Raw genomic sequence first — 67,010 nt, 5'->3', positions numbered from 1 at the left:
ATATCTGGATCTGGGTAAGAAGCTCCAGGGTCCATCCTTGGGCCGTGCTAAGGACCACAGCTGTCTAGCAATGAAGTGGACCCCAGGAAGGAAGAGGAACGACTCTGCAGCATCTGCATGACCCCATCAGGGATATTGTCTAGGGCCTTCTGTGTTGGGCAGGGCCTGTGTGGTAGTGCCCTTGACATTGCCTTACAACGATGAGAATGTTTCCAGCCAACTGCATTTCCTCCAGTTGGACTTTCTCTCCTGGATAAGATTATCTGTCCTATTCTAGGAGGTCAGGCAGGGGCTGGGACATAAGCCCCCACACTACCTGGGGAAACACCCCGTGGCTGAAGTCACCAAGGAAAAGGACCCCCTGAGTTTCACTCCCAGGTTCAGGGTAGGCTGTTCTGCCAGTTTCCTGGCAACTTCAGGGAGCACTCAATTTTGGAACAGGAGTATCACCGCTTTATAGCTCAGGTAGTGTGGGTACAGTGCAATGCTAAAAAGTTATTTTGGGGCCGGGCACGGTGGCTCACACCTGTAATCCCAGCACTTTGGGAGGCCGAGGAGAGCAGATTGCCTGAGGTCAGGAGTTTGAGTCCAGCCTGGCTAACATGATGAAACCCCCTCTCTACTAAAAATATAAAAATTAGCTGAGCCTGGTGGCGCATGCCTATAGTTTCAGCTACTCGGGAGGCTAAGGCCAAAGAATCACTTGAACCCGGGAGGCAGAGGTTGTAGTGAGCTGAGACTGCACCACTGCACTCCAGCTTGGGTGACAATTTCAAAACTAGGTATCTGGCAGCTGCCTTCATGCGAGACTCTGACCACTTCCTATAACTAAACTGGGAACACTTGGCCTGTTTGGATCCAGCCGAGGGCAGAAGACTACTGTTCCCACTGCTGGGGAGGGAAAAGGAGAAGCTGACCTGGGCAGGGAGAGTGGAGCTTAGGCCTGGAACCTGCCCCAGAAGACTTTCCCCTTCACAGGGTGTTTTCCTCTCACCCCCTAAGACAATGGTGGAAGGTTCTTCCCCAGGGACCCTGTCTCAGGGGGGCCCTCCTGGCAGGGCCTAGCCCTAGAGCACAGGAGCATGTAATTGAAGGGGTTGCTTGTGGTTTTCTAAGTCAGGTTGCAAGGGCAACAACAGGGGTGCTGCCAGACGCTGGGTTTGCCTCCTTCCTGTGCTGGAGTGTTCACGTCAACAAATGGTGTGAGTTCCTTGATCTGGGGGTGACTGTCCTATGGCCCCAGCCCCCAAGAAGCCTGCAGACCAATAAGAGGAATCCACGCAAAGTACTTAAAGTAGAGCCAAAGCTCTGGAATAACAGAAGAGCATTACGAACCATGGATCAGAGGTGCACTGAGGAATGGCTCATTTTGATTAGGGTTTTTGGGGATCTCCAGAAGCCAGACTTATATTCCCAACAATGCCCATGACAGGTGCTGGCTCAGAGTAGTGGCTCAGAGGTAGTGGGGCTGGAAGTGTTCCTTATGGTAGTAGTAGCAATAGTGGTAGTAACATCGTTGTATAATAGTGATGGTAGTAGCAGAAAGAGTTAACACTGTTCACTTCACATGTGCCAGGCATTGTGCCAAGCACTACGTGGGATGTCTCACTGACCCTCCTTTACAGTTGAAGAAACAGAGGAACTTGCCCATCTCACTCAACTAGTAAGTTAGAGTTGGGCCCGGAATTCAAGTGCGTCTGGTTTCAAAGTCCATGTTCCTGACCATCATGTTATATGGTAGAGATGGAAGTTAGTAGCAAAGATGCAAAGACATGGTGGTACATGTGGCAGGCATGGCAGCTGTGGGCTGGGACCCTCGTGCTTGTGTTTCTGTTGTTTTTGATTAAAGTGTGACATGAGGAGAAGGGGAGGTTGTTGCTGAATTAGGGACTTGCAAAGGGTAGCTGCTCATGATAAGACATCACTCTAGGTTCAGAGAGAAAATCAGCCACAGCAAGGATGGGCAGGGGGAAGGAAAAGACTTGCTTTCATGAGCAGCTGTTTTATTCTGGAATCCCCAGCACCTGGCCCTTCATTGCCCGGCTCAAAGGGGGAAATAAACACAGTTCTGGCTAGCTGAGTCTTTGTGCCACCACCACCTGGCTGACTATGAGCCCCAATCTGATAGGAATTTCAACAAAAAGGCTTTTACAAAGCAGAAAAGGCATGAGGCTAGATCTTTGAGGCTGGAGAAGACTTGGGGTAAACAAAAAGCAGACATCCAGGTGCCTGGGAAATGCAGCAGAATGAATGGGGTCCATCCACACTCAAAAGTGTGTGATGGGCTGGGAAGGGCCAGGACTAGGGCTAGGGGTCCTGGCACCCTTTGTATTCATTACAAAGGGTGCCTCTGTGGGCTGGGCCCTGTGCTGGAGGCTGGCAAATAAGGGTTACTGACAGTGGTGGTAATGATGGTGGTGGTGTGGCTGTGACGGAGAAGGAAAAGGTAGAGGCAGAGTAGGATTTCCTGACAACAGTGTTGTGATTGTGGCCACACAGAAGCAATCCTCCTAATTCGTTCCTAGGGAACTTAATTGCAGGGGAATTGTCTTTGGCCTGTGCAGTCAGATCCCTAGAGTTCCAGCCTTCACTGTGTTGGATACCCTTTAATTAGCAATCACACACCACACCCTGGTCTTTGAGTTCATTGGACTAATGAGTGTCCCAAGGCGAGAAGAGATTAATTAGTTCATTAAATGTGTATAAAACTGGGCATCTACTGGGTGTTCAGCTCTATGCTAGACAGAGGGAGATATCTGAGACGCTCTCTTTCTCTTTTAGGAAGTTAATTGAACTGGAGGAGAAACAATATAAACATATACAGAAGTTGTTTTGCTGTTGTTATTGCTGTAGTTTTAATTCTACATGCCTATATTGGATTATGTGCTTGAACAAGTAACTCAGACAAGCTGTTCATTGAAATTCTGATCTAAAAAGAATTTAAAAAGTTCATGAAAATCTACTTTTTGCTTACCCTAAATCTTCTCCACCTTTGAATTAAAAAGAAACAGAAAAATAGAATAAAAGAGAGGCTGGGCTCTCTGAGGTAGGGGCTGGGAACTGGAAAGTTGGCCAGATGGGGCAGGTGCATGGGGCATCCCTCAGACAGCGAGAGGCCCAGGCAGATTGTAAGCGAAGGCTCGACTTGGGAAGCAGAGATGGAGGCAGAGATGGCGGTGCAGGCCTAGACAGTTCCCTTCTCCCTGTAGACACTGTGGAATCATGCAAGGGTCCTGATTTCACAGGGCCAGTGCTTTTGGTTAAGGAATAGTCTCTGTGTTACAGGAGGAGGGCTTTGGAGACACAGGTACCTCAGGGAGCCCAAGGGAGCTGAGTCAATTGTGCCATAATCTCTCACCATCTTCCTGGAGCATAAGGATTCCATTCTGCAGAGCACATCTCAACAGAGGGAAATAAAAAGCAGCCCCATGAAAAATCCCAATGGCCGTAACCATCATATATATAGTTTGAAGATGAATAATGAAGGTTGTTTTTCTCTAGCCCTTTGGCCTTTGACTGCTCCTGGGCACAGAACAATAGTTGAGGGACCCAGATTCTGCAGATCAAGGTCATTAAAGAAAAGAGAAAGGCCAGACGTGGTGGCTCATGCCTGTAATCCCAGCACTTTGGATGGCCGAGGTGGGCAGATCACTTGAGGCCAGGAATTCGAGACCAACCTGGCCAAAATGGTGAAACCCTGTCTCTAATAAAAATACAAAAATTAGCTGGGAGTGGTGGCACATGCCTGTAATCCCAGCTACTTGGGAGGCTGAGGCAGGAGAATCTTGTGAACCCAGGAGGCAGAGGTTGCAGTGAGCTGAGATTGTGCCATTGCACTCCAGCCTGGGGGACAAGAGCAAAACTCCATAAAAAAAAAAAAAAAGAAAGAAAGAAAGAAAGAAGGAAGGAAGGAAGGAAGGAAGGAAGGAAGGAAGGAAGGAAGGAAGGAAGGAAGGAAGAAAGAAAGAAAGAAAGAAAGAAAGAAAGAAAGAAAGAAAGAAAGAAAGAAAGAAAGAAAGAAAGAAAGAAAGAAAGAAAGGGAAAGAAGGAAAGAAAGAAAAGAAAGAAAGGAAGGAAGAAAGGAAGAAAGGAAGAAAGGAAGGAGAGAAAAGAAAAGAGAAGAGAAAGAAGCTTGAAGGATTCTTGAGATAACTTTGCGGGGATAAGACTTGGGGACAAACCACAGCACCTTAGTACTGGAAAGGACCTAAAACTGAGTTCTCTGATCTCCCTTTGAAAATAAGCTCAGTGCAGAAACCTAATACCCTCTGCCTGTCTGAACCAGTTTGAAAGGAGCCTGTGTTTCCATCTTAGTCCAAAGTTAGCTAGCCTAGACAACAGAGTTCATCTGCTTTTTCCCCGTGTGTCTCCCAAAACCCTTCACTTTCCTGAATTAAATTTTCTGTGCCAGGAGTCGGATGACAGATGGGATATGCACCAGATACATGGGCAGAGCCCACTGCTGCAATCCTGGGCTCTAGATATGGCTGGGGGCTGAGTCGGAGAGGGTGTGGAGAGTGAAGCAGAAAGCTCCATGTTGGCGAGAGGGGGAATAGGAAACTCTGGGCACAGAGGAATAGGAAAAGCACCCCAGGCAAGACGGTATGGAGAATCTAGATACTGTTTTGTAGAGTACTCAACTATCCCAGTTTTCCTAGGGCTGAGGGGTTTTCCAGAGCACCCAACTTTCAGTGCTACAGAAGTTCTGGAAAGTTCTGGACTGTTCTGGAAAAAACTGGACCCTTGATCACCGGAACATCACACACCATATTGCAGAGCTCTGAGTACCAGACTCTCCAGTGGACCCTAAGGATCACTGAAGTCACGTCTACCAAGCCTGTAAAACTTAAACACTCAAGCAATCCCTGTCTCCATCCCTACTAGACCCCCTTTTCCCCTCACACACACTCTTGTTAAATGAATTCCTCAGATTATGAGAAGAAAGCAGATGGCTGGATGGCATCAATTTTTATTTAATTCCAATCCCTCTCACTCAATGCCTGTCCTGTTATAGGCACTGTATTGAGTGAAATCCCAGACGGGCAGTCAGCATGGTCAAAATTCCCATTTCTTGGTGTCACATTAGTGTAGGGCACATTGTGCAGTAAGCCTCTATTTATTAAACACTTAGCAGAGGATGTTTAGTGACCTGAAACCGGCCAGTTTCCTTATCACTGCTAGTCTCGTGGAACTTTCTACCTATACCTCTCGGGGTAAACGTGGGGGGATGCATCTCTGCAAGCACCCTTCTCTGAGTCTAGGACCTTCCCCACTTCTTCCCAGCATGGGTATCTCCCTCCTCTCTGCTGCAGCCCAGCTCAGGATGGGCATGCTCCACCCTTCCCACCTGGAGAGAGAAACATCAGAGCAGTTTAACCAAGTTGTTGCAGGGCCCATACAGAGCCTTTATGCCAATCAGAAAAAGGCGCCCCTTCCTGTGGGCAGATGCAGCCCTTTCCCAGGGTGCATGGCTGGATTTCAGCCTCTACTTCCCCCGCACTGAGACTTAGTGCTCAGCACAACCTGCATGCCCCACCAGGGCCACCCTGGTAGCTTGCCTAAGTCTCAGGGATGGGCTCACGGTCCACAGGTGAGTTGGAGCCTCTGATCAGAGCTGTCCTCCTGCACAAAGGGTCATGGGAGCCTCCTGGCTTCCCCGAGCACGCGCCTCCTTCTCCAGGGCTGCCTGAGCTCTGTCTGCCAGTTCCCAGGGTCTTTCCTCTCTGATCCCTGGGGAAAAGTAGTGGTCTCCCAGCTCCCCGCTCACTGGCACCCACAGGGCTTGTCACCAGGAACTCTGCCCCACCTAGTTTTTCTTTGGCTTGGGGATCAGCGGGCTTCTGTTCATTGTTCCATTCTGAGTCTCCTTTTGTCTTCAGCACCTCCTGAATTGTGTCTCTCCAAGCTCCTCCATTCTTGGTTCTCTCCCTGCTCGGGCTCCTAAGGTTTTTATGATGGAACAGGACAATAGCCCCTGACTGTAGATCAAGCACTCTTTCGTTCTCTTTCTCTCCTCCTCTTCTTTTTTTTTTTTTCTTTCAAGATAAGCTCTCTGAACTCTTTACGACTCTACCCACCACCTACCTAGTCATCACAGGGAACTTTTCTCAGCTCCAGTGCACATAGGTATGTGAAGACAAGCACCGTCTTGCCCTGGGAAAGACACGTTTCTTCCATTTGTTCATTTTAAAATTCCACTAGGCCCCCATCTGGGCACTATTTAATCCGTCTCCTTACCTCAGACCCCCTCCACCTTCCCTCCAGCCACTTCAGGAAGAACTTTATATTTTCTGAGACCCCAACCCCCTTTATTACAGGATTCATTTTTGAAAGACAACAGGGAGGCTGGGGGAAATGCCTTAATCTTTTGATCTTCACTGTGAAGTTTGATGCTTGATCCACCTCTTCCTCTGCCCATTTGCAAAGCAAACAAGCCGGCTGTGCATTGGGCTGTAATTAAGCCACATCATCGCTAATGACATGCTCTCTATCTCCCATCATCAGAGCATCACACAATCCATCCAAACAGGAAGGAGAAGCCCAACCCTGCACCATCCCTGGGGAGTGCTCTAGTGGTGGGTCAGGCCTGGGGTGGCAACTGCCTCCAATGTGGAGGGAATGACCAGCTTCCCTCCCTGGGCCCACATCATATCTGAGCCTGCTGGGCCCTGGGGAAAGGTGTTAAGAAGGGACAGGAGAAGGGGAGAGATACCAGGCAGGGCAGAAGCACTAGGGGCCTGGCAATGTGGAAATTGGGAGGAAGAAACATTTCCACCATAGGCAATGTGGAAATTGGGAGGAAGAAACATAAAAGTAGCACGTCAAGAAGAAATAGAAGAAGTGGAGTCTTTGGAGAAAGGAGCTAGGGAAGGCTGGGTCAGTGAGGAGGGTAGGTTGCTGCTGAGGGAAGGGCTAAAAAGAGAGAGAATGGAGGATGAACCCTGAGGTTGGGGCAGGGGACTGAACTGAGCCCTTCAGAGCTCCATGAGAGACACATCCATGCAGCCCTGGCCTGTAGGTGGAAGGGATGGGTGGCCTGCTGGATACAGGGAACCTCTCACTGCTGTGGGGTGAGGGACCCTCAGCACCACCCTCACCAATGCAGACCTGCCATGGAATTTAAGGCTTGGGCAGGTGGGACCTAGGGGAGGCTTGACGCTGGCACCTGAGCCTCAGGGTCAGAGAGTGAGCTCCTCCATCTGGAGCCAAGACCACAGCCAGCCCTTTTGGAAAGTTCTATCCCCCTCTCCTGCAGAAAAGGAGGCAGGAGATGTTGACACCGAGAGACCTAGTCCACATCTTCCCAGTGTCATGGGCCTCCACTGAGGCAAGTGGTGTCTTATGCAGGGCAACCAGGTTGGACACACAGCTGTGGGCTCAGGAGGCAGGTGATGAAATGAGCCAAGAGCCTGCAGATCTGAGAGTTGGGGAGAACGACTCACATCACAGGGAAAGCCGTCTGGAAGCGAGAGCCAGTGAAAGCAAGTCCTGGGTCATAGTGGCTCCCATTTCAGGGAAGAGGAACAGGGGCAGTGTGGAGCAAGGGTGGGGGCTGCATGTTATAACAGGGGCCAAAGAGAAGGCTCAGAGGAACCAGCAGCCCTTCCAGGAGGAGAGAACCTTCTGGAAATGGATGTGGGCTGGGAGGCTAGAAGAGAATGTAATGGGACCGGAATGGAGCTAGAAGCTAGCCTGGCAGGTGTGCCTCAAGTGCGACATGGAGCTTGCTATGCACTAGTCACTGTGCTAAGCTCTGTGCACATTTCAACTCATTTCATCCTCACACCAATCTGTCAAGTAAATACTCTTGTTTTTCCCACATTACAAGTGAGGAAAGAGAAACTGAGCAGAGAAACTGAGTTGCCCACATCGCAGTTACAACTGGGAAAAGAAACAAATCAACAAAAGGATTCAGATCCACACCTGGCCGACTGCAAAGTGTGTGTACTTCCACGCTGGACTTCTAAGGTCCCTTTCAGTCCTGGATCCACCACGCTATGGTTCAGGTCTTGAGTTCGGAGCAGCTTTAATCTAGAACTTGGGCTGCATCTGGAGTTCCAGGAAGAAGGATCTGGAATCTCTCCTGGAGATGGACGAATTGGAAGCAAGAAGGAGGGATTTCGGGGATAAGCCCCTGAGAGGGGTCTGCATCTAAATGGGGATGCAGTGTGGATGACTCACCAGGGAGGAGGGATAGACAAGCCAATGGCAGCTGGTTTGCAGGAGAGGAGAGACCCTCAACATCTCTGGCACTCCTGGAAGTTTTGCTAAATGTGAATGTGAGGACTGAGGGGCAGTGCAGAACAATTGTCCTTCGTCTAGTTGCCACTCTATAGGCGGCAGAAGTGGCAGAGCCCTGAGAGGGAGATTGGAAACAGCTGGCAAAGGGCAGCTCAAACCCCAGAGCAGCTGCCAAATGGGACCTAAGCAGTCTTTAACAAGCTCCCTGTCTCCAACAATTCACATCCCTGTTACCACCTCCTCCAGGAAGCCTTTCCAGATTGTGTTCCTCTCTCAGGCCTTTCTTCCTATGGAGCCCCTTGGCTGTGCCTTGCTGGTGCCTCCATGACTGGCTCATCTATTGCCTGAGAAAGAAAGAGTTCTCAGAGGAGGGAGGGGTTTGCACACAGAGCAGGCAGGGCTTAGGAGAGGGGGCCTCAGTTGAGTCATGGGGGCCCTCACTCCAAGGACCTCTGGATCAGCACCAAGATTTTCAGGAAAAGCTGTCTGAAGGCCTCAGGTTCTCTAACTAGAGGTGTGGAGGTTCAGGCAGCAGGCAGCATCAGCCCCTGCCCCCTCCTCCTTCCTGTAAGAGGAGAGGCCAGAGAGGAGAGGAAGAGGAGACAGGAGTCAGGCCCGGGCAACACAGAGGCTGGGGCCAGCCTGGGCACGCCAGGGAGTGAAACAGCATCCCTCCCACTGGCAGCTCGGCGAGGGACCCAGAGCCTGTCTAGGGTCATCCTACACCCTCCCTGCTGTAGGGAAGTCTTTCCTCCGGAGTCACAGGGATGGAAAGTGCAGTATCCTGGACCGATGGCAGAGGGCAGTGTGTGCACAAAATAGAGGCACTGAGGGTTTTCCCCTGCTTGGAAATGAACAGCCAGTGACCAGATAGGAATGTGTTTTAGTTTATTAGTTAGTTAATTTAGCTAATGGACTCCACCTGTCACTTAGTCCATCTCGGCCAGGGCAAAGTCCTGCTGTTGATCCACACTCTTCGGACATGAACCAGCCCACAGCCGGCAAACACAGACTTATGCTTTGAAAATACTAATAACAACAGTGAGCATCTACAGGTGGCAGACTGTGTTCCAGGCACTGGTTTACTTCCCTCATCTCTTTTCCTATTCTCTGATCTCCTCTAAGGTGAGTTCTTTGAAAGGTAAGGAGGTGTCGAAGCCAGGAGCATAGACTCCAGAATCAGACTGGAATTCAGTTCTTCCCAATTACTAACCGAGTGACATTTGGTTAGTTACTTAACTCCTCTGAGCTTCAATATCCTCACAAGTTAAATGGACATTATAATAATCACATCTTATAAAAACAATGCATGTCAGATTGTGGGAGAATTCATTGAGTTACCAGCCATAAAGAGTTGAGCAGAGTGACTGCTGAGAACGGTTTCTGGCACACAGAAAGCAATTCGTAACAGCCAGCTTGTATTCATCTTCTTTCACAAGCACAGGATCTTGCACTAGGCCACTTCTGGCAATTAGAAGAGCCAGACTTCAAAACTTGGTATATGACTCTTCTGCCACAATGCTAGGCCCAAGGGGATCGTTTATCTGACAGTCCTGGCTTTGCCAGTTGTCCAAGGATCCAAGTTAGTATTTATTTAGATCAAAAGTGTCCCAGTTTGAGTGACTGCTTGCATACAAATGCATATAAAACACAAATTTATTAACACAAATATGTCTTATCACTTGCACACTAGGCCATCGAGACATGGGTATGTTGTGTGTATATCCAGCTCTTTTTCCCAGGGAAGGTGGGCTAAACTAAGGCATGCATTCCCTTGGCAAAAGTGCTGACTGTGAGCCGGACCCTGGAACAAGGGGATGTAGGGCATGAAGTGAGGGACAGACATGTGAGCAGCTGACATGACACCAGAAAAATAGAGTGCCGGCTTTAACACAGGCTCAGGACAGGGCTGTGAGTGTGAAGGCCACTGGTCCAGCCCCGGCTGCTCACCAGTGCTGTGAATATGGACAGATCACTCAGCCATCTGGGACTCAGTTTGCCTGCCTGTAGAATACAGGTGTGGGGCAGGGAGGTGTTGGGCCACGACTGAAATGATCCTTCTCATGTAATGCTTGAAGACCGGTGGTCCACCTGGAGGGACCAGGCACCACAGAAATGTGGGTGGTGGAGTCTCAGTCACGCCACACAAGGTGCGCGGGCTGTGTCCATCAGCGGGTAATGGACATCTGAGGTTGAGAAAATGTTATGTGCAAAGGCCCTCAGGTGTGAAAAGTCTGGCCTGCATGGGGAAAGGCTAGAGAATAAAGTGGGAAGCAATGCAGGGGAGACAGGATCTCGGGCACTCTGAATGCCACCCTCAAACGAAGCTTGCACTTGAAAGATGGTCTCGCGTTAAGGGTTTTTCTCAAATCAACTGTGCCGACTCTGAGAAACAAACATTCTTGCAGAAACACACACATACACACACATATACACACATACACACAAACATACACACACATACACATACACACACACACACACACACACAGAGCTAAAAGAGCATCCTTGAATCTCTCAGCTTCTTACTCCACTGAATTTTTCTTCATAGTAGTTAGCACTGCTTGACTTCATATTATATATCACTTCGGTAGGTGCATATTTTCACTCTCCCTCTATGGGGCCAGTGTCTGTGCCTATTTTGTTTATTCTGGTAATGCCAGTGCCTGAGCAATGCCTTGCTCACTAAATATTTGTTAGATGAGCCACTACTTCATATATACCTTAGACAGACAGGCTATAAGCATATACACACACAGGCCTTACACATTAGGGTAAAAAGGAAGTCGGTTAAAAGAGGAAGGCAGGGCCACTGTGTGGGAGCAGGACTGGGGAGTGAGTGGTGGGTGGTGGAGAGTGAGACGCTGGGGAGAATGAAGGGACGACCACTCGCTACACAGACAGTGAGTGTGCACAGCCGCGGGTGCTTTAAGAACCAGAGCAGGAAGCCATGCGGAGCTCTAACATCTGTATCTGATGTGGAGTAATGATGTCTCACAGGGCTATTGTGCAGAATAGGTGGCACAGGGCACATGAAGCAAAGGGCCTGCCCAGCAGCTGCCTGGGTAATACATTTCAACTGTTTACAAGGATCAGCCCTCTCCCAGTACCTACCTGGCTAAAACCAGTGAAGAGCCACATGAGCCCAGGACCCAGAGTGAAACAAGTGTCAGATGAAGAAAAGTTAAGGCCCTGCAGATGGTGACATTCTGGGCAACAGATTCAACTGAGAACCAAACAGATTTACTCATTTATTGCAGGAGAAGCAGAGGACTGGACACAATCCCAATCAGAAGATGAAGAGAGTCCCTTGGCAACAAAGGCCCTAGAAAGGCATGCAGGCAGAGGGGCTTGTAGCTGGCCGTGGGAAAACATCCTGGGTATGTGTGTTGTCTTTGCATTTCAGGCAATGACCCAACGAAACGGGACTAAGAAGGAGGCCACTGAGAGAGCTCATGACTGGACTCCTTGCATCGAAGCATCACACCTTGAGGACAACAGGGAGAGGAAATGGAGTTGGGACTGTAGTGACAGACAAAGCATTTCTTGACTTGGAAAGGGAGCCCAGGGAAGGAGAGGGAGGAAATGGGTGGGTTGGGAAGCCTTCTGCTCACAGAGCCAACCACTTGTCCATCATCTGGAGGCCTTTTTGGTGGCACAACTGCTCCCCGAGGTTTTGGCAAGGGGATCCTTGAGCTCGCTGCCACAGCTGCCTTTGGTCTTGACGTCTGCAGCTGCAGTTTTGTAGCTATAACTGCTCGAGGTGCCAAAGCCCATGCTGAAGCCAGCCCCTCCTGCCCCAGCACTGGTGCTGCTGATGACGGCTGGAATGGATGAGAGAAGACCTCAGCCCCAGTCAGCCCTAGCTCCACATCAGAGCCCTTCCTGGGGCATCCCGGGCCACCCCCTTTACTCTCCCCTGCAGTGGCTTCCTGCTGAGATGGATTCTCTCTGTTGTGTGTTTCAGTTTACTAAGAGATTTTTATCAGCACTGATCATACGGCTTCGTTTTTCATGCATTTAGCCTCATACACTTGACCTTTTCCAATTAGTGTGTGAATTTCCCCATGGGCAGGACAAATGAAGAGAGGCACTTCCCAGGGCCCATCTGGTGCTGCTGGTCTGCTGATGAGGAAAGGGGCCACTGAGGGCCCTGTCTCTCAGCACCACAGCATCTCCACACAGGCTCTCCAGCTTTTACAGCTGAGGATGTGCTCTCATTCATTCATTCAACCATTCCATCTAATTCATTCTTTCCATCACTCAACCCTTTAGGCCCCTCAGTCCCCCTTAACTACAATCTGGGGCCTTTGTTTTGGTCAACAGAAAAATAATGTCACCATTAAGCATCATTTGTTGGATGATACACTCATGAGTATCATTTGATCTTTCTATAGGTTGTACTTTTGTCTCTCATGACAGTCTTCTCCATCCACTGCTTCCCCCTAGTTACTACAGCCAGTTCATTCCTTCTGCCCTTAAGTCTCCCCTGAGCCCCCTCTGTCATTCTGATTTCTCTTTTGTGTCATGAATTACAGGGACCCGGACTTCTGGTAAGGTGACTAAGGGCAGAACTGAGATCTGCAGATACTTACAGATGCTCACAGAATTTGGATATTCACCAGACATTCTGAAGAAGGAGAAGAAAAACAGGTAAATCCCCCATAAATAATCACCCCAACCACCACCTCTGAGAATAAGCCTCTCCACGCAGAACGTGCCTTCCCAACCCCATCCCAGCCTCCTTTCTTCTCACACATCCCAGTGCGACCTCCCAAGAAATAGAGAAATGGAAATCTGCTGCAAGGAGTCAGCCCTCCATCAAGATACTTTGGAACTGCTTGCTGTGTGGGATCATTAGGCCTCCACTTCCCTCTAGTTATTCCACTGGTCTTAGACGATTAAGAAGAATGAGCTTACCTCCCCATTGGAGCCCCAGGCTTTGCTGGAGCGACCTTGAACTTGGACAGCCCTTAGAGGCCATCTTGCTCCTCCCCCCCACCCACAAAAATGCACCATAAAGGGTCAGGGGATGCTGTTTCTCAAACATTGCCGGCATTAATACCTCCTCTCCCACAACCTTTGGGATTTTTTACAATTTGGTCTTTCTTGCTGTCCAATTTCGGCTTTCCTAATCATGTGACAAGCCCATTTGCTGTATGGTTTTACTTCAGCAGGACCTAAACAGGACCAAACTGTTTCCCTTGGAGCTTCCTACCATAGCAGAGATAAAACTGGCCCTGACACAGGGTATCCGGCCCCTCACCTGCACTCCTCGCCCTCCAGCAGCTTGCGGTAGGTGGCGATCTCCACATCCAGGGCCAGTTTCAGGCTCATGAGCTCCTGGTACTCACGCAGCATCCGTGCCAGCTCCTCCTTGGCCTGGTGCAGGGCGCCCTCCAGCTCATCCAGCTTGGCCCGGGCGTCCTTCAGGGCGCAGTCCCCCCGCTGCTCAGCGTCAGCAATGGCCGTCTCCAGATTGGCGCACTGAAGGGCAAACAGATACAGCACTTAAGAGTTAGAGCCCAGTTCTGAGATCTTGCTAGGACAACCTCCCCTCGTTTTGTCCTGACTGATGGTAAATGCTTGGAGATCCTACTGGTTTATCCAACTTTGGCCATCCCTAGAGGTGAGTCTGTTCTTCCCCTCACTCCAGGCATGGTTCACCCTGGCTCATTCCTCTGAATCTGAAAGTAGAAAACCTTCACCTGGGAGGAAGGAGGGGAAGGCACTGAGAAAGTGGTTGGCCTGGGCATGTGGCCCCTGCCCTCTCCCTCCTGGCCTGAAATATCAGCTGTAAGATTCTTATGTCAACTCTGAAAAAAAAGTCTGTGAGCAGCTAGACCTCATTCAGCTCTGCAGTGTACAGGTTGTTTTAGGAGATCCCATAAATCACAAGGAAAACATGAGGGCTAATATAGTTCCTACTAATAAAATGTCCTATAAACTTGCCACACTTAGAGTTTGGTCCCCAAATCCCACAGAGAACTATGCTAAATGGTAACAGGCTTAGAAGATACCTTTACATAACTGAGAACAGAGAACCAAACACTGCATGTTCTCACTTATAAGTAGGAGTTGAACAATGAGAACACATGGACACAGGGAGGGGAACAATGTACACTGGAGCCTGTTGGCGGGTGGAGAGAGATAGAGCTTTAGGAAAAATAGCTAAAAAAAAAAAAACAAAAAAAACAAAAAACCATAGCTAATGCATGCTGTGCTCAATACTTAGGTGATGGGTTGATAGGTGCAATAAACCACCATGGCACACGTTTACCTATGTAACAAACCTGCACATCCTGTACATGTACCCCAGAAGTTAAAACAAAAATTAAAATTAAAAATAAATAAATAAATAAAATAGACTGGGCATGGTGGCTCATGCCTGTAATCCCAGCACTTTGGGAGGCCAAGGAATGTGAATCACCTGAGGGCAGGAGTTCAAGACCAGCCTGGCCAACATGATGAAACCCCATCTCTACCAAAAATACAAAACTTAGCCGGGCGTGATGGCACACAGCTGCCCGTGGTCCCAGGTACTCAAGAGGCTGAGGCGGGAGAATTGCTTGAACCCAGGAGACAGAGGTTGCAGTGAGCCCAGATTGCGCCACTGAACTGCAGCCTGGGTGACAGAGGGAGAATCCATCTCAAAATACATATATATAATATAGAGATATATATATATATTAATTAAAGAAGATACCTTTGCATAACTGCAGCTAGGGCTGTGTGCTTACACGTATGTGAAAGCCCCCAGGGGGCTTCCTGAGCCCTTCAGTCCGGATGTATTCCCTCAACTAAGGTTTTGGTGAGAGGTGAGGTTTTTTTTCTGGAGTATGTGCATTTGTAAAGCCACATTTGCTTCACACCAAGGAAAGCAGCTGATCCAAGGCCAAATGGGCTGTAGAATATTGTCCAGCTGTCGCCATCCTCCTCTGCTGGGCAGGCCCCCAGCAGTGCCAATGCCCTCGCATTTTGGATGAGTGGCTCACAGCCTCAAGTAGATGCCTAGGACCCAGCCTTCTAGCCACAGAAAACCCTTCCCCACCCTTGGGACTGTAGAGGTTTTAATCATTCATGGAGTGGCCACACACACTGTCACCTGAATTCGTCAAACTGTCTTCTGTTCATTTTTTACTGACCAAGATCCCACAGAGTGAACCTGGGACAGAGAGACACCAAAAGCTTGGGTCTTCTGAATGCGGCCTGAGTTGAGAGGACTTGAAATTTTAGCATTCTTTGAAACAAATGTCACATGGATGCTGAGGACACCAAATGCCATGAAACTCTGCATGTGATGGAGGAGGCCAGAAGGGCAGGAAGCACCTTAGCTGAGGGCCTTCAAAAGGAGCATTGCGAGTGATCCCCATTTGTTCCCCACAGAGGATATCTTCCCTCACCACCAAAGCAAGGTCACTTTCTGGTAATAATCTCATCCAACCATAAACACATAGCATTTCATTAGTTAAACACTGTAGTAGAATACTGAGGGTAGCTTCAAACATCTGTGTTTTTTTCTGCACTTACATAGCTCTTGATTAAACAAAAACACAAGTTATTTAATGCTGGTCTTTCTTCTTCCCACTACCATGAGCACAGAGGAGTTGTGTGTGTGTGTGTGTGTGGGTGGGTGTGTGCATGTACATGTGTAAGCATGCACCATGCAGGGTGAAAGATGGGGTGCAGAGGAAGGTAAGGAGATGGGGCCTTAAACCCTTGCACTGCCTCCACAAACTTGAGAACTCATGGGTTTGCTTGCTTTAGAGCCACAGGTGTGGTTGCAGGGGTACTACATCCCAGAGAGTGGGACCTCAATGCAGTGCCCTCCCCACAGCACAGCACTAGTGCAGGAAGGTCCCCCACAAGTGCAGGCCCCACGGGCCCTGAGCCCGATCTAGGTTGTGGGGGCTGTGCCTCCTCCATTTTGTTCTAAAATCTTCTGCTGGATTTTCTCTCCTTCCACAAGGAATCATCATGCAAAACCTTCAAATGGCTTCATCTTACCTCCTGCGTTAGGTCTAAACTCCATGGCCTGCCTATTCCTACCCAGTCTTGTCCCCTGCTCCCTGCCACCCCTGCTGAGCAGTGAGCCCCCTGCCCTAGATAGGCAAGCTCACCTGCACGCGTGCCGTGCACATCCCTACTTAGGCTCATTGCTCCTGCCGGCTCCTTCACCTGCTCTTTCCCTTCTCCTGGTGTAATCTCACCTCCTGCAAAGCTTCCCTGGGGTCCTCATTCACCTCCCACCCCTCTGGGCTCCTGCAGCACTCACTTACCTACAGTGTGTAGGCTGCTTTATCCCTCCACATCTGTTCAGATCATCCTCTCCTGGTAAATTAGAGGAGAACCTAAGGAGGGCACTGTGTTTTACCCTTTCTTCATGTTATGTCTGGCCCAGATTGCAACTCAACAAATACTGTTAGTGGATTCATTTCATAGAACCCACCTGCTTCTTCACATTCCCTATCTCTGAGTGGATCCGCTGGATCAGGCGGTTGAGCTCAGAGATTTCAGCCTTGGTGAGTTTGAGGTCATCCCCATGCTGGCCTGCTGTGACCTGCAGCTCCTGGATCTGAAGTTGGGTGACAAGAGAAGAGGAACACAAGTATACTACTGAACTAGGGCAGGTTCCTTTTCTTCTGGACAAAAAAAGTCCTGCCCTAGTTCAATAGGATCCTCAGGTTCTCAAACATGAGGGCCTTGGCAGAGTTTGAATTTCCTGTCCTCAATTTGCCAAAGTTAGAAACGTGAAGAAAACGTGAAGATAAGACAATATATGTGAATTACCCATAGAAACAGAGTCAGAATCCTATCAGGGTTGTAGCTAGTGTGGCCTCAGCCAAAGGCCATGACAGGACAAGGGCTAAGCCCCATATATGTCCACAAAACAAGCAGAGACTGTAGTTAATCTCCCTTACCCATGGGGTGACATTTCCACAAGGCTCAACTCCAAGACAAAGGAGGTCCTGACTGAGCCCAAATACACACACACACACACATGTACACATGCACACATGCTGAGAGGGTGCTAGCTGTGGCCAGTGAGACTCAGCACACCTGGCACCCAGCTCACCTTGGTCTGGTACAGGGTCTCAGCCTCGGCCTTGCTCTTCAGGGCGATCTCCTCGTACTGAGCACGGACCTCGGCAATGATGCTGTCCAGGTCCAGGTTCCGGTTGTTGTCCATTGACAGGATGACAGACGTGTCGCTGATGTGGGACTGGATCTGAGCGATCTCCTGGGGACGGTTTGGGGAGGGGAGCTAGTTAAGGGGTCCTCATGAGGAACCAGTTTTCGTGGTCCTCCTGGGCAAATTCCTCACCATCCCTCTCTGCCACTCCTCAGTGTTTGAACTCTGCCTCAGCAGCAGGGCCTGGCAGGCATGTGAATGAGCACCTTAGGTTTCAGCCCCAAATGCTGGGACTCCTCTCTCCATTACACACTCAGAACCACTCTTGCCCTCTTCTACATTCTCATCCTCAGAAACCAGCCACCACCACCCTCTGCCCATAGGACCAAGTCTGAACTCTTTACCTAGCATGTGAAGACCCCTAGGGAGTCACCAGCACTGGTCCCTTCCCCAGGCCTCTGCACCCTTCCTCATTCCTCATGCTTTAGCACAGGACAGGCTCCTGGACCTTCCATTTTTCTGCCCCCCTCAGCACCCACTGAAATCTTCCTCTTTCTCCTCTCTCTCCAAGAACATTCACTGACGGCCCAGGCAGAACCCACCGTTCCTTCCTCTGCTCTCTGAAATCTCAGCTACATGGTATTTTCCTGCCAGGCTGTGAACTCCGGGAGGGTAAGAATCATTTCTTCTCCTTCATGGACTCCTCAAAACCTAACTCATTGTTCAGCACCCAGAAGGGCCTTGGTGAATGTCAGGGCCACCAGGTTGAAAGCTTTCTCCCTCCCAATTCTTGGTCCACACCACCCTCCAGCCAGGGGCCAGAAGCCACTTGTTAAAGGAGTAGACCTCCCAAGAGAGGTCAGCCAAGTCCTTACCCCTTCATAAAGGCACTTGAAGAATTTAATCTCATCTGTCAAGGAGTCCACCTTGGCCTGGAGCTCAATCTTGTTCATGTAAGCAGCATCCACGTCCTGGGAGCACGTGACAGTCAAGCCGCCCTGAGAGGGCCTTCCCTGCCCATCCCTCCCTCCCTGCCACAGGAAGCCTTGCTCTCTCCACTCCCTTCACCCTGTGCTTCATGGGGGGCTCAGTCCCTGAGAGTAAACCAACTAATATGCAGTGCAATGGCCACACCAGTAGTGCAGTAAAATGCCCAGATTTTAGACTGGCAAATTCTAGAAACAGCATGCATCCCAGGCAGGGGACTTGGAGGGAGGGGTTGGGAAATTAAAGTGCCAATCACCCCTGCCCAAGGGACTGAGTGACCTACAGGGCCCCTTTCCTCACCCTACAAGCATCACTGTGCCAGGTGGTCAGGGAGCCCTCTAGGCTTCTTCCAGCCCACCTTGCACCCCTCTTACCTTCTTGAGCACCACAAACTCATTCTCAGCAGCCGTGCGTCTGTTAATCTCTACCTCATACCTGCATGGGGCAAGACAATGAGGTAATTCAGTTCTGCAAATACTCACTGAACTGTTAGTTATCACCTCTGTGCTGAGAGCTGCAGGGTGGGGGTCTTCAAACTGGGATTCATGTACCCCTGGGACACACATAACCTTCCTAAAGGGGATGCAGGGAAGGACATATTTAAAGGAATCAATCTCCAGCTCCTCTGTCCCTATGCAGTCTGCCTTAAAACTACCTGCCCCAGAGAGCACCTGTGGTTGACATGTCATGCAGATTCTACTGTCCCTCTCCCTATCACAATTAGCCCCTCCCATATTATAGCAGAGGTAAAAAGGCATTCCCTTCTGGCACATGGCATCTTGATACTGTGCAATGACTTAGGGTGCAAAAGCCTCCTAGGCACCAAACAAAAGCATTGTTGTCACTTTCAAACTGTATGTTATACCTATTTCTTATACATATTTCTGTTCCAGGTGAAGCAGAAACAGAAGCAAGGTCTAAGACACAGAAATTTGGTTAGGACTGGGATGTTCTTAATATAGACATATTGTTGATTGGGGAGGTAAGGGTACTAATCATTTTACTTAAAGAGCTTACCTCTTCCATCCCTTATTATTCTCAAAGAATACATTACAGGACATTTGTGAGAGTATGGTAATGAAATAGAGCATTGGTAAGAAATAATCAATGATAAATGAATAAGCAAAATGTGGTGTATACATACAATGGAATATCATTCAGACTTAGAAAGAAAAAAAATTCTATAATATGCTAAAATATGGATGAACCTCGAGGACATTCTGCTAAGTGAAAAGAAGCCAATCACAAAAAGACAAATATTCCAAAAGACAAATGATCTCATTCATGTGAGGTACGTAGAGTAGTCTAAGTCAGAGACATAAAGTAGAATGGTTGGAGCCAGGGGCTGGGAAGAGGGGAAGGAAGAAATGAGGAATTAGTGGTAAGTGGGTATACAGTTCCCATTTCACTAGATGGAAAGTGTGTTCTGGAGGTGGACGGTCGTAATGGTTGCAATGTATTTGATACCACTGAACCATCCACTGAAAAATAGCTAAGATGGTAAATTTTGTTATGTGTATTTTACCTCAGTAAAACATTGAAAAAAAGAATTAAGGCTAGATAATAGCTTTTCTGTTCATGTACTTAACATAAACAATCCTTTTCAGCTCTTTGCTCATTCCTAAGGCATGTCCCTGGCAGCCCCCTCCTCAAAAAGTACTGTTGAGTGTGGCGATTCCTCAAGGATTTAGAACTAGAAATACCATTTGACCCAGCGATCCCATTACTGGGTATATGCCCAAAGGATTATAAATCATGCTACTATAAAGACACATACACATGTATGTTTATTGTGGCACTATTCACAATAGCAAAGACTAGGAACCAACTTAAATGTCCACCAATGACAGACTAGATTAAGAAACTGTGGCACATATACACCATGGAATACCATGCAGCCATAAAAAAAAAGGTGAGTTCATGTCCTTTGTGGGGACATGGATGAAGCTGGAAACCACCATTCTGAGCAACTATTGCAAGGACAGAAAACCAAACACCACATGTTCTCACTCATAGGTGGGAATTGAACAATGAGAACACTTGGACACAGTGTGAGGAACAACACACACCTGGGCCTGTCCTGGGGTGGAGGCAGGGGGGAGGGATAGCATTAGGAGAAATACCTAATGTAAATGATGAGGTAATGGGTGCAGCAAACCAACACGGCACATGTACACATATGTAACAAACCTGCACGTTGTGCACATGTACCCTAGAACTTAAAGTATTAAAAAAAAAAAAAAAAAGCACTGTTGAACGGCTGAAGCCGTGCAGGGTAGTGAAGGGAGTTATTTCCAGTGTGACTAGGATGTCTTCTGAGGCTGCAGATCTTTCTACTTATGCTGTATAAAACACACAGAAAGCAGTTTATACGATTTATCCCAGATTCTGTGTCTTATTCAAAAGACAACTGAAACCTTTTAATGAAATTATGTCATGAAACAGCTATTTCTATTCAGTCAAACTTTATTTTATATTATCTTACAAAATGCTTAATAATGTCTACCTCTCTTAATAAAAATAAAACATGTGGTAGTTGCCAGACCAATTAATTTTTAGTAGTTTATGTCTATTTCCTAAAATACACAGAAAACTTTTGACCAAGTGGGCTATCAAAATCAATGACATTAGTTATAAATAATTTTACATTATTTACTTCTAGAGGCCAAACACTAGAGTCCAATACACACATTAAAAATAAAAATGATAAGTTTTATGGCATTATAAACTTAAAAACAATTTATTATTTAAAAATATATTGCAATGAATAATTAAAAGTTAAACCATGAAAAAGTACATATTGATTTCTCTTATTTTATAACATAGTTGTATTAGTTATATTAAATCTAAATCATTTTAATCTTGAATGCTTTCAATAACCTATTATACAAGACATATTTCTTAGTTTATTGCTGAGTGGATTTTATAACAGTCCCTAAAGTACAAATTCTTATTTTTACTTGTATTGAGAAATGAAGTCAGACTTTTTCTGATAAAAAGCAACTCATGTCTCTGATTTGAACATGAAGACTGGCTTTTCCAATGAAGCTAGAGGGCAGATATTTTCTATATAAATTGAATGAGGTAAATCTGCAGCTCCAAAGTCTCAAAAATGTGCCGGTGTGTGTATTCGTGTACAAAAACATGAAGCAGAATCACATTATTCTTTAAGGATAAAGAATTGGCATAGGTGTATTGAGTATTAACAATGTTTTATGTTTCCAGTCCTTTCTGATCCATTGGATTAAACATGGTGCTCCTAAAGGACAGAATAAGTTGTATAAGCATGGTCATTTGATCAGTCTTGGTAAAGCCTTACTGAAAAATTTTCCAGAAATTTGGAAGATAATGACTTTACTGACTATGACACAAGTTCTTTTTGCAAGTCAGAAGGTTTTTAAGTTTTGCTTTCAAAAAAAAAAGGTTCTGAATTGTCCGCTGACACGTGGTTAAACATGATCTTTAACGATGAGTCATTATGTGATTTTGACATATAATCATTCACCTAAGAAAATATATGTTGAGTGTGGGGTACTTTGTAGGCACTTAGGATAAGTAAGTGAACAAAAATTTCCCTGCACTTATGAAGCAGAGAGAGACAAACAACAAACACAACAAGTAAGTCAATTATGCAGCATGTTAGAAACAGCACTACGGAAGAAAGAAAAAGCAGAAAAACTGGAAAGGCATTCTGAGAACTAAATAACACTGGGCTTGCAAGACTCCTTCCATTAAAATCTACTTATACAATTAAAGTTTCCCAGTACTTACCTAAGAATGGAAAACACATAGGACTAGAATCCTATCTCAGCTCAATAAGAACAATATTTATACATGGATAACTAAGCCACTTAGAAAAAAATCTGCCCCATTCAACTCATTAAGAAATGTAATCTCAATTTTTTTTCAGTTCTTATGTTTAATACTTATTTAACAAAATTAGCAATACATTTTGTTGTTTGGATAACTCAACCCAAAATAAGTCTTTTGACATTTAAAAACTTATAATCACAAAAAGTAAACTTTCTTTTTCTTTTTTGTTTTTTCTTTTTTTTTTCCTTTTGACAGAATCTTGCTCTGTCACCCAGAATGGAGTGCAGTGGCATGAACTCGGCTCACTGCAACCTCTGCCTCCCAGGTTCAAGATATTCTAGTGCCTCAGCGTCCCAAGTAGTTGGGAACACAGACGCGCACCACCATGCCCAGCTAATTTTTTATATTTTTTGTAGAAACAGGGTTTCGCCATGTTGGCCAGCTAGCCTTGAACTCTTGAGCTCAAAGGATCCACCCGCCTTGGCCTCCCAAAGTGCTGGGATCACAGGCTACAAGAAGTACACTTTTTAAAGTTTCAAGATACATGCATATTTTGTGATAGGGTGATCAATAAAAGACTTAGAGACATAAAAATATATTATATTAGAACAAAATTATGTAGGGAAAGTGGCATAAAAATTGGAGTTCAAATAAGAAAAGGATCAAGGTAAAAGTTATGTTTTTTAAAGCAGAGCCCGTTGATTGCCTTTTTAGATGAAGGGTGATGGGCACTAACCTGCCGCGGCACCTGGATGCAATTGGATACATCTAAATGAGTGATGTGGCTATTACAATTTCAAATAGGAATACACATAATACATTTAAAATTACACTCTTGGAACTACTTACACTTATGATTAAAAGTTGTAGTTTCAATTTTTTAATTGTGAAATTTTTTAATTGTGAAGAGTTTTCAAAAATCATTTCAGAGAATCTATGAGAAAAGCTTCAGTGTATACAGTGATGCTTAAGACATATACACTGTGAATCTTCTAAAAGCTCACAGTTTAACAAGAAGGCACATGCACTGAAAATTCTAATTCGCGGGTGACATATGATTAGCATTTCTTATGAAATATCGTAAGAGAGATGCAAAAACCTGGTATGAGGACCCACAGGTGGAAGAGATGAGTGATAAAATCAATTTTAAAATATTCCTAATAAATGCAGCTAATATTTATTGTACCTCTTACTACGTGCTAAACACTGTGCTAAATTCTTCACACACATTATTTCATTTGATCCCCACAAAAGCCCTATGAAGTAGATTCTATTATTATCTCAATTTTATAAATGAGGCAAAAGACATGAAAATACTTGGCCAAGGTCATAATGCTAGTTACTAGTGAAGCCAGGACTTCTGACATAGGGAAAACAATGCCTTACATTTGTGTAGCACTTGGATTCTTTTCAAAGCTGCTAATACACTGCTGTCTGGCTGGCATTATCCTCTCAATAGCTCTGTTAGGTAGCAAGGCAGGTATCAGTATTTGGTTTTCATTAATACTAAAACTAAAGTTCACAGAGGACACAGAGACTCATCTGTGGTTGTTCAACTAGTTCATGGTGTTCAGGAGCACAAAACCACTCCAACCTGAACGGCCCAGAGATAGCACCGCCCCTGGATGCCTCTGTCTGGGACTTGTGGACTATGCCTGGCAGCCCCCTATTCTTTCCAGACGCTGCTTGCATCTCTAGTTGGGCTCCAGTTCCCATCTTAATTCCACCAATCTCAGTTCACACTGTATTTGTTTCTTCTTATTGGTGGCTATCTGAAACTGTTCTTTAAGCCTGTCCTTACAACCTGTGTGCTCTCTGAGGTCAGGGACCATGTCCCCTCCTTCCTCAGGTTCTTTATGCAGGGCTTGGGCCAGGGTTCTGCTTTGAGGGAATTTCAGAATAGAGATGGGCAAGTAGATTGAATATGGAGCAGGAGAAAGAACTCAGCTCTGACCATCTCCAGCCACTTCAATTGTGGAAGAAGCCACCTGCCCCTAGAAATCCTGGCATCTGGAAGCAAACTTCCAAAATATCAGCTCACGCTGAGCCTTGATTTATTACTCTCTCATATTCGGCTCAACTTGGAGGAAGACACACTCTCTGGTTCCAACTCATTCTCAATCATCCCTCAAACATTCTCAATTCTTCTCTTTAAAGGCAGGATTCAGCAGCACAGCCATGATTCAACATAGAATAAGTTTTTAAAATTCTTTTTTTTTTTTTAGATTTAAAATTTGTTCTGGAATTGGTGGCGTGTTTTACGTTCTGGGAACTGCCATGGAAAACTTCACTCAGGAGGAACTACAAAGGCATTTGAGATATCCATCAGGTTTTGATACAACTCTCTTTCCCCCATTCCTTCGTTTTCAGTGCTAGAAATTGAGCACATATTTCCTAGACAGTTTGGGGAACTGGTGTAGGTAGATCTATTCTTTTCCTAAGTCCCACTCTAACTGGATGTTCCTCCCTCCCCTGGTAACAGCAAAGGATCTAAGAAGCAAAAATGCTGTTTCCAAACAAAAACCTCATTTGAAATCAGATTCTCCAGAAGCATATTCCCTGCCACTCACTCACCTCTTCTTGTAGTCTTCCACCAAATCCTGCATGTTCCTCAGCTCCGAGTCCAGCCTCACCCTGTCCCCAGACAGCGTCTCCAGCTGCTTCCGCAGGTTGCTGATGTAGCCCTCATAAGTGGGCTCCAGGTTCTTCCTGCAGTTGTTCAAGTCCAGCTGCTGTAGGAGGTTCCACTTGGTCTCCAGCACCTGATTTTGCTGCTCCAGGAACCGCACCTGGAACCCAAAGGCAGTCATCGCCCAGAGTCCCCATGCTGTTGTCTCTCAAGAGTGAGGAGAGGGCCCCAAAATCCAGAGGAAGCCATCCTGGGGGATTGGGGGTAGGAAAGAGCAAGGCTCATCCCTGGGTGGATTCAGCCAAGGGTCATGCTCACCTGGATCTCCAAGACAAGAAATAGGACCCAGTCTATAAGAAATCAGAAGAGGCCTTAAGCAATGGTACCATCTGCCTCTGCCTTAGTGAGTTTTCATGAGACAGAGGTAGCTTCTCTTGCTATAAATGCTGGTGCTTTCTGAGTAAAGAGAAATGGGGAGCAGGGGAGAAACAGGGACTGGGGAGTGACATTGGAAAGCACACTGGCACTTAGAGCCTTCCTCCTGTTGTGTAGCCTAAATTGCACTTGGTTTGTTCATTTCTTTGTTGTTCACAGCAGGTTACCACATCTTCACAAGGTTCCTTCATACTTGACCAGGGTGCACATTTTTAGACTCAATAACTCTGAGCCCTCTGCCACACACCTCTTCTCACCTATCTCTTAGCTTGAGGGGCAGAAGGAAACATGCTAGGGAATAACAGACATAAAAGAGCAAGAGAATGCCCCAGCCTCTGGAACAGCTGCTGTGTTTCTTCCATGCAGACCTGTGCCCTGCAGCCACCTCACTTCCTATTCCCTAGCATAGTGGTGACACGTGGTCCACCACCAACAGTCCTGTCCAAGGTGAGCTCATTTCTTAGCCTCCTATGTCTTAATATCCTCATCTGCAAGGCAGAACAACAACAGAATGATGGGCTGTGCATTAGTAAATGAGAATCACTTGGGACAGCACCATAAATGTCAGCTATTGTTAAAAGGCTGTCCCCTTATCACTCACCGTCTAGATCTTCCACCCAAGTGGAGACAAAAGAAGCCCATTCCCTGTCTCCTCTCCACTCACTGGGGTCCTTGCCTCGGAATCTCCAGAGACAACTTCCCTACTACCCCAATTTCTGGACGCCCCACCCTCAGCCTACACCTGTAACTTTACATGCACTCTTTCCAAGTGCCTCCTCAGCCTCACCCTTCAGTTTTCTGGCCCTTTTCTCTCACCTCCTCTATCACCTTCCTAGCTACACACTCACCCCACTCCTCAAGCACCAAGCACCATGTCTTGCAACATCTACTGGCCTGTGTCCCTAATGCCCTGCCCTGAATGTGGATCCCATCTCCTCTTCTGATATTGGAAGCTCTCAAAGTGCCCATTCCTTGGCAATCCTGCCCCCTCCCTTCCCACAGTCTTGTCTCATGCAAGAAAGAAATGAAGGTCCTTGATATTGTTTGGCTGTGTCCCCACTCAAATCTCAACCTGAATTATCTCCACGTGTTGTGAGAGGGGCCCAGGGGGAGGTAAATGAATCGTGGGGACCTATCTTTCTCCTGCTATTTTCCTCCTGATAGTGAATAAGTCTCACAAGATCTGATGCGTTTATCAGGGGTTTCCGTTTTTGCTTCTTCCTCATTTTTCGCTGGCCACCGCCATATAAAAAGTGACTTTGATCTCCCGTCATGCTTCTGAGACCTCCCCAGCCATGGGGCACTGTAAGTCCAAATAAACCTCTTTTTTCCCCAGTCTGGGGTATGTCTTTATCAGCAGTGTGAAAATGGACCAATACATCCTGTTTATTGGAAGTGTGTGCCAGGCACTGTTCTGAGCACTTTGTAATCATCCCAATTAAGCCTCAACGCAACCCACTGGAGCAAGACCCATTATTGTGCCCGTTTTACAAATGGAAAAGGGAGGCTCGGAAAGGCTATGACTAGCCCACGTTCCCATGCATCTCGCCAGTGGCAGAGCCGGCACCACTGTGCACACTGCGCCCAACGCAGGCGACAGGCCGATGCCCGAGGACTCACCTTGTCGATGAAGGAGGCGAACTTGTTGTTCAGCGCCTTGATCTGCTCCCGCTCCTGGGCGCGCACCCTCTGGATCTCGGGGTCCAGCTCCACGTTGAGCGGCGCCAGGAGGCTCCTGTTGACGGTGACCCGAGGGATGCCCCCGGGCGGGCACACGGAGGGACACGCGGGCCCCAGCCCGGCGCTGCCAAAGACGGTGCCCACGAAGCCGCCCAGGCGGCCGCCGCCCCGCCCCGCCGCAGCGCTGAGAGCCAGGCGCCGGCTGCCCCCAAGGCAGAAGAGGCTCTTGCTGCCAAAGGAGGCCAAGCCCTTGATCCCGGCCCGGAATGAGGCGGAGCTGCTGCCGTTTCGACCAGAAAGGACCGCGGAGCAGCCGCTGAAGCCCAGGCGCTCCTCGCCGGGGAAACGGGTCAGTTGGCGGCTCATGGCTGGCAAGGACCGGTGCTGGCCGCGCGGGAGGCAGAAGGGGCGCAAACAGCCGCTGCGTTCTCGGTCCGGCTCGCCCCTTAAATAGCCTGGCCGGCTGGAGTCAGCCTAATTTGTACCCCGACAATTCCTTTTAGATCCCTTGAGGCCCCTTGGGTTCTTCATGTAGGAAATCACCATGCACTCACCGAGAATTTTGTCTGTTCCGCCGTGAACTCCCCATGAATCCCTATAAAGTGACCCAGAACCCAGCATTTACTTGGCTCACCTCCTGCATTATCATGGCTTAGCGACCTTATCTCCACCTGCTGGCCTCCAATTACTGGGGTTATTACTCCCGAGATCGCCCCTGGAAACTTCCAGTGGGGCTGGCTCCTCTGGGTGTGTGTCTGGGGAGACGGAGGTGTGTGAAGCAGATGTCCAGGCTGCTTCTGCTTCAGAAGGCCATGAATAGGGTCAAGAATATCCCAGAAAATCATCCTTAGCCTGTCCTCCTCCTGCCTCCCAGGCTTCTGCATAAGGACAGCTCTGTCCTGTGTGCAAGAAGGAAGTTCAGAAGGAGATTTTGGCCCCATCTGCAGAGACCTCTCAGTCTACTGGGGAAGGCAGGACACAGAGAGCTACGGTCACAAGTGTTGGGGGTTGACTTTGGACCAGAGCGATCCTCCACTAAAGCATTTCTAGATTAAGAATGGGGACCATTCTATCTGGGAGGGAGGGAAGAAGGCCTGGGGAGGTGACACAGGAAGGCTCAGGTGTGGTTTAGCAGAGGACATTTCCTAAGGTTTTGGGTTGTTTTCATTTTTGTTTTCTTTTAATAGCAGAAGAGGCTCATTTATCCAATCCAGGAAACCTCTGCTCAGGTCATTTGCCACCCTGTCATTTCTAATTCAGCATCAAAATGTGATCAGTTATTAGGAACAGGTCAAGACTCTTCAGATCTAAAACCAAGAACTAGATTCTAGAACTTCATTCCCCTTTAAGCTACTGAGACTGCTTCTTCCACCTAACCCAATTTCCTTGTCTCAAACTTAGGCTGCCTTCAAGTCTCCTCCTCTCTTAGCAACAGCTCTCCCGTTCCTCTGGCATGCAGGTGGGATTGTTTCTTTGCTCTTATTCCTCAAGCTGTCTGAGTCCTGGGTATGTGTTCCATTTCCTCTCTCAGATTGACAGGGCCCCCTGGATTCACCCTTCCCTCCCCTGCTCCCCCAGTGCTCAGCCCAGGCCTTGGACAAGGGGACATTCAGGATGATTGTGAAACAGCAGAGTGCTTAGGGCAAGGCTTGTTACTGCATCCTCAGTGATACCTTGAAGTCTGGGCTCCCCTTGGGGACCTCATGGGATGGCTAAATGGTACCCAAGGGTAATTGGCTGCCACAGCCTCCACTGGGCCAATGACAGGACATAATAACAGCCACAGTGTTTACTCCACCGGGAACAAAGTTGTGAGGGCATTGTTAAGCTGTGGAGACGGCGCCGATTACAGATGAACAGATAACAGCGTCCAGATGTCCTAGATGGGAGAGAGGGCGGGCTCTCAGTGCTGCCCCAGAGGAGGGGCTGTAGTCCATTCCCTCTGAAGGGAGGAAGGGCAGTGTCAGTGTGACTGGGTGACCAGCAGACCCTTCAAGAAGATCAAAGTTATGTTTTTCATTGTTACATGAGATTTTCCCTCTGCCCCGTCATTTTAGCCACTTTTTTTCCCACAAGCACAAAAATGAATTTATTTATTCCAGCCATTGAGAATAGAAAAGCAAGGAATGGATTACATTGAAAGAGGAGAATTTTTACATAGGATTGGCTGACAAAGGGTGTCCTTGAAATCTTTTTTTTTTTTTTCCTAGAAATTTTCTAAGGAGTTGAGATATCCTGGGACCAGGGCTCTTATGCCCAGGGTTAAGGAACCGTAAGATGACCTTTTCTTATCTTCCCATGAGGGGTTGACTGGCTGAATGAATAAGGAATTCCTCAACCCCTGAATCACCTTTATTACAGATCATGAAAAGACAGAAGTGACACATGCAGATTTCAAAGGCCTCAGATGTGTGGGGATGTCAGCAGATCAAAGAGGGCTGAGGCCTGGGAGATGGGGTTCTCATTGCCTCTGCCTCTGACAGCGGCTTACGGTGTCACCTCAGGCCTTCGTGACCACCTCTGTCATTAGTTATTGGGTTAAAGCAACCCCCAGATTAGTAAACTAGACAAGGAACATTGCCCTTTGAAATCTAGATCTTTACTACAAAAGATGGATGAAATCACACTAGGCCGAGAATTGAAAATGCATTGCTGGTTAAACTGGGTCTCCTTTGCCCTGCAACACTAGTTCCTGGGAAGTTAATAGGTATCATGGGAAAAAAGGTATGAGAATGGATTCTGTGCTGGGTTTAAAAAAAAATTAAGCAGGCATCTTATTGCAGGACTTTCTAGGCCCATTAACATGCTTAGTGCTAGAGCAATTTTAGGGCAGTGAACTATTCTGTACAGTAATGTAATGATGGCTACATGTCATTATACATTTGTCCAAACCCACAGACTTCCCAGTGAACCCCAGTGTAAACCATGAACTTGAGGTGGTAATGCTGCATCAGTGTAAGTTCATCAGTTGTAGCAAATGTACCCCTATGGTGGGAGATGTTGATAAGGGAGGAGGCTATGCATGTGTGGGGGTAAGGGGTAAATGGGAAACCCAAGTACCTTCCACTCTACTTTGCTGTAAACCTAAAACTGCTCTAATGAATAGTCTATTGAACAAATAAATGGGTGGATAGATGGATGGGTGGATAGATGGATGAATGGATGGACAGATGGATGGTATTAAACAATAATAACAGAAAGATGCATGATACTTTCTGTTGTACCAAAGGGTAATACAAAACTTAATGCTTTTCACACCTGATAGCTGAGAGGTGAACTTGTGAATGGGGAAGTGTCAGTGGGTTTTGTTCTATTTTTTAATATTTCTGAATGTTCCAATATGAGCATATAATGCTTTTATAAATAAGTTCTATTTTTCCAAAAATAAAAAAAAAAAAAAACTAAAGATGAAAGGGGAGGGAAGTTGATTCTAGAATCAGAAATAAAGTACCGTTCTTGTCACAAACAAAAAACCCCCACAAAGCTCAGTGTTTTCCAAACCAATTTTTAGGCCATTGAGCCCTCTCTTTGGCCAAATACTTTATGGGGGCCAGAGTTTCAAGGAATATGCTTTAAGAAACACTGAACAAGATATCTCTACTTCACCATTAAATTGACTTAAATTTCCCAGATCTGAAGAGACTTACAATATCTCCCTAAAAACATGAAGGAGGCCTAAATATAATATGCAGGCTTATCTAGTTTATGGCGATATGGCCAGGGGTGTATTGTCCAAACCAAAGGGAGGTTGTTTGTGTGGACTCCAGAGATCGTGGCCAGCATCATCCCTGCACTGGCCAAGGGAGAGAGAATTCTCAGCCTGGTGATCAGCCTTGGGTATCTAGACTGAGCAAGGTGAGCCACAGACTGCCAGAGCTCACCAAATAACCTTGCTCTCCTCTCATTTCCCAGCCTCCTTTGCAATTCTGTTGGGGCTTCGGGTCATGTGACTAGCACTGGCCAATGAAACATGAGTGGCATTGAAGTGCGTCATTTCGGGGGTGGGGCAGTAAGCAGCTCAAGTGCCTCCTCCATCTCTTTTCCCCTGTCTGGTGACCTTGGAGTTCATGTGTCCCATGTGTCAGGGCTACAAGGCAGAAGATCCTGGGTCCTTGAGATACCCAATGGGAGAACCACATAGGGCAGCTGCCCTAACCTGCCTTGGACAGTGAGTGAGAACTAAATCTTTGCTGTGTTAAGTTAAGCTGCTCAGATGTCAGGGTTTGTCTCTTGAGACTGTCAGCATTCATTATATGAACCCAAGCATAAAAGTTAGATGGCAGAAATCTCACGTAATAGCCAATGCTCTATATCCTAAGTTCATGTTCTCAAACGATCTTCTGATCACTATCAGACATTCTCTACTTCCCTTCTCACTTCAGTTTCCTGAAAGAATAGTCTACACCTAAAAACAATAGGGGCAGCCATTTATGGGGCACTTACTATGTGCTAGAAGAACTAAATAATTCTCGTACATTATTTCATTAAATTTAATTCATGACAACTCTATGAGGTAACTCCAATTATTAACCCCTTTGTACGGATGAGAAAACTGAGGCTTATGGAGCAGAAGCATCTTGCCTAAGTTACACAATTAGTAAGTGGCAAAGCCCTTCTGACTCAGGGTCCATCTGACACCCAAGGTGTTAACTTCTCTCTCAAGCTCTACAGGATAAAATCCCAGCTCTTAGCATACATGAAGGGGCCTCTCTTACACATCTGCTGCCTGCCTCCCCAACTCTGGATGCCACTGCTCCCTCCCTCTCCACCTACTGAGCCTCTCCATCCTTACACTTCACACTCCAGCAACAGTCACCTATTTGTGCCATGCTGGTGCCTCTGGCTACAAAGCCCACTTCCTCCTCTTGTCCACCTAGTAAATTCCTATCCATCCTCTAAAACCTCTGCACATATTGCCTTCCCTGTGAGCTTTTCCTGACCTCCCTGAAGTTCTCCCTGACCTCCTCTGTGCTGCCTCTGTGTCTTCTATTGTTGCTAATACCTCACCATGTTACAGCTAGGTGTTTTATGGTTATGCCTCCATTAGGGGCATTGAGGAGATTTCTTCATCACTGTATCCCCAGCACTAGCACATGCCAGGCATATGATATATGCTTAATGAATACTTTTTGAACTGACTTTCTTCACTGACTCTAAGAATATAGTCCTGAGACTAATTATTCTGCCTGCCAGTTCTCCTTTAGGAATTAAGCTTATGCTGTAATTTATGAGACGGTCTCTTTAAAGTCTGAATTTTTGAATTGCTTTACCAGCAGCTGTACACCTCTTTCGGCGAGCTAATTAAGTCAAACCAAAAATATGGAGGACACGCTTTTGTTTCCACTAACATTTATTAAGCATCAATTGCACAATTGCACAATTATTAACCAGTAATTGCACAAGACATCCTCGTGTTGTCTCATTTTAGCTTAACAACAACTTAGGGACATTATTCTTCCTGTTTTATAGCTAACAAAATGAGGTTCAAGAAGATTGAGAGCTTCATTCATTATTGCCACTTAGTTGCAGAGTCTAAATCTGAATTAAAAGCTATTGACTTGAAGCCTAGGACCCTCCCAGGAACCACAGGGACCTGTTCAGATGCAACATGGGGGCCCCAACCTGAGTGTGTGCTAGCCTCTCACTCGCTTTTGCATCCTGTTGCATCCTGATCCATCATCATGGCCTGGGAATCTATGAGAAATCTCTGAGTATTTTCAAAACAAAGGTTTCCCCCTGAATTCCTCCCTGGGCCTCACTTCACCTCTCCCATGCTCACTGTTCTGCTCCATCTCCTCCTAGAGCAGAGACCCAGCCACATCCAGGTGGAGTCCTGTCAACCTGGGACTGAGAGGCTTGTTACACTGGGCCCCACAGCTTTATGAAAAGAATCTGCAATTGTGTGTGTAACAGAGAGCCCCATTCTTAAACACATACACGTATGCACACACATATTCATACATACATAAACAAACTCATACATATACACATATACATAAACACCCATGCTCAACTCAGTGGGAACTTTACTAAGGGCCAAGAGAACACGTGTCATTACTACAAAGAGGAGTCTCTACCTTTGGGCCTTTTCTTAGGGGACGTGGAGCCATCATAATTTGACCCTAGGCTACCTAGAACTGGCCTTCTGCTGCCTCTTGACCAGTTTTAAATCTTGACACCAGGCCCAGGCAAGTGTGGGCTCTTTTTTCCTGCCAATAACCTGAATGTTCTTAAAGATCCCCCATCCACTGGAGAATTGGCCTGAGAAAAGCATGACTTAGAAGGTGATGATGAGATCACCCAGGCTGAGTAGGGTGTCTTTCACTTAGATCAGAAGATACTTCCAGACTTCAGGTGCCCCAGGCTCCCATTCATTGACCACTCCACATGCAGAAGAGACATGGACTGAGATGAGGACTCCCTTAGGAGAAAGAAGTAGCCTGACCCCACATTGGCTTTATAAGTTTATTGGTAAGACACAGGAGCAGGGAGGTGAGGCCTAAACAAGGAAGTACCCACAGATGAAGAGCACAAATCCCTTGGTTGATAGAATTAGCCTCAAGGGGTACTCCAGGCTATGTAATACGCATTGGCTATGCAAGATACAACCTCCCACCAGGCGTTTTGCCTGAGACACTATTGCTCTCACACAAAAGAGTTCCTGCAGGTCTATCAGTAAATTCGAAACCTTGTGTACCCAGGGAGCACATGACCAAATAGTTACAGAGACAAGGTATAAAAGAGCAGCACAGGCAGATTGGGGTTACCTTTGAGAGACAGCCTTCCTCTGCACAGGGACATGCAGGCAGAGAAAGGGCCAAGTCTTCATCCAGAAGGGGAGGCTGAGTTAAAATGCCTCTTTGGATGGAGGCAGAAAGATGGGCTCCAGCTCTCGAATCCTGATTCAACATTAACAAAGACTGAGGCAGAGAGGTCAAGGAGAAGGAGGAGAGGTCCACAGTAAAGCAAAGCAAGAAGGAGATGAGGACAAATGAGACAGAGGAATTTCCTAGAGGAGTCCGGAGCAGTCTGCCAGGGCAAGGCAGACTACTGGGAAATGGGCTGCCTTTCACTTTTATCTCATGGTTTTCTTGGTGGGTGAGCTTAGAGCTAAGGTCTTTCCCTGGGAGTCCTTGAATTCACTTGCACTCCCCAGCCTGGTCCTGGCTTCCCCACGGGGGCTGCAGTTCCCACTGCCAGTGACACAGCCCCCAGGCAGCATGCTGTAGCCCCCGCTGACAGAGCTGGGCCAGTAGCCATAGGTGCCAGCATTGCTGAATCCAAAGCCAGCCCCAGCGCCTGCCGTCCCAGCCATGGAGCTGTTGATGACTGCTGCAGAGGAGGGAGGGATGAATGATCAGTGTACATCTCAGGACAGAAGTGGCCCTAAGTCCCCCTCCAATCTCTCAGCCCCACTAGCTTAAATGTCTGCTTCTTAAGCAAACACTTCCCATCACCCATGAACTTGGGTTCATTTGAGCAACTCAAGCACAGGAAGAAGAACCCCAACCCTGCAAGACTCCCAAGTCAGGCACCTTGTCATTCTATAAACAAACAGGAGTAGCAAGGGCTTCCCCCAAGGGACAGATGATGCTTGAGCATCAGATAAGCCAGCAGGTTCTTGCATTTAGCTTTACAATACCTTCTGAGTATTTTCCAAAAGAATTTCCTGATTGTTAAAATTAGGGGAGTTTCTGCTGGCCCCGCCATAAGAAGGAGACTGCCAAACACTGTGGGGCCAGCATTAAACTGACTCGTACAGTGGTCCACACACCGGTCTCCACTCCCAATAAGGAGGCACCACTCTGTGCTCAGTTTCCTTCATGCAGGAGAGCCAGCTGGGGGTGACAGGAGAGGGGAGGGGCTGAGAGTTTCACCGCAGCATGGGGGAGACTACTGTGAAAGAGGCCAGTGTGCAGTGTCAGAATGTGCTGGGCGCTGACTCCACCTGAAAGAAGCAGCTCTGAATGGGGAGGCCACAGGTCTCAGCAAGGAGGGTGAGTATGTGACAAAGTGGTCAACAGGCAGAGCCAAGCTCTTCCCCAGGGGGCCGGATGGTGGACACCCACCCACCTTGTGTTTGTTGATGAACTGAAAGTATTCCCTCAGAGTCATGAAATACTCACAAATGCTCACGGAGTTGGTGTATTCTCCAGACATCCTGCAAGAGAGAAAAGCACAAGAGAGTCTGAATCACGTGGACTCCCATAGTGGCCCTCACTGCCTAAACACAGGCTGGGGATCCCCAGCCAGACCGACTTAGCCTCCACACACCTCACACTTACCAGATGGCACTGGCTGTCCCTGAGTGTCTCTAAGCCCTCCCTCTCCCTCCTCAATCTATTCTTCCCACTGCAGAGATGTAGAACCTCCAACTTTGGAACCTCCAGCAACATGACCACCCCCAAGGTCCCTCCTGCAGGGTTTCTCTTGAACCCATTTCTTTACTACTGTGAGCAGCTGCTTGAATAAATACATGTGTGGAAAGATCAGGATCAGGAGTTGTGCTAATGAACTAACTGCATGATTTTGGGACCAGGGACTTCTCTCCAGGTCTCAGTTATAAAATGGTGCTAGGTTAAAACAGGGTTTTTTGAATGTTCATGCTTCGTGTGCCACCCTTCCGACTGTTGCTAGGACCATGTTTGACTTGCTCTGTTAGATACTTAGTATTTTTAATTGACTCTGCCTTTTCCACAAAAGTGCATTTCTTTTAAATAGAAGTTTTATGTCACCAGAGTAAATAGAAACCAGTGTTATTACCTAACCAAATGTAAATATAATGAAAATAAAACAATTTAAAACTTTCGGGCTAGATAATGCTATTATCTTCCCAAAGATTCTGCACCTAGGATCTACTGTATCTTTATCAATAGGGGATATTTGCAAGTGTCTGAGAGGTGTTATTGTGTTTTGTTTGTCTGTTTGTTTGTTGTTTTTGAGATGGAGTCTCATTCTGTCACCCAAGTTGGAGTACAGTAGCGCAATCTCAGCTCACTGCAACCTCCGCCTCCTGGGTTCAAGCAGTTCTCCTGCCTCAGCCTCCCGAGTAGCTAGGATTATTACAGGCTTGCACCACCACATCCAGCTAATTTTTGTATTTTTAGTAGAGACGAGGTTTCTCCAATGTTGGCCAGGCTGATCTTGAAGTCCTGACCTCAGGTGATCCACCTGCCTCAGCCTCCCAAAGAGCTGGGATTACAGGTGTGAGCCACTGCGCCTGGCCGTCTGAAAGGTGTTAAAAACACACCAGCGCCCAGTTAAGACTTTCTTCAAAGAGTCAAAAGAACTGTAAAGGAAATTGCTGTCACATTATCTGGCCGGATGCTGTTTGAAACTATGCTTGTGGGTGAATTAAACACATCTCCAGTGCCCCCGCTCCCAAACACACTCTGGGAAACTTTGATTTGGAGACTTGCAGAGTTTCTTTCAGACCCTCGGTGCCACCCACCTGCACTCCTCGCCCTCCAGCAGCTTGCGGTAGGTGGCGATCTCGATATCCAGGGACAGCTTCACGCTCAAAAGCTCTTGGTACTCGCGCAACATCCGTGCCAGCTCCTCCTTGGCTTGCTGCAGGGCGCCCTCCAGCTCATCCAGCTTGGCCCTGGCGTCCTTGAGGGCGCAGTCCCCCCGCTGCTCGGTGTCAGCGATGGCCGTCTCCAGGTTGGCACACTGGGGTCAGGAGGTAGCATTTCCCCCTGAGTCCCTCCCTGGGCCTCACTTCACCTCTCCCATGCTCTCAGTGGTTGAGCCCTCCTCTGCCCTGCCCAATGTCCTAGAGCAGAGACCCAGCCACATCCAGGTGGAGTCCTGTCAACCCGGGACTGGGAGGCTTGTTACGCTGGGCCCCATGGCTTTATGAAAAGAATCTGCAATTGTTCCAAACTTCAGATGGGAGCTAAGGGTGAGGGATGAGAGCAGGACCTCCATTTGAGGAAGGGGATTCTGAGATGGAGTCTCAGGAGAAGGAGGGGGCAGGGGGTACTAAGCAGTTCACCCCTCCCTTAGGAGTGAGTAAGGAATGCTCCAGTCCCCTTCACCTGCTTCTTCACACTCTCAATCTCTGAGCGCAGCCTTTGGATGAGACGAGTCAGCTCTGAGATCTCATTTTTGGTGTGTTTCAGGTCATCCCCATGCTGGCCGGCTGCTAGCTGCAGCTCCTGGAACTAGAGGAAAAGGAACCAAAGCAAGGACACTGACTCAGGGCCTGTCTGGGCTCAGCCTGGTACAGAGATTATGCCTGCACTTGCAGAGCCTGGCAGAGGTGGGTCTAAGTCACCCACCTCACCAGATCTATCAGCAACCTCCCATTAAAGCATTGCTCCATTGCATTTGCTTGCCTTAAGCACGGCTGATCTCATAGATGGTTAGAATTGGCCATAAGTTCTGTTGAATGACCCAGACTGTCCACATGGGAACCTTATAACACACAACTCCAATTATGACATTCCTCTGCCTATCGTCCTTCAAAGTCAAGGTCAAATTCAAACTCTTACATGGCATCCAGGGGCTCATTTCTTTCTGCCCTCGCCTAACACCTATCTGACTCTTCAGCTGGGCCAAACAGTCCCACAGTTCCCCCAGATACCCCACGTGCTCTTGTGTCTCTGAGTCTTTGCCTGAGCCTCTCCTCCAACCTGAAAAACCCTCCCCCATCCATCCTCCTTTTTCCCTAGCTAGCTCCAACTTAGCTAGTGCAGAGTCACTTCCTCCATGAGGCCTTCCGTGACGTCCTGGTTGGGTTCAATTCTATTCCTTGCCCCTGGTACACCAGTCCATAGGTCTCCTCACAGTATACTGTATTGTGAACCCATTTCCATGCATTCTCCATCAGACCCAGAATGAATGGACGGCAGGGATTTTTCCTTTTAATTTTGAATTCCCAGTACCTAGCACAGTGCCTGGTTGGTGCTCAAAAAGAATCTGATGAATGAATGAGTGAGCCAATGAGCTGTCCATCTGTATTTTCTGTGACTCTCTCCCCTTGATACCTTAGCTGGGCCCCAGACCACAGGCAGATTTGCTGGGCTGGGATGGTGGGAGGGATTAGCATGGAGGAGCATTTTGTGTGCATGATGAGGGTAGATTCAGCTATACCCCAAAACCACTAGCCATGAAATTTGGGTCATCTAGTAATTTGGAATTATTTCTGCCTTTGATGTCATCTATTAAACAGTCACAGAGAGTACATCAGTTCTACTCGAATGTGGTTCAAGAGGAACACAAAACTGGGACCATTCAGCACTCTGGAGGTGGTGTACTGCTCTGTCTCGGTCCCTGGACGCTCCACTCCAGCATGGCCCAAGATTTAGGATTGTTCCTAAAGATGCCAAGTATCCAGAAGGCAGAGAAGGCAGAGGGGTTTCTCTCTTCACTCCTTGTGTTTTATCTTCACTCCTTTTGTTTTATCTTTGGTGCCAACCCTGAACAAGGGGCCTTCTCCCACTTCCCTGCAAGGCTGTGTGAGCAGGATGCCTCCCTGTACACTGGTTCTGACACCAAGCAGCTTCATTCTGAGACAAACAGCTAAACATCTTCCTGCCACTTCTCTCTCAAGCCACACAAAGCCCTTAGAGTAAATGCTTCTTCCCCAGAGTCAACTTCTGATTTTCTGCCTAAATGCAGTAGAATTTGAAGTCTGTCACCTAGATTCTGATCTAGCTGCGTTACTTGCCAGCTGTTGCCTTTGGTAAGTAGCTTGAACTCCCTGGGCCCTACCTTCTTTATCTTTAAAAGGGAATCATCAAAATAAGCAATCATAATACTGTTATGATTCTGGCCATTCTCTACCCTATCTTGCAACAGTAATGTGAAAGGCTTTGGGGACTGAGGAGTTGAGTTTGAACCTTCACCAAGAAGCCCTAGCCTATGTTTCCTAGACCTGGAAAGCCTCCCTCCTCCCCCACTGCAGGCTAGCAAGGAGGCAGGGAGAGGGATGAGATAAGATCTCCCAAGAGTGTGGATTCCCTTGAGAAAGAGCCTGATAAATGCAAGGAACAATTAGGAAGTTGCCATCTTGATCAGAGAAACCAAATTATCTAAAGAATCACTTTCCACCCACCACCATTAGGGGAGTTAAGATCTGAGGACTCAAACTTCTGCTTTATCCTTGGAGTTAGACTTGAATGAAAAGACAGAAATTACTTGATTCCAGATCACACTGAAGAGACCCCCTCATTTATGATAATTAGCGGGGGCGTTGAGATGCCAACTACTCATGTTGCTTCTCCCCTCCAGACAGAACTCTCTGCCTCCAGGGAGTTGTTTTTGACCTGCCCCACCTGGTCCTAGTTCCTCAGTCTGGACTCTCTTTGCACAACATTCACCTGCACTCGGCTGAGTGCATCCTCCAGGGGTGCTGTTGATCTAAGTGGGTCCCAAGGACAGAGTTGTGTCTTCTCCTCCCATCTGGCTTTCCACAGTGCCCAGGACAGTGCTGTGCTCCCAGCAAGCTACGGGTCACCACAGTGAGTCATGGGGCAGACAAGACAGAGTGTGGAGCACAGGGCCCTGCACATGTCACTGTAGGGAGTTGTGTGGCCTCACCTTGGTCTGGTACAGGGCCTCGGCCTCGGCCTTGCTCTTCCGGGCGATCTCTTCATACTGGGCACGGACCTCAGCAATGATGCTGTCCAGGTCCAGGTTCCGGTTGTTGTCCATGGACAGGATGATGGATGTGTCGCTGATGTGGGACTGGATCTGAGCGATCTCCTGCAGAGGAAAAAAGGAAGCATGAAATGCCTTCTGTGACCAGAGAAAGGTACCAAGGTGTGGCCCTGTCCCAGAGGGATGGCCCTAGACCATCCCACACAGATGGAAGCTGCATCCCCCAAAGCTTATAAGAACAGAGCTCACAGCCCAGAAGTTCCAATATCACATCTGAAAACTGCTGAATGGGTTTGAAGCAACCCAGGAAGAAAACAGCCTGCACATCTGTCCGCTGAGACAGGACAGGAATGGGGAAGGTGGAAGACAACAACCTGGCTGCCACACACAGGACACTAAGGGACACAGGAGCCCAGGAATGCTTGGCCAATAGGTGGAGGCTTGAAATCAGATGTGCACAGAGAAGGTAGAAGGGGTGTGAGGACTTCCTACCTCTATCCCTGAGGATTCCTGCCCAAGACCCCAGGAAGCATCCCCAGTCACAGAGAGAAGAGAAGCAGGAGTGAGAATATTCTTGGCTGAAGCTCAGTTCCCAGTGAACCCATTAAGGACTCTGGTTTCCTGAAGGAAGTGAAAGCAGGACATCCTCAGGGCAGTCAGGGATGGATGGGGCACCAGGATAGATGGCCGCTCCCACCTTTGATCTACAAATTTCTCAGCACCTGGACTGCTTAAGTTACTGATAAGTAAGAAACTGTTCATCACATATCTGTCCTTCCAGAAGACAGAACCAGAGGTGGAGCAGGGGGAGCCTTACCCCCTCATACAGGCACTTGAAGAACTTGATTTCTCCGTCCAGGGCATCCACCTTGGCCTGCAGCTCCACTTTGCTCATGTAAGCCGCATCCACGTCCTATGGAGAATCCAGATACCCCCAACCTCACCTTTCTTCAAGCCCAGACAGGTCTGTCCAGCAAACTGACACCCACAGGCCCTGCCCTAGCTAGCTGCCCAGGAATGGACTTCAGATCCAAGGGGTAGAAACCTGCCTTCCAGCCACAACTCACTGTCAGACTCACTGCGAAACCTGGAGCAAGTTTCTCATGCCTCTGGAACTCCTTCTGCCTCTATTTCTTAGAGAAGGGTGTGGGACCCTATACACCACACAGCCGGTCATTCAGCCAACAGAGGGAGCCAAGGGCAGCCACGGCGATTTGCCAGAAACCAGCAGAGTTAGAAGGCAAACCTGCAACCCCTCCCAAAGCCTGTCCTGTTCCCCAGCCAAAGTGGACATGAGTTGGCACTGACTATCCACATCTAGGTTCCTGTCCACAAAGTGCTATGTGCTAAACCAACACACAGGTGTCCCAAGATGTCCCGAGCAGCAAGCCCTTCATCTCTTCCTTCAGCACTTCGGCTCCAGGCCCTTCTGTGGGGGTGCTCAGATCTCAGTTGCTCCTCTCTCTTAGCCCAACACCCACTGCTGGGGGACTGAAGGGAACCCATGTACCCTCCTCACCTTCTTAAGCACCACAAATTCATTCTCAGCAGTTGTGCGCTTGTTTATTTCTTCTTCATACCTGCAGGGAAAGCATCACAGTGAGCAGAGTGTGTGTCTGTGTGTGTGCATGTGTATCCATTCTCATAGTGAAGTGGGAAAAGAGATGCCCATATTATATGCTTTTTAAGAGGTGTTATTCTATACCCTTGCAAGTCCGTCCCAACACACCAGGACTATTTGGCCAGAGTTGGAGGCTGGGTATGAAGTAACCTCCTCCTAAGCCTGGGTGGTTTGAGGTCTGATTTCTTCTGATGCCTGGGAAGTAAGTTCTCCCTCTTCCCACTCAATATGTGAATCACAGATGCACACCAGCTACCCCTTTCAGCCATGATTCTTGTGTCAATCCTCCTGCCTGACACCCTACCAACAACTCCCCTCCAACCCTAGGCAGGGGTTCCAAGGAAGCCAGAACTATCCCCCAGGGGAAAAAGAAGGCACATGGCCCAAGTGTCGAGGACCTAAAGGCAACGAGGGAGGAAGCCCAACAGGAACTCCAACTCCTTTCCCGCTGCAGAGAGCAGCAGCTGGGTCAGGGGTGGTTCTTTGGAACTCAGCGGCACATTGGTGAGCTTAGGAACCAAGAGGCTGTGGCACACACAACACAGGCACTCTTGAGTGGGGAGCAGGAAGGAGCATACCAAGGAGGGGATCACCTGCCAGGACAGCCCTGACCCTGCCCAAGAGGGGAGGGTCCAGTCTGCCTTGTTGCCCAAAGAAGGTTCTCATCTTGCCGGGACAGATGAACCCAGTACCTCCGAGGCCAGAAGCAAACATCCCAGTGCCTGCTGGGAAAGCCTCACCCTGGGAGGCAGGCCAGCCTGGAGCGGCATCCTGCTCACCTCTTCTTGTAGTCCTCTACCACTTCGCGCACGCTCCTCAGCTCTGAGTCCAGCCTCACCCTGTCCCCGCACAGCGTCTCCAGCTGCTTCCGCAGGTTGCTAATGTAGCCCTCAAGGATGGGCTCCAGGTTGTTCTTGCAGTTGTTCAGGTCCAGCTGCTGCAGCAGCTCCCACTTGGTCTCCAGCACCTGGTTCTGCTGCTCCAGGAACCGCACCTGGAACCCATGTCACACATACTTAAGCAGTGCGGAGAGGGGATGTGAGATTTCCCTTCCTGGACAGGAACTGCGTTCTCTTATGCTACGCTAGCTTTAAAAATGAGCCTTAGTCCTTAAAAATTGCCACCCATGCCACTCACACCCCCAGTCCTTACCTGGGGTCCTTTATCTGACTGAAGTTCTCACTCTGAGGCAGCCCCTAAGGTCGGGAGGGGCACCAACATCTTCATTTCCCTCTCGAACTATCAAGATCTAGATCTCCTGTCTCCTTCGCACTTATCCAAACCTGCCTGGACTGATGTCCATGTTCAGCCCAGGCCATCTCTCTAAGGCAGCTCCTTAGACACAAGCTGGCCTGTGCTAGCCTTCACACTGTCGGGCCTTCTGCTTAGGGTCTGGTGGCCTGGCCCGTGCTCTGCCTATTCTCTCCCTCCTTGTGCGTGGGCTCTCCCAGCCCAATCAGAGGCAGATGCTCAGCTTATCTGGGGTCTCCAGCCCTCCTAAGTTGCTTTCATGTCTGCATCTCTACTATCTCAATCACAGCATTGCCCCAGCAGCAGAACAAGCATTCTGAAGTTGCAACCTACATATATATCACTCCCCTGCTTAAAACCCTCAGGTGGTTCCACATCGCCCTCAGGGTCAAGTCCATATTCCTTATCATGCTCTTCATAATGTGGTCAGCCCTCCTGGCTTCCTTCTTTACTCACACAGTGATATCGTAAACCCAAGGTCTCCCATTTCCTAGACAAGTTCTACCATGCTGCACATGCTCTTTCCCTAGATTACCTTTTCCCCACCTCCGTCTGAAAACTCCTACTCATGCCTCACCACCCTACCTCACTGTCACTCTGGGTGAGCTTCCTCTGCTCCCCTAAGTTTAGGAAGTCTCTGCTTCCCAAGACTTTCCTGCCACTTTGTCCCTCAGTGATTCTCAAACCTGAGTGCATCAGCATCACCTGGAGGGCTTGTTAAAATGCAGGGTGCTGGGCCCTACTGCAAAGTCTCTGATTCAGTTGCTCTGGGATGGAGCCTGAGAATGTGCATTCTAACAAGCGTCCAGGTGACGTTGCTGCTGCTGGCTCCGGGGCCACTTTTGAGAACACTGCTCTAGGGCACCATGACCTCCAACTGCCTTGCCTCAGCTGTCAGAACACACAGGAGGAAGAGCTGGGTCGCATGGCAGTCTAGATGCCCCAGGTTGTCAAGGGCATCTCCTTCGCCTGGCTTCTAAGTCTCAAAGGTTGTCACTCTCCTACTTCTCAACTCAGAGACCACTCTCTCTGCCTCCTGGACACCTTGCCGGGCTAGGCTGCTGGCTCTTCTCACCCCTCTGACCCTGGTCCCTTGCCTCTGATGTCTAGGCTTTGTCCAGTTCCTCCCTGGGCTATGTCTGCATCCTGGGGAGGTGTCCTGCCTTCCTCTGCTTCAGACAGGGAGTGCCCCAAGGAAAATGAAGGTGGGGGGAGGAAGGGGCTCTATGACATGAGCAAGCCTTATGGGCCCAGCACCTGGGGGGCTTTGAAGTTATTTACCTGGTGTCTGATTTTGCTAGGAGAAATGATTTCTTGCTCTCAGGCAAATTGAAACCACAAATTAGGGGAGTGGCTCCCTCCTGAGTTCTTAAAAGGGGGAGCCCAAGATCAGCTTTCTCCAGGAAGACCCACCTTGTCGATGAAGGAGGCGAACTTGTTGTTCAGCACCTTGATCTGCTCCCGCTCCTGGGCACGCACTTTCTGGATTTCAGGGTCCAGCTCCACGTTGAGGGGTGCCAGGAGGCTCTTGTTGATGGTGACCTGATGGATACCCCCAGGCGGGCACACGGACGGACCCACGGACTCCAAGGCCACACTGCCAAACATGCTGCCAGCAAAGCCACTGGCCCGGCCCCGGCCAAATCCATAGCCTCCTGCCCACCCACTGCCACTGGCCACATTGAAAGAGATGCTCCGGGCACCCCCCAGGCAGTAAAGGCTCCGACTGCTGAAGCCCCCACTGAGCCCTTTGCCCCCTGCTTGGTAGGAGGATGAGCTGCCCCCTGAGAGCACAGCTGAGCAGCCGCTGAAGCCCCCCTTGGCAGCAGCTCCCGACTTGTAGGTGAATTGGCGGCTCATGGTAGGAGGCCAGAAAGTGGGGATAAGATGCCAACTCTTAGCTGAGATGCAGTTCACCAACCTGTGATCCTGGGTTCCCACTTTATAGGAGGGAGCCACTGGCCTAATTTGTAGGTTCAGTTTGCCTGGGAGCAAGAAATCCTTTTCTCCCAGCAAAATCAGACACCAGGTAAATGACTTGAAAACTCCCAAAGTGCTAATCTTGCAAGTCTTGCTCATGTAATTTGAGTTTAACTAATGAACATGGGTAATTAGCATGGGCACATTATCCACAGAAAGATCTTGGGTGGGAGGTTTGTCGCAGTCTCAATTGCTGTTCCCCAGGGAGTGGTGGGACTGGGTTTGTAGGGGTACAGAGGGGAGACCTTTAATTGACAGTGTCATCTGTGAGAAATCTCACAACAATGCCAGCATCAGATGGGCTGCTTCAGGTACCCTGGCTGAGCTGCTTTTATGTGGTTAGGAAGAGGCTCCTCCTGCCTGGCTTCCCAGGGTTCCTGGAGACAGGTTTCATGGCTGGCCAGGGCCATAGGAGAGGAGCACATTGAGAATCCAGGCCCAGCCTCTGTCTGCCAGCCCCCTGCTGTGCCCTCCCAGGCAGCTCTCCTGCTCCTCTGTGCCAGTCAGGCTGCCCTGCTCACCTTCCTATGCACACACTGACTTCTTGTCCGTTTACCATCCCACTACCCCGACTCTTGACCTTGAAATAATGGTCATTGGCACCGTTCACGATGGCTGACACTGGTGCAGCACTTTACAGTATAAAAGAGCTCCTCACACAAGAAGCTCATTTAATCCACTTAGTCTGTCTGGAGGGGAGTGGTGATGATCCATATTAACAATGGGGAAACCAAGGTTCAGATAATTGAGGATATCATTACTTTAGCAAACATTTAGTGAGTCCTTTCTTTGTGTGAATCCCAGAGAACGAAAATGCCCCAAAAATGCACAGGCCCCAGCCTTGAGGACTCCCCTTGGCTGGTCTTCTGACTCCACATTCAGAGTTATGCCAGCCTTTTTCATTCATCCATCCATCCATCCATTCAACCAGCCAGCCAGTCATCTATGTGTTCACTCATTTATCCGTTCATTTAACAGACTTCTGTTGAGAGCTGACTCTCTCCCAGGTACCGTGCTAGGCTCTTGGGTCCCAAATTAAGAAGACCCAACCTAGCTCACAATTTTGGAGGTGGGGAGGTAGGGGCAGACATTTGAATTTCATGGATCCTTGACATTGCCAAAGTATGTGACCCAAGAGTTTCCCAAATCCCAAATCCCAAATATATCCATAGTATAGAATTTGCTCCATAAAACACAAGTATTTCACTAGCTGAGTACTTGAATGAACACTTGGCCCATCCTTCTTTTCTATTTCTGTACAGAGGTTATGATAGGCCCCTAAAACTGTTGTACTAAGCAACTGCCAAATTCAACCTCCCCTCTTTTTTATACAATACAGTTGTTTTCTAGTTAAGAATAATCATGGCCAGGCGCGGCGGCTCAAGCTTGTAATCCCAGCACTTTGGGAGGCCGAGACGGGCGGATCACAAGGTCGGGAGATCAAGACCATCCTGGCTAACACGATGAAACCCCGTCTCTACTAAAAAATACAAAAAACTAGCCAGGTGAGTTGGTGGGCGCCTGTAGTCCCAGCTACTCGGGAGGCTGAGGCAGGAGAATGGCGTAAACCCGGGAGGCGGAGCTTGCAGTGAGCTGAGATCTGCCCACTGCACTCCAGCCTGGGCGACTGAGCAAGATTCCGTGTCAAAAAAAAAAAAAAAAAAGAATAATCATTTTCTTAGATGTCTTCAATTTCACTAAAGGCAATGCCACTTGGCAATCCTTTAATCTTTTTTAGCTACACAAAGTTTCTATTCCTTTTTTTTTTCTCTCTCTTCCTTTGTAAGTTTCTTTGTAAGGCACAAAGAAGACCAACAAAACTGCATTGTGATGAGAATACTGAGTATTCCAGCCAGAATCACTCCCTAATTGGCTCATTTCAGTACACCAGCACTGGGGTGGAGGTGATTCAGACCCACATCTCAGCAAAACTACAAACTGCTGCTTGTCACAGGCCTTGATATCACCCCCAGTGGCATTTATGCTGTGAATGCCAACTCTGCAGTGTGGCGTGGGTGTGCTTACGAGCAAACAGCACCTCTCCTTATGGTTTTCACTTCCCCTCCCCTCCCTGGCTTTCTCGTCTTGTGAACCTGCCACAGAGGCACCCCCAGAAACCTTCTCTGATGACTTTCCTAATCTAATCACGCCTGTCTTCCCAGCCTCCCATGTATTGTTTGTTGTCCAAACAACAGCATCTATTATGTCAATTGTCTCTTCTAATTTGATGTCTCTACCTGTGTTCAGGAGGTATGTCAATCTTTCCTGATGGCCAGAAATTTTCCTGAGGACAAGATCCAGGTCCTATCCTCCCTTTGGTCCTCTCTACTCACTTCCCAGAACTCCAGTGGTAAAGGACTCTCAGGCAGTCATGGACTAGGCTAAAAAACTCTTAGGTGCCCTTTGAAATCATTCTCCCTAAGAACAGTATCCCTAGCACTTGTCATTAAAACTCCTCTAAATGGGTTTTCACATGGTGAGCTCCTTATATTTCACATCGTGCTATTGCCCTCACCAGGGGAAACTCAATGCCAGATGAACCCACTTACCAAGTCAGCCCCACTTCCCACAGTGGAGCTGTCCTGCCACTAGCCTCTGCCCAGACTCTAGGGCAAGAGTTTCTGATGGTTTCAGAAAAGAGAGAGAAAGAGAGAGAGAGAGAGAGGCAGGAAATCAACTTCCTGTCACCCCCAGGGGCAATCAAATAAATATTGTGAAATCAATATTCCACATGTAGATATTCCACATCTGGAAAGATGAAGTAGATACACTTTTCCCTTCTTCACAAATATAAGAAGACTCTGAAGGGTAGAGAAGAAGGCACACCAACAAGGACCTCAGGACCCAATGAAAGACATGATGAGGATTTCTCTAGGGTTTCTATTTGTCTCCTATATTCCAGACTTGGGGCAGAAAAAGGCAGGAATCTGGAAAGGCTCAGATTTTTAAAGACTGAACAAAAGCCTCATATCTGTAGCCACATCATCAGGAAAGGGGCAGCCTAGCAAGACAGAAAACTTACAGAGAATAATCACTCTATTTCATCCCAACACACAGAAAAAACTATGGTTTCACCCACAGCCACATCAGCAAAAGCTGAGTGGGAGGCCTAGACCTTCACACTCACCAGGCTATAATGAGGTGCCCCAACTGCCCCCTCCCCCAGTAGTTAGGTGGAATCAGGGAAATCCAAGAAAGAAGCCAGGATTTCATCCCCACCAGGAGGTAACAAGTGCCTGACCCACTTGGTGCCAGTGGAGACCATGTGGGGAGCCCAGACTTCCACCCTTACCTGGCAACAACAAGGTAGCATCCACACCCTTTCCCCTGCAAGGGCAATGTCAGAAGAAGGCAGCCAAAGCAGAAGATTTAAACAATATCCAGAATCTCATAGTAATACCAAAACGTCCAGATTTTTATTTTAAAAATCACTCATTGTGCCAAGAACAAGGAAGTCATCAAAGTGAATGAAAAAAAGACGATTGATAGATACCAATACCTAAATGACAAAGTTGTTAAAATTATCTGACAAAGATTTCAAAGCAGCCACAATAAACATGCTTAAATGAACAACTAAGAACATGCTAAATAGATGAAGAATTAGACAGTTTCAACAAAGAAATTAAAAAACCAGAAGAACTAAATGGAAGTTTTATTTATTTATTTATTTATTTAATAACCAAGCCCAACTTGCTTGTTTTATTGGAGAAGAGGACATGGAATAAACAGCTGGGACCTGAGTCTGGGAAGAACCCCCTCCCCTCCCCATGCATGCCCACTGCTCCAAATTAAAAATAACCAACTATGGGAGAGCAGCCAAGACAACAACTAGGGGCAGGGGAAGGAGACACGGAACTCAAGGGCAGTGGTGAAGAGACCATGCATGTGCTGGGAGGGCCCAGAGGCAGCAGCAACACGAACAGTGCAAGTACAAGTCTCTGTGTCTTCCCTGGGGTTATGTATGTATAATATATAGAGATGAGGCCTTCTGTCTCACTTGTCTCCCTTCTGCTCCGTGCTGCCTGCCACAGTCCCAGCTCCTCTTTCTACATGAGGGTGAAGGGAAGTGGGGGATAAACAAGTCATCACTGAATTGCGATCAGACCCACATCCATCAGTTTCTGGATCTTTAAATGGAAGTTTTAGAACTAAGAAATAGAATAACCAAAATAAAAAACTCAATGGATACACTTAACAGCAGAATAAAAGGCCAGAGGAAAGAACCAGTGAACTGGAAGAGAAGACAGTAAAAATTACCCAATCTGAATAATAAAGGGAACTGAACAATAGACTGAAGAAGAATAAAATGAACCAAGTCTCAGGATCAAGGAGACTCTAACAAAAGATCTAACAGTCAAGTTACTGGGGTTCAGAAGGAAAGGAAAATAAGGATTGCTGAAAAAGAACTCAAAGAAATAAGGAATAAAAATTCCCCAAATTTGGCAAAAGACATAAACTCACAGATTCAGGAAGCTGAGCAAACCCTAAATAGAACAAACTCAAAGAAATTCATACCCAGACATACTAGAGTCAGAATTCTGAAAACTACAAAGAAAAACCTGAAAGCAGCTAAAGAGAAGCAATGCTTTAGCTTTAGGGAAAAAACAAAAGTTTGAAGGACAGAAGATTTCTCATCAGAAACTATGGAGGCTAGCAGGGAGTGGCAAAGTGCTGAAAGCAAATAACTGTTGATGCAGAATTCAATGCCCAGTAAAAATATCCTTCAGTAATGAAGAGAAAATGAAAACATTCTCAGATGAAGAAAAACTAAGAATGTGTTTCCAGCAGGCCTACCCTAAAAGAATGGCTAAAGTAAGTTCTCTAAACAGAAAGAAACTGATGAAAGAAGACAACTTGAAACATTAGGAAGGAGGAAAAAAACATGATAATTTTTTAAAAATGAGTTAATACAATAGACTTTCCTTCTCTTGAATTTCCTATAAATTATGTTCGATGGTTGAGGCAAAAATTCTAACACTGTCTGATGTGATTCTAAATGTATTTAGATGAAATATGTAAGAAATTATACTATAAATGAGAGAGAGTAAAGGAATATAAAGAGGTAAGGATTCTTCAACTGATAAAACAATGATAGCAATAGACTGTAATAAATTATGTATATGTAATAAAATACTCAGCAGCACTAAAAATGCTATACAAGAACATTTACTAAAAGACACATTACACAAATCAAAATGGATTCTTAACAATGTTCAAGTAACCAACAGGACAGTAGGAGAAAAACATAAATGGAAAAAAGAGAATAATTAGAAAACAAAAATTTTAATGGCAACTTAAGCCCTAATATATCAATAATTATGTTAAATATAAATGGTCTAAATATACCAATTAAAAGGCAGAGACTGACAGAGTATATTTTAAAACATGAACCAACTATATGCTATCTACAAAAACTCATCTCAAATGTCAGTGGCTAGATTAACACCAGATAAAGTATACTTCAAAGCAAAAAAAAATTATGAGACAGAGAGAGACATTGTATAATTTTAAAAAACCAATTCACCAAGAAGAAACAATACTTTAATAAGAAGACATTCCTAATGTTTATGCACCAGACAAAAGAATTGCAAAATATGTGAATGAAAGACAGATGGAACTAAAATATTAGATAGACAAATCCACAACTATAGTTAGGGACTCCAATATTCCTTTCTCACAGTCAATAGAACAATTAGCAAGAATATTATCAAGGATATGAAAGAACTCAACAGTACCATCAACCAACAGGATCTAATTGATATTTATAAGATATTCTGCCTAACAAAAGCAGAATAAATATTCTGTTCAAGTGCCCACAGGACATATACCAAAACAGATCATATTCTGGAATATAAAATAAACCTCAATAAGTTGTAAATAACTTAAACCATGCAGAGTATGTTCTCTGACTAAAATAAATAAACTGAACATAAACAAAGGAAAGATAACAGGATCTATCCAAACACTTATTAACTAAACAATATAAATCTAAATAATTCATGGATTGAAGAGGAAGTCTCAAAAGAAAAATTTTAAAGCACATTATCTGCAAATACACTCACATTTGGAGGTACTGGGAGTTAGGACTTTAACATATCTTTTTTGGAGAATGCAATTCAACCCATAACAGAAACAAAAAGCACAAGCAATAACAAAGCAAAACAAAAAAAAGATAAATTGGATCTCAACTAGTTTCTGACATAGAGTCAAAAATAATTCAGTGGAAGAAAGTTGGCCTTTTCAACAAATGGTGCTGAAGTGATTGTACATACATACGCAAAAAAAAAAAAAAATCTTGATCTAAGTCTTATATTTTGCACAAAAATCAACTCAAAATAGATCACAGACTTAATTGACTATAAAATATAAAACTATAAAACTTTTAGGAAAACAATAGGGGAAATCTTCAAGATAAACGGTAGGTAAAGCGGTCTTAGATTTGACATCAAAAGCATAATCCATATAAGGAGAAATCTACTGGACTTCATCAAAATTAAAAACTTTGTACTGCAAAAGACCTTGTTAAGGAGGATGAGAAGACAAGCAACAGACCGGGAAAAATTATTTGCAGACCACATATTCATCATAGGACTAGGATCTAGAATACATAATGGACTCTCAGAACCAACAACGAAAGAACAACAATTGCATTAGAAAATGGGCAAAAACATGACAAGACTTTCACTGAATGGCAAATAAGCACACAAAATGAAATTCAACATTAGGGAAATACAAATTTAAGCCACAAGGAGATATTACTCAACACCAATCAGAATGGCTTCAAGAAAACTTAGTGGCAACACTAAATGCTGGCAAGGACCCAGAGAAACTAGAGCATTCATATATTGCTAATGGGAATGTAAAATGGCACAGCCACTCTGGAAAACAGTTTGACAGTTTTTAAAGAACCAAACAAGCAATTCCCATACATCCCAGCAATTACAAACCTGATCATTTATCCCAGAGAAATGAAATCTCATGTTCACACAAAAACCTGTATGCAAACATTTATAGCAGCTTTATTTGTAATAGCCAAAAAATGCAAACAATCCAGGTGCCCTTCAATGGGTGGCAAACCATGATACATTCATGTCGTGGAGTACTACTCAACAATGAAAAGGAATGAACTATCAGTACATGCAATGACCCATGTGAATCTCTAGAGAATTATACTGAGTAAAAAAAAAAAAAAAATCCTCAAGGACTGTATGATTTGTATATTGTATGATTCCATTTATGTAATACTCTTGAAAAGATTCCATTTATATAACATTCTTGAAATACAGAAATGGGGAACAGATTGGTAATTGCTTGGGGGTTGAACAGAGTGTTACAGGAGAGAAGTGGATGTGTCCAAATGAGGACAACATGAGGGAAATTTGTGATGATGGAAATGTTCTATATCTTAATTATAGATACAGAATTATTATGTTTTCAACACTAATACAAAAGGGTGACCAAGACCTCTGGCTGTTGGGAAGCAGGTAAGTGAAGGTGCAGAGTATAGTGAGACAGATGCTATCTTGGGAAGAGCATCTCAGGAACAAGGGACTCAGATTAGGAGGATAAGGGAGACTTCCTTGATGAAGATCCCTCAAAGCTGAAACCTGAAACCTGAAAGATGAAGAGTTAGCCAAGGGGAAGGGAGTGTTTAAGTAGAGGTGCTCTGTATCTTAATTATAGATATAGATATATGTTACCATCTTGCAACATTTACTGAGCACATTAATGAATTAAGCATGTATATGACAGGTACTGTTCTGAGCACACTAATCTTCAAAATAACTCCATCAAGAAGGTTCAGTTAACACACATTTTATAGATAAGAAAACTGAAGCACAGAAGGTTAAGTTACTTGCACAAGGTCACATAGCTAGAACCAGGACTGGAAGCCAGGCAGGCCACTGCAGAGTCCATCCTTTTAACCACTACTGCCTGAAATCTTTCTTTAAAAAAATTAGCCCTTTCCCTGACTCTGAGATTCTTATTTAAAAGGTCTGGGTCAGGTCTTGAGTTTGGAGAGTTTTTTAAACTTCCTCATATTGTTTTCATCAGAGCCTGAACCCACTCTCAGGAGTTCTGCCTTTTAACAGCACAATCAGGAGCAAGATACCACAACTCATATCCCTCTGACCAGAGTTTAGTTTCATGGCCACAGTTATTTTCAAGGGAGGCTGGGAAATGTCATCTTTGGGGGCTGGCCATGTGCTCATCTAAATTTCTACTTCTGTGAAAGAAAAGGAGAAAGGATACGGGGGGCCACCCAGCAGGCTCAGCTATGCCCTGCCTGCTAGGTAAGCAAGCATTCTTGCCATTGTGTCTAATAGTCCACTGCTCAAAGCTGCAGCATGGAGTCCAAATCTGGGAAGGCAATGCAGCCATAGGATGACCAATCTTTTCCATTTGCCTGGGCTTATTGGGTTCTCAGGATGTGGGACTTTCAGTTTCAAAACCAGGAAAGTTCCAGGCAAACAGGAACAAGGTGGCCACTCTACCTTGGGCACCTCTAAGCAGAAGTGCTCTCTCGTCCTGATCTTGCCCCGCCCACCTGTCCTGCCACATCTCTCTCCAAGCTCCACCAGATTGTACTTTCTCATGCTCTTGTCAATCTCCTTTTCTTTCATTTGACCATTTATGGCAACCATTTATGGTGCACCTACTTATGTGCCCAGCACTGCTCTGGTCACAGTAGATACGGCACCTCTACTTAAACACTCCCTTTCCCTTGGCTAACTCTTCATCTTTCAGGTTTCAGGTTTCAGCTTTGAGGGTTCTTCATCAAGGAAGTCTCCCTTATCCTCCTAATCTGAGTCCCTTGTTCCTGAGATACTCTTCCCAAGATAGCATCTGTCTCACTATACTCTGCACCTTCACTTACCTGCTTCCCAGTAGCCAGAGGGCTTAGCCACCCTTTTGTATTAGTGTTGAGAACGGAATCTGGCACATAAATGGTTGTTGAATGAATGCACGCTGCCTCTTCAGAAGTGTAGGAGTGGCTCAAAGGCAGGACCTGTGCCCCATTATCCCTGGCTATCTTCCTCCCCTTGCTGCTGAAAACAGAGCTCACAGCAGGGAACTTTTGATAAGACCTGCCTTCCAATACAACACCTCTGGACTCCAAGTGCAGTGCTGGACTGGAAACTGCCTTCCGAGCAAAGCAGGAGACAAAACAGGAAAGCTGCCCTTGTGACCCAAGCCCCCAGGTTGCTTTTCCCACTCCACACCTTCTGGCCATTTAGCTGCCTGATAATAATCCTCCTAACAATAATGATAGCAACACTATTACCCTGCAATTAGCCAATAATAACACCAGCTTGGCTGCCTAACAAGGCTCAAGGCCTAAAGTTATTGCTGTAAAAAATGGAAGCTGACTTTTCCTAATAGAGAGAGGAAACAAGGGTCCTTTGTGCCCACCTTCCAAAGCCGAACAGGAATAGCACCCCTTCCAGTATTCCCTCCTGTCAGCACAGACAGCCAAGCAAGGATAGAACAGAGAGTGAACATATGTGTGTTTATGTGTGTGTGTGTGTGTGTGTGTGTGTGTGTACACATGCACATGTGGGCCTTGCAGGATGGCAATCTGGGGGTAGTGAACAATACTCAGCGACAATCTTATTAGTGAATATTTGTAAAGTTTCCAAACAGAATCAATTCCCCGTGAAATTTAATGGAAAGTTGTGGGAGAGAGGGTAAGGTGGCAGTGGTCAACCCTTTACAACAAAACACAGGATGCAAGATCTCCTTCATAAACTGCAGGGTTCCAGGGCTCTAGTCACACCCCTTATAGTCCAACAGGTCACACTGGACATTATTTCAAACTAGACTCTGCCTGAAGCATGGCCCTTGTGAAGGATTTGCTTCTGCTATGTTTTTATCCTCGTTCCGGCAGAGGGGGAGACACCTGAACCTAGCCCACTCTCAGGTTGCTCTCTAGGTGGATAATCCACCTGACTTTCTCAGGGAATGGGGTGGGGTCAGGCTGACACACTTTCACCCTCCCAGTCCCCATAGATCTTCCTCTCTCCTCCTCCCTTTGGTGGCCACCCAGGGAAGGCAAAGAGTCCCTCTGTCTCAGAATCAGTCATAGGAGGCCTTGTAAAATGAAATAAAAACAACTTCTTGCTAAACGTGGTTGTAGATTATCAGTACCATGGCTGACATCCACTAAGGTGGTAACTGAGAATTGATAGTATCATGTTTCAAAAGGTGTTTATGCATGCCCTTACTTCAGGACCAGAGACAGGAGAAGAGCTCTTGCTTCTGCATCACAGAACAAGACAGAGCAGGCTAAGAGCACTATGAGGCTGCAGGGAGAGGCAAGGGAGAAGGTGACCGACACCCAAAGGCCCACTGAGAGGGGCTTTCCTGTGGGGTCTGGCGTTTGGATGCATGAGGGAGAAGAGAAAAAGCATTTGTTTTGACCCAAAAGCCCATCTCCAAATTGCCACAGAAGACAAAAAGGTGGGGGTGGAGCCAGAGCAGGTATGTGCGCTCAGGCAGACAAATACTAAGACAGAGAAGGGCCAGAAGATTGGCCTTTGCCTCTGGGAGGGAGACCCACAGGTTTGTGTGCCCTGAGCTGGAGACCTGGACTCTCATTAAACTGGACTCCTCATCTCCCAAGTAAGGACCAGCGTGTCCAACATTCCTAGCTTGAGGTCTGGACCCTCAGAAGCTCCAGCTGTCCCCTGAGGACCCGGCAGCCCTAGACATGAACCTGGATGCTGCACCAGACCCTCAGGAGATGGTGTCGCCTCTCAGGAAGGCTGTGTTCCCTGAGCAGAAACCAGACACGGTGGCCCGAGAGCTGAGACAGTGCTTGACACCACAGCTGAGGAGAGACAGCTCCATGCACCCCAACACCCTTTCTACATCCCTTAATATCCATCTCACACAGCATTGAGAGGCGGCTTCTTGAAGTGTCCCGTAAACGAACAGTGGCCAGGGCTCCCACACCACCCAGTGTCTGGGCCATGCGTCCACCACAGGCAGAGAGGGCCCTGAAGGTAGGGTCTCCCCTTCTCCACCTGGCGGCAGCATGAGCTTCTACATGCAAGAGGAACCCTGCAGCTCCTCTACTGTGGAGGAGGAACCTTCACAGGGCCACGGACAAACAGTGACTTGCTCAAGGTCACACAGCCAGTGCCTACAGAGCAAGCTCAGGGCCCTAGGGCCCCAGCTGCCTGGCCAAGGGCTCCTTCCTTTTACTCTCAGGAAAAGGGAAGAGTGGATCCTGACCACCCGGAAAATCCACCCCCATCTACATAGAGCAGCTCGTGTTGTTGGTGACTTCTCTAGATTGCCTGCTAGCATGAAAACAGAATAATCAGTAGATCCTCTCATGGGGCTCAGAGGAGAACAACGTCAGAGGAAAGGATACCTCAAATCTGCTTCATAATTCATAGTTCAATCTCACGCTGGGAATCACATCAACTCCTGCATAGAGTAACAAGAGCAGCCCTTCTCAATCTGTTCGCCACAGGTGAGTAACCGTGGCAAGTGCTTTACAAAGATAATCTCCTTTAATCCCCACAACAGCACTATGAGGCAGCCACTGTTATTGTCTTCATTTTTTTAGAAGTGAAAACTAAGGTTTAAAAGACTAAGAGCTTTGCCCAAATGATGCAACTAGTTAAGAAGTGGAAATAGGATTTGAACCAAGGCCAACTGATTCAAGAGCTCAAAACAGAAATATTGAGTTGGGTCCATAAATGCTGAGGAGACATGAATTTGGACCCCCGCTTAGAGGCAGTGCACTTTGAGCAGGTTTCAGGGGAGGAGAGGAAGCAGGGAGAGTGCAGTCTTAACAGAGATGAGGTGAGAGCCTCACTAGCCCCACGAAAGAGAGCTGAGAAAGAGGTCTTAGTGGGGCTCACAGAAAACCAGAAAGGGGAGAGTAAGACCAGGGCGAGAGGACAGGCCAAAGCCAAAGAGATTAGCTATGACAAAAGTGACAGGAGGAGGGCAGGTGTCCAGGCCGAGACCGAATATAATTGGACAATCTCCACTATTTTTTTTCCTCCTCCTTTTCGGGCAAGTCTGGGATTCTAGTGAAAGTCATCACCTTCTTAAACATTTCTGATAATTTTTCTTGAGTACCCTTTGCGTATTTGACCCCAGATAAACTTCTGTCAAGGTCATGAACTTGAGAAAGTGTTCTTCTATCTCTTAGGAAATTTCCAGTCTAAATAGGCAAAGCTAGAACCTGCTATAAGGAGTCTCCAAGCCCTCTCTCTGCTCCCCGCCTCCCTGTGCGTCCTGGAACACTCTCCTGTGCACGCTCCTGCCCCAGCTGTTTCAGCAGGCTGCTGGCTTCATTTTCCTTAAGACCCTGAACAGAAACCTGCAGTAGTTTCTAACGCTCTGCCACTACGGCTACTCGAAAAAATAAATCTTTTTAGTTATTATAGAAGAAATACATGCTTTGTGCAAAAACTCAAACAATAAAATACAGTATAAAAGCACAGTGTAAAAGTTAATTCTCTTCACACCTTTTCACTCTCTCTTGTCTCAGGGCTACTGCAAGCCTATAGAGTACATTCGTGAATATTAGACAAAGACATTCATTCCTCCAGACAGACACAAAAATCTTCAATGAAATGGCAAGTTGAATCCAGCAACGCATAAAAAGGTTAATATTTGGGATGCTGAGGTGGACAGATCACGAGGTCAAGAGATCGAGATTATCCTGGCCAATATGGTGAAACCTCGTCTCTACTAAAAATACAAAAATTAGCTGGGCGTGGTGGCACGTGCCTGTAGTCCCAGCTACTTAAGAAACTGAGGCAAGAGAATCACTTGAACCCGGGAAGCGGAGGTTGCAGTGAGCCGAGATTGTGTTACTGTACTCCAACCTGATGACACAGCGAGACTTCATCTCAAAAAAACAAAAACAAAAAAAAAGAATAATATAGCATGACCAAATGGAGTTTATTCCAGAAATACAAGATTAATTTAACATTAGAAAATTAATCAGCGAAATTCACTATATTAACAGAGTGGGGGAGAAAAGTTATATGATCATCTGAATGTTGAAAAGTATTTGAAAAAAATCAATGTTCACTAAAGATAAAAACACGCAGTATACTAAGAGTATAAGGAAACTTCCTGAACTTGCCCATCTAACAAAACAAACAAATTTTAAAAATGCTTACATTTAATATTATAGACAATGGTGAAAAAAATAATAAATGCTTCCCTCCAAGATTAGGGAAAAGGGAAGGATGGCAACTCTTGCTACCCCCACTCAACATTGCTCTGAAGATCCTAGCCAGACCAATGAGGGGAGATAAACAATAGCAAACAGTTTGGAAAGGAGAAGTCAAAATCATCTTTATTCATAGACAACATAATTATGTACATATAGAATCCTAGGGAATCTACGAAATAACTAGTAGAAGTGACAAATGAATTTAGCATGCTCACAAGAAACAAGGCCAGTTTTTAAAATTGTGTTTCTATATATGAGTGATAAACAACAACAAACTAAATTTTTAAATACCACTTATAATAGCATGAAAACATAAAATACTTAGAGATAAATTTAACAAAATACATATAAGACCTGTACACTAAAAACTGTAACACACTGATGAGAAAAATTAAAGAAGACCTAAAGCAATGGAGAGAGGTATTATGTTCATAGATTGAAAGACTCAAGATACTTAAAATGTCAGTTCTCCCCAAACCGACCTACCGATTCAACATGATTTCAATTAAAACCCAGCAGTATTTCCTGATAGAAACTTACAAACTGATACTAAAGTTCAAAAATTCAAAAATTCAATCCCAAATAATTTTTTTAAAAAAGAAGAAAATCAGAGGTATTACACTAGCTTATTCCAAGACTGATTCAAGCCACCATATCAATACCGTATGTTTGAAGTGTTTCACAGATACATTAATCAACCAACAGAATAAAGAATCCAAAAACAGACCCACACATATATCTCCATTTGGTATTTGACAAAGTTGCCAAGGTAGTTCAACAAGTAAACAACAGTCTTTTAAACAATTGATGTCCAAACAACTGGATATTTACTTGGGGGAATAAAATGAATTTGGACCCTTATCTTATACCATACCCAAATGGCCACTTAAAATGGGGTATAGACAATGTAAACACTAGAATTAGAAAACTTCTAGAATAAAAGTTTGTATTGTAGGAGAAAATGTTTGTGACCATTAGGTAAGCAAAGATGCCTTAAGACACCAAAAGTCCAAACTATAAAGAAAATTTGATAAATTAGAATTAATCAATATTAGAAAATTCTGCTGCTTGTAAGATACCATTAAGAAAATGACAAGAAAATCCACACACTGAGTGAAAATATTCAGAATACATACACCTGACAAGTGACTGTCATCCAGAGCATATAAAGAACTCCTGCAACTATGTATGTCAAACTGCCCAATAGAAACTTAACAAGATTTGAACAGACCTTTCCTAAAACATGCACAAACACCCAATAAGAACCAAAAAAAGGTGCTGCACATCGCAAGTCATCAGGAAAATGCTTTAAAACTACAATAAGACAACGTGCACGCCCTGTAGAATGAAAAAGACTGGCAATGCCCAGTGTTGGAGAGGAGGTACAGCAACCCTAAGAAATCCTAGAACAGGCAAAACCAGTCACTGGTATCAACAAGGAGATCAAAAGTTGCCTGGGGGCATAGGGTAACTCATTAGAGTAGTGTGGTAGTGGTTATAAGGATGTATACATTTGTTTAAAAATATTGAGGTATATGCTTAAAGTGTAATGCAATGCATTTTATTATTCATAAGTGAATCCTCGTTAAAGTTGACTTTAAAATAAACAGCATGCACATTCAAATCTGATTTGTAGTAAATTTTAATTAATGGAGTTCAACAACGCACTACTTAACTCAGCGTTCTGCATATTGAACTACAACTTCCCCTGCCATCTCTCTTTCAATGGAAAGTAATCAGAAATTTCAAGTCAAATTAGTTACAAATATTGTTACCATTTACACCCATCTATCTGTATAAATCAAGATTTTCTCAATAGAGAAATACATTGACTAATAAGATACCTTTGGATTTTCTACATATGCAATCACATCATATATTAATAAATCAGTTTTATTTCTTTCTTCTTATCTGTATGATTTTATTTATTTTTCTTGCATTATTACACTATTTAGGAATCCCAGTATGATGCTGAATAGGAGCAGTGACAGCAAATACCCTTGCTTGTCCCCAAACAATGCTTATGGGAAAAGTATTGACATTCATCATTAAGTATGTTAGCCATGGGTTTTTATAGATGCCACTTCGCAGGCTAATGAAGTTCCCTTCTACTCCTAGTTTGTTAAGAATCTGTCTTTGTTGTTGTTGTTGTTTGCTTGTTTGTTTTTACCATGAAAGGTGTTGAATTTTGTCAAATGTTTTGTATCTATCAATACAGCCAAATGTTTTTTTTCTTCTATGTCAATATGGTGAATACATTAATTCTTTGAATGTTGAGCAAGTTTTTATTTCTGGGATACATTTTAAGCATATAGCTCAATATTTTTAAACAATAGTTTTAAACACATGGTCATGATGTATTATCCTTTTTGTATCTTTCTAGATTGAATTTGCTCATATCTTGCTGATAATTTTTGAATATATATATCCATGAGGGATTTTGGTCTTTAGTTTCTTCCTTTAAACTATCTTTGTCAGTATCCATGTAATGCTGGCCTTATAAAACAAGATGGAAGGTGTTTCTTCTTCTATCTTCTGAAAGAGTTCTTGCAGAATGGTTATTATTACTCCTTAATTAATCCCACCTATCTGCCAGTGCCTAGATATAAAGTTACCTCATCCATGAGGTCTTTACTGGTCCCAAAATACTGTCTGTAACTTACAATAATAGTAATAATGTAACCTACAGTACTGCGTGCTTATGATGGCACAGGTCCTACAAATAAATGTTTATCATTGATTTCAGTGTGTAACCCTCCCAGCAACTCTATGAGGAAGTTGTTGTTGCTACCTCTTTACAAATGGGTAAAGAAAGGCTCAGAGTTGTTAGATAACTTGCCCAGGGTCACACATTCTTTTATCTGATCATCAACTTTTCATTTAGTGCCTACTAAATTCCAAGGTGCCAGCAACTGAGCCCACCCCAGAGCCCGCTCCCTTAGCATGTCCATCAGTGCTTTCCAGAGCATGGCCATTGAGTCCACAGCATCAGAATCACCTAGGAGGTTGTTAAAAATGCAGATTTCTAGACTCCTATGTAGTGGAAACTCAGCGAGGGGGAGGGGATGCTGGAACAAAGAATACGAATTTTTAGTAAGGAGCCCTTAATGAATTTAATGCATGCTACTACATTCTGCCTTGTCTCAATAGCTGTTTGCAAATCTCTCATTCATCCCCTGGTAGACCATAAATCCCTGACAGGACGCACTGTCTTGATATGCCCATGTGGCCACATGCACAACCTTGCCCACAGTCATTGTCCAACGGGCATTTACTGAACTAGAATGAAAACCACTTTGAGCTTCACATGCTCACACCTATTCACAAAGGGTCTCTTTGGATATCCTGACAGTGGCCCAAATCCCCTGTTAGGCTGAAAGGCTTTAGAAGTAAGCACTGGCTGACCCAGTAGCACAGACAGGGTTCTTTTTATCAGAGCTGGAAGCATCTGTAGAAACAATCTTGGCCACTGAAAGTCATTAAAGTGAGGCAGAAATTGAGCTGAGAGAGGAGAAAGGACTTGCCCAGTGTCACGCAACAGTTCCCACAAAGATGAGGATCAGCATTGAAGTCTCCTCACTCCCAGGGCACTCCTTCCCCACTTCACAGCAAGAAAAGGAGGCAGGAGTGTTCCATTTAGGTGGGCTTCCTGGAGGAGGTGAGCTGTCCCAGGAATTTCCTTTAGATTGACAGGAAAGAGTTCCGTGAGGAAGAGAAAAAGGGTTTATTTGAATTCATACTAAAACTCACAGGCAGGGAAAGGGAGGGAACCACAAGAGGGAGGATGTCCCAAACATTCTGCAACATCATCAGAACTGAAATATTTAGCCCAGTTCCCTATGGAAATTGAGCTCGTAAAACCCTTCTGCCTGTGCCTGTCTCCTTTTTGAAACCCAGGACCTAACAAGTCAATTACCAAATTTGGTGCAGAGGCAGCAGAGGGCCGTGGTGGAAGGGTGTGGCCTAGATTCTGGGCTACTCTACCACACTTCGAAGGGAAAGGAGGGTCCCTTTCCAGAGCTAGCCCCTCTCTCCAATACCTGCTTAGAGCCTGATTTCTGCCATGCCTCAGGCATGGATCCCTCTGAGTTAATGTACAAGGCTAATTTTACTGTTGGAGTCCAGCAAGAAAATAGCATATATCTGATCTGGAAACCAGAACGGCTATGTCTGAGGTGGGGAAGGGATGAGGAACTGGGAATGATAGAAGGAGCCAGAGGCTCAGACCACTGAAAGTCTCAAGAATTAAGGCCGGGTGCAGTGGCTCACGCCTGTGATCCCAGCACTTTGGGAGGCTGAGGCAGACAGATCACTTGAGGTCAGGAGTTTGAGACCAGCCTGGACAACATGGTAAAACTCCATCTCTACCAAAAATACAAAAATTAGATAGGCATGGTGGTGCATGTCTGTAATCCCAGCTACTCAGGAGGCTGAGGCATGAGAATCGCTTGAGCCAGGAGGCAGAGTTTGCAGTGAGCTGAGATCGTGCCGCTGCACTCCAGCCTGGGTAACAGAGTGAGACTCCATCTCAAAAAAAAAGAATTAAGGCCCCCCTGGAAATAAAACCTGCCACCTTACCTGCCTTTTAAAAAATGAATGAATTGGGAGGAGGAGACCTGGTTTCTGTGTCCACCCTGGGCCTTACCTTTTTCCTCACCTAAGCGAAAAGTTCAAATACACTGATTGCCAAAGCTCCTGTCTAGCCTCAAATCCTCAAATGTCTGGGACACAAGTCCCTGTTGAAGGTTGTGTTCGTGTCTACACGATGTACAGACCCGATGTACAGCCAGCTCCCCACACCACTTCTTCCCAGCCTGCACCCTCTCCCCACAGACCTCTCCCCACGACCAAGGCCTGGGTGGTTCTCAGATTACCTTCTCTGATCAGCAGATCACTCTAGAATGCTAGCCTGGCATCTTGCCACCTTGCCACCTGCAGCCTTCAGAGCTGCTCCTGCAGCGCCCTCATACCTGGGTCCTGGCTGGTCTGGGGGTAGGTGAATGCATGTGTTCTCTATTAGAGCCATCCCTGCAACCTCTGGGAACATGAAGATGGTCACAGACTCAACTAAGGACTCTCCAAGGTTTTAAAGCTGGGGTGGAGTGGGAGAAAAAAGGACCCTCCAGAAGTGGTTCTGAGTGACTTTAAGCTACAACTGCTATAACCAAACGCCACATACAGAAAGCTAAGCTGACCCAGCCTAAACCACTAACTCCCATTTGAGCAACTCTGGCCTGTCTAATACCAACCCCAAGCATGCCCAATCCCACCTGCCTAACCTCCTGAACTCCCTGGAAGCCCCAGTCAGGTGACATGGCCTTCCTGAGGAAGGGGCTGAAGGTATCTTCACACCCACAGGAGAAGGCCACCGTGATGGTGACATCCATGTGACAGGCCCCGGGGGCTGCGGTGAGGGAGGAGAGGAGGGCTTGTTTGCTGAGTGTGATGGGACTCCTCTGACAGGAAGGGGTGTTCCATGAAAATAGAAGTGGTTGTTCTGGAGGCCACTTTAGAGTCCTCCAGACACTTCTCAGGTATCCTCCTCCAGGCTTGCTCAGAGCCCTCGCAGAGACAGAGGCCAGGACCAAGTCAGGCTGAGGAAGGTCTGCCTTGGAAGCTCACGGCAATGGTGCCAGGGGCTTGGCTGGTTCACCCTGAGGAGAAGTGATCCCGGACCAAAGCCCTTGTGGAAAAGGGGAAGGGCAATCTGTGGGAAATGCTCAGGAAGAACAGGTTTTTCTAGAAAAGAGACTCTTTCATAAATCCCCCATCCACCTCCCGACAATGCCACGGCCCCCAAGTCTGCTAAATACTTTCTGAGAACTGCACACCCATCCCCGGGCTCCGGGATAACCCCTCCCCCATCCGTCCAGAGGCCGGTGCCTAGGCTTCCCTCAGGGAGGCACACTCCTCACCCAGGAGCCCCTCCTTCATGCCCAAACCTCCCTTGTCTGTGGCTGCCCACTTCCACCAACATTTGACATCACACAGACAGCACGCGATATGAATTGCAAATGAAGTTTATTACGAAGACCCCCAGACCACAGCACTTCCGAAAGCAGGGTGGACAAGAGGAGCTATATACACAGAAACACATTTCCCCCCGGCACTGCCAGGCTTAGAGATGAAATCCCTGGGTGGGCCTGGGTCCTCAACAGAATACCCATCTGGAAAATGGGCAATGCAAAGAGGCATGGTGGGGGCGGGAATGGGGCATGGCTAGAAGCACAAACCTAGACAGCGCAGATTCCGCCCCAGAACACAGAGGCATCACTGGCTCTAACTAACTGGTTTGGAGAGAAGATCTTGCAAAAACTGTATGTGGACATTCTTTTCCCTCAAAATGCCATCAGAGATAAATGACAAAATTTAACCTGCTGTCAGTTAGAGATACAGAGACAGGCTTCTACATTCTGGAGTGGGAGAATCTGGGGTGGGAGAGTCGGTGGTGGTGGGGGCTCATCTTTATCTAAAAGAGAAGGTCACGTTGGAACCAAAAGCTTCACCTGAGCTACCCTTTACTGAACTAGAACCTCCCCCTCCAGAGCTATATCTTCCTCCAGAGCTGGAGTCTCCTCTAGAGCCACCTCCAGAGCTGTGTTTTCCACCTCCAGAGCCATATCCTCCTCCAGAGCCAGACCCGCCCTTAGAGCCACCTCCAGATCCGTATCTTCCTCCAGAACCACCGCCAGAGCCGTATCCTCCTCCAGAGACAGAACCTCCTCCACCACCGCCTCTAGAGCCAGACCCTCGGCCTCCAGAGCCATAACTGCCGCTTCCAGAGCTATATCCTCCTCCGGAAGTGGACCCTCTACCTCCAGAACCTCCAAAGCCAGCCTTGGATGCCACATTTGATGAAATGGTGCTGCTTGTCACAGCTGCAGAGAGAGGTGGTGTTACCACAGAGATTATGACTGCCTCTCCCTGTCTCCACCCAACACAACACCCCATGGAACAGGACCGCACCCCACTACTTACACACAGTCACATTGCTGCTGAGGTCTCCAGACATCCTGTCAGGGAGAGAGAAAAAACAAATTGTGGTGGAACACTTAGGTTGTGTATGCATGTTATTTTACAACTTCCACCCACAAATGTGCAGCTCAGCCTCTCTAAGACACCACCAGGGCTTACACACCCCCACTTTCTTCTATGCTGCCAGTTCACACAATGATGACAGACCCCCCTCCATTTATGCACAACCTTGCATCTCAATCCATCTCGATTTTTGCTCTGATAAAAAATGAACAGTTGTGTGACGGATCCAAGGTAACTGAAAAGCAAATTCACTTCCAACTTTGCAACCCATTTTTGTATTTAAATCCATCTTGGAGAATCTGTTCTTCAGAATCCATGCCACACCAGACATTTTACGATGAGGCTGCCTGTGAACATTCAGTTCAGAAAGAACTGTGACTCTGTAGAGCCTCCCCATTCCTCTCTTCTTCCTACCCTCTTCAGCTTCAACTGAAAACTTTCCCACTTCCTCTTACAAGCTGGGCATAGGAGGCATCACCTCTAGACAGGGACAGAGCAACCTCCTGAAGAAAGCCACTCCTTCTTTGTCATGCTGGCTTGCTGATGGCCTGGGGTAGCTTTTCCCCTTCCAATTGCTTCAGCCAGATTAAGTCACCCAAGATGCTGATAATATGGACAAAGGTCTCAGACTACAGAGGAAGCAAATGATGCCTCTTTGAAAGTTAGCAAATGGTTCCGTTTATCACTCCAGAATCCTGCAAAGAACTGGGGCCGGCACTTGCTCTGGACAGCACGTCCCCACCAGTCAGCACATTCCAAGACATCATCTCCCTCGTTCTGGGTCACATGGTGGAGGGTACAGAGGCCACTCACCCTAATGCTAGCAACCAATGTTTCAGACTGTCTAGGACTAACCTGTTTTCCCACGATTTTGTTTTCACTTTCAGAAAAGACCAGGATGTTTAACTTACTGCTTAGTTTAATTTAATGTGCCTTATGCATCATTTCATATCAAAAAATGTACAACTCTCCCATCGTGCTTTGTGTCCTGAGTTTCTGCTTGGAGAACACAGGGAATGTTAGCTCTCAGTCGTCAGGAGGCCCTGTCCTATCCTCTGCTTTCCCTGTCTTTGCCTCCAGCCCTGGCTCTGGGAGAAAGGAGAGGACCAGCCAGGGTCCCCTTCTCCCTTCCCAGTGCCCTCACCTGCACTCCTCGCCCTCTAGCAGCTTGCGGTAGGTGGCGATCTCCACATCCAGGGCCAGCTTCACATTCATCAGCTCCTGGTAGTCACGCAGCAGCCGTGCCAGGTCCTCCTTGGCCTGCTGCAGGGCCTCCTCCAGGTCATTCAGCTTGTTCCTGGCATCCTTGAGGGCATGCTCACCACGCTGCTCGGCATCTGCGATGGCATCTTGCACATTCTTACACTATGAGAGAAGGACAGAGAGTGGATCCTGCCTGACGGAGGGGGATAGACAGCAGAGGTGTTTGAAGTGCAGGAAGCCAGAACCACTGGCTCCCGGGAGTGTTAGGTCCCCTCTGGAGTTTATGCAAGTCGCAAGCAACTGTGCTAAGACTTACTGCTGTCTCTGGCACATCTTCTTCCCCTGTCACCTTTGATGACACCCTTTGGCTTTCCCCATAACGCCCTTCGATCCTCACACCACAGGGCCAGAATCATGATCCCATTTTACAGATGGAAATGAAAACATCTGAAATGGTCTGCTTGGCAAAGCTTCTGCTGCTGATGGAATCCACTTTCTGCCTCTATCTTTTCTATTCCAAAGCTAATGTTCAGCCCCATGCCAGCTGCCCCCAACACTCACTGCCTCTCTATGAAGCCAGTCGGCTGACACTTAGGACCTGTGCTGAGCACAAACAGGAAGCTCCATCTGCAATCCGTGGCAAATCAATCAAACTAATGTTTGCTCTATTTGTTATGACTCCCTTTTCGTCACATAAACAAGTGAGCACAATTCTTCCCCTTCGCTAATCCTCACTTTGGAATGTCTCTTAGGGCACTCTAAAAATTGTTATAATAAGCCTTAAATTATGTTAAGCTGGGGAATTTGAGATCGATACATGCTAGAGTGCAATATCTCAGTGTCTCTCATCTCTCACATGCACATTCACACAAAACCACACTCTCACACCCAGAGACAACCTCTCACCCTTCCCTGGACAGGGCTGGGCCTCACCTGCTTCTTCACATGTGCGATCTCCCCCTGCAGCCTCTGGATCACGCGGTTCAGCTCGCTGATCTCTATCTTGATCTCTTTCAGGCTGTCTCCATGTTTCCCGGCAGTCACCTGGAGCTCCTCATACTGATATGGGGAGAGGAGGACAGTTTGCAAGGAAGTTCCAGCATGGCTCACATTCCAGAGTGACTGGAGTGAAGGAGAGCTGGTTACTGGTCCAGGGAGGGTCAACCCAGCTAAATGTCATGGC

The 67,010-nt window shown here is 46.6% G+C and overlaps 3 protein-coding genes and 1 long non-coding RNA gene across 5 annotated transcripts in view; 1 reads left to right on the top strand and 3 right to left on the bottom strand.

Annotated features, from left to right (window-relative positions):
* Window positions 1-11,479: 11,479 nt before the first annotated feature.
* LOC104670627 (keratin, type II cytoskeletal 72) lies at window positions 11,480-27,400 on the bottom strand. Its single transcript, XM_030939408.1, has 9 exons — window positions 26,859-27,400; window positions 24,749-24,963; window positions 18,736-18,796; window positions 18,250-18,345; window positions 17,318-17,482; window positions 16,691-16,816; window positions 13,508-13,728; window positions 12,837-12,871; window positions 11,480-12,065 (listed from the first exon to the last, which is right to left on the bottom strand). Exons 1-9 carry the CDS (start codon window positions 27,282-27,284, stop codon window positions 11,875-11,877), a joined length of 1,536 nt encoding a protein of 511 aa, XP_030795268.1. The 5' UTR covers window positions 27,285-27,400; the 3' UTR covers window positions 11,480-11,874.
* Window positions 27,401-33,371: 5,971 nt separating this feature from the next.
* KRT73 (keratin 73) lies at window positions 33,372-44,290 on the bottom strand. 2 transcript variants are annotated; one of them, XM_010373966.2, is made up of 9 exons: window positions 43,810-44,290; window positions 41,925-42,139; window positions 41,044-41,104; window positions 40,342-40,437; window positions 39,465-39,629; window positions 36,959-37,084; window positions 36,370-36,590; window positions 35,045-35,079; window positions 33,372-34,250 (listed from the first exon to the last, which is right to left on the bottom strand). In XM_010373966.2, the coding sequence occupies exons 1-9, from the start codon at window positions 44,254-44,256 to the stop codon at window positions 33,994-33,996; spliced, it is 1,623 nt and encodes a 540-aa protein (XP_010372268.1). In that variant the 5' UTR covers window positions 44,257-44,290; the 3' UTR covers window positions 33,372-33,993. The 2 variants fall into 2 exon arrangements, with proteins under 2 accessions (XP_010372268.1, XP_030795264.1); XM_030939404.1 differs by having other exon boundaries at window positions 33,372-34,247.
* Window positions 35,650-41,070, top strand: LOC104670625. Its single transcript, XR_749162.2, has 3 exons — window positions 35,650-37,182; window positions 38,095-38,607; window positions 39,341-41,070. It is a non-coding gene; the product is annotated as an uncharacterized LOC104670625 (long non-coding RNA).
* Window positions 44,291-63,590: 19,300 nt separating the features above from the next.
* KRT2 (keratin 2) overlaps window positions 63,591-67,010 on the bottom strand; it is a 7,729-nt gene continuing 4,309 nt past the window's right edge. Inside the window, exons 6-9 of the mRNA XM_010373964.2 lie at window positions 66,761-66,886; window positions 65,769-65,989; window positions 64,565-64,599; window positions 63,591-64,464 (exon numbers count right to left, since the gene is read on the bottom strand). Of these exons, the coding sequence (XP_010372266.1) occupies window positions 64,052-64,464; window positions 64,565-64,599; window positions 65,769-65,989; window positions 66,761-66,886 (795 nt within the window). The 3' untranslated portion in view covers window positions 63,591-64,051. The remainder of the gene's footprint in view (window positions 64,465-64,564; window positions 64,600-65,768; window positions 65,990-66,760; window positions 66,887-67,010) is intronic.

Source organism: Rhinopithecus roxellana, chromosome 10 (assembly GCF_007565055.1).
Source record: "Rhinopithecus roxellana isolate Shanxi Qingling chromosome 10, ASM756505v1, whole genome shotgun sequence".
NCBI classification, from domain to species: domain Eukaryota; kingdom Metazoa; phylum Chordata; class Mammalia; order Primates; family Cercopithecidae; genus Rhinopithecus; species Rhinopithecus roxellana.
This window is presented reverse-complemented; position numbering and strand designations above follow the sequence as displayed.

Excerpts from the sequence above, each read along its gene's own strand:
- LOC104670627 (XM_030939408.1), bottom strand. The coding sequence starts at position 27,284 with ATGAGCCGCCAACTGACCCGTTTCCCCGGCGAGGAGCGCCTGGGCTTC. Across the intron at positions 18,346-18,735 it reads AGTTTGTGGTGCTCAAGAAG|GACGTGGATGCTGCTTACAT; the intron begins GTAAGAGGGGTG and ends ACGTGCTCCCAG. Across the intron at positions 12,066-12,836 it reads TCCAAATTCTGTGAGCATCT|CCGTCATCAGCAGCACCAGT; the intron begins GTAAGTATCTGC and ends CATCCATTCCAG.
- KRT73 (XM_010373966.2), bottom strand. The coding sequence starts at position 44,256 with ATGAGCCGCCAATTCACCTACAAGTCGGGAGCTGCTGCCAAGGGGGGC. Across the intron at positions 41,105-41,924 it reads GTAGAGGACTACAAGAAGAG|GTATGAAGAAGAAATAAACA; the intron begins GTGAGCAGGATG and ends CTTTCCCTGCAG. Across the intron at positions 39,630-40,341 it reads TCAAGTGCCTGTATGAGGGG|GAGATCGCTCAGATCCAGTC; the intron begins GTAAGGCTCCCC and ends TTTCCTCTGCAG.